Source organism: Cervus elaphus, chromosome 9 (assembly GCF_910594005.1).
Source record: "Cervus elaphus chromosome 9, mCerEla1.1, whole genome shotgun sequence".
NCBI lineage: Eukaryota > Metazoa > Chordata > Mammalia > Artiodactyla > Cervidae > Cervus > Cervus elaphus.
In genome coordinates this window covers 45,750,602-45,818,913 of record NC_057823.1, presented here as the reverse complement: position 1 = coordinate 45,818,913, position 68,312 = coordinate 45,750,602, and the positions used below count along the sequence as shown (strand labels likewise).

Sequence of the window (68,312 nt, the reverse complement as noted above, 5' to 3'; positions counted from 1 at the left end):
AAACACTTTACATCATCTCATTTAGTCTTTTCAACAACTCTGGAAGACAGCACCACTAGCAACCCATTTTAAAGATGAGCAAACTGATGCAATCTCCTAACCACCCAGCTCTCTTTCACTGCATCTGTGTCCTTCTGATTATTTTATATTCATCCTTAGGTTTCTGTGTGCACCGCCGCCCCCGCCTCCCACCACTAACATCCCAAGGTCTGCCTAGTTTAGCCAAAAACAGGCCTGGCACAGCTAGGAAGACCACAAACCTTTGTTCCTGAGTTGCAACCATAGAATGACCTCTTCTCTTGTCAGGGGGACTGGAAACGCACACCACCAGGCACACATTCCAGCTGATCCTCCCCAAATCCCTGGCCACCTGGGGATGGAGTGTCAAAAAGGAACCCCATCTCCAGGTCTTCCTGTTCTTTCCTGGCCCACTCTTTATTTTATTGTCTTTCCAGCATTTATATTAGCTGGTGATTTCTTTCTCTTTTTTTTCCTTCATTTATTTGGCTGCACCAGGTCTTAGTTGCAGCACCCATCATCTTTAGTTACAACATATGGGATCTTAGTTTCCCAGTCAGGGATGAAACATAGACCCCCTGCTTTGAGAGCATGGAGTCTTAGCCACTGGACAATCAGGGAAGTCCCTAGCTGGTGATATCTTATTTACCCAGAATGTCTGCTCCAAGATGGCTGGAAATTTTGTCTACTGCGGTATCCCCCTTGCCCAGAGAGCACACGCATGTGAACAGGGAAAGTTTTTCTTGTTATGTAGGCAAGTCCTTCCCTCACGCATCTCCCCCCGCCCCTAGCCTGCACCCCTTCGCCGACCCTCCAGGATCAAGCGGGCACTGTCGCCACCTACCGGCCAAAGGTAGCATGACCCGAATCCTGGGCTTCATCTTCAGGATCTGGGAATGCAGTTATTGAGTCATTTCCCAAAAACCATCCATGCCCACCGCCCCTGGCGCCTCCCAGCCAGAAAGTAGCAGCATCTGACTCAAGGTTGCTCTCACCAAGGCAGGGGCCGCGTGAAAGAAGTGGATCTCGGGGCGCGGTCCCCATCACCACCACCACCTGAGGTCCTTTAGAAATGCAGACGCTTGGGACTTCCCTGGCTGTCCAGTGGTTAAGACTCTGAACTCCCAACTCAAGGGACGCCAGTACAATCCCAGGTATCGGAACAAAGGTCTGCCATGTCTCGGCCAAAAAAAAAAAAAAAAAAAGGAAGAAATAAAGATTCCTGGGCTCATCCTTGGACCTGCAGAATCAGAAACTTGGGGCGAGGCCGAGCCTTCTGTGTTTCAGTGTTTCACTGAGCCCCCAGGGGGGCAACCCTCCAGGCCCTGAGCAGCAATCCTCAACCACCTTTGCTCCCCAGCATTTGCCACAACTGGAGCGTGCACCTGGCACGGTGCAGCTGGGGACCACAGATGCTGCTCGGTACCCTACAGTGCCCAGAAGGGCCCCAACTCAGGACTGTTTGGCCCCAATAGCAGCAGTGCCCAGGTCAAAAAGCCCCTGCTATTTGGGAGGAAAAATGGAATCTGATTCAATTGAGGCCATGCTCACACTACAAGCCAAGGTAAATGCCAAATGGTCAGACAGCATAAATCGGGGTGGCCCCCAGGGTCTGCTTCTCCTCTTCTTCCTCCCAGTTTCGTGTGTATTTAGATGTATGCAGCATCCCAAAGTCACTGCAGATGGTGACTGGAGCCATGAAAGTAGAAGACACTTGCTCCTTGGAAGGAAATCATTGACAAACCTAGACCGCATATTAAAAAGCAGAGACATCACTTTGCCGACAAAGGTCTGTATAGTCAAAGCTATGGCTTGTCCAGTAGTCATGTATGGATGTGCAACTTGGACCAAAGAGAAGGTTGAGCGCTAAAGAATTGATTCTTTGGAACTGTGGTGCTGGAGAAGACACTTGAGAGTCCTTTGGACTGCAAGGAGATCAAAGCAGTCAATCCTAAAGGAAATCAACCCTGATTATTCACTGGAAGGACTGATGCTGAAACTGAAGCTCCAATACTTTGGCCACCTTATGCATAGAAGTGACTCATTGGAAAAGACCTTGATGCTAGAAAAAGATTGAGGGCAGGAGGAGAAGGGGGTGACAGAGGATGAGATGGTTAGATGGCATCACTGACTCAATGGAAACAAATTTGAGCAAACTCTGGGAGATAGTGAAGGACAGAGGTAGCCTGGTGTGCTGCAGTCCATGGAGTTGCAGAGAGTGGGACACAACTGAGTGACTGAACAACAACAAAAACAATCTGCTAATCCCAAAAAAAAAAAAAAAAAAAAGAAAGAAAAACAATCTGCTAATCCCAAACCCCTAATTTATCCCTCCCCCACACCGTTTTACACTTTGTAACCATAAGTTTGTTTTCTGCATTAGTTTTGATTTTTGTAATGTTTTTTGTTGCTCAACTACATTGTTAACCATGGTACTTTTTTTTTTTGCCATGCCACAAGGCATGCAGGATCTTAGTTCCCCAACTAAAAATTGAACCCTTGGCCCTTGCATTGGAAGCTTGGAGTCTTAACCACTGGACCACTACGGGAGTCCCTTATTTTGATTTTTAAATATATTGAAATAAAATTGTATTTACCTCTACAGTGGAGTTTTTCTGACGTGACTCAAGTCCAGCTCTGCAGAGAAGGATCCAGGCAAGTGAGCCCAGGGGATGTGCTGTGGTTCTTGGACCTCCACCTGCTAGGGTCATGACTGCCAGATCTGACCTCCTGGGGTGGACAGGGAGGGTCCTGGGCTCCTTTGGCCTTACAGTTAAAAAACTGAAAAATTACTTAGATACAATTATTAAGTTTTGTAACGTGTATTGAGATAAAATATCAGGGCCTATACTTCACTCATTTAAATCGTACAGATCGCTGGTTTTCACAAGCTTGTGCAACCAGCACCACAATCTATTTCAGAGATTTTTATCTCCCAGAAAGGAAACGTCCCCCTCTTCATTAGTAGTCACTCTTTCCTGGACCCTGGACACAGAGCATGGAGTAGACCACAGACTAGGTCCCTGCTCCAGAAACGCTCATGAGCAGTGGAAGGAGACAAGTAATAACCGAGTCAGATAAAATAAAGATGAGGTTGGGACTTATCTGCTGGCCCAGCATTAAGGGGATCCTGGATTTGATCCCTGGTCAGAGAACTAGATCCCATATGCTGCAATTCAATATCTGGCATGCCACATCAGAGAGGCTAAGTGCCACAATTAACACTCAGGGCAGCTAAACACATAAATAAGTTCGGTCATTTCCAAGACTCACAGGAAGTGCTCTACAGAAAACAGAAGGTAGGTGCTGCTGCTACCAAAAGCTCAGCCTCTGTACACCGGTGCCCAATCAAACCCTGGAGACAGAAGTCTGGGTGAAGTAGAAAGCTGCTCCGTCAGTGTCTGACTCTTTGCAATGCCATGGACTGCAGCCCGCCAGGCTCCTCTATCCATGGGATTCTCCAGGCAAGAATACTGGCGGCGGTTCCCATGCCCTCCTCCAAGGGATCTTCTTGACACAGAGATGGAATCCACATCTCCTCCATCGGCAGGTGGGTTTTTTACCAGTAGCTCCACCTGAGTCAGGAGATCCCCTGGAGAAGGAAACAAACGGCATTCCACTCTAGTATTCTTGCCTGGGAAATCCCATGAACAGAGGAGACTGGCAGACTACAGTCCATGGGGCCACAAAGAGTTGGACATGACTTAGTGACTGAGCACTTGGTTCTGCACATTGAAACCTGGAAGATTCCCTGGGGTTTGAGTTTGGAGAAAATTGGGGCAGGGGGAGGAGATAAATCAGGGAGCCAGAAAGCTCAGCTACTTTGGACAACCATTTGGCAGTGTGGATCAGATCTATACTCATGGAGCTTCCTCAATGGCTCAGTTGGTAAAGAATCCGCCTGCCAATGTGGAAGACACAGGTTCAGTCCCTGGTCTGGGAAGATTCCACATGCCACGGAGCAACTAAGCCTGTCCATCAGAACTACTGAGACCACATGCTATGACTACTGAGCCCACTTGCCCTAGAACCTGGGCTCCACAACCAGAGAAGCCACTACAGTGAGACGCCCACACACCCCAACTAGAGAGTAGCTCCCGCTCACTGCAACTAGAGAAAGCCCAAACATAGCAACGAAGACCCAGCACAGCCAAAAATTAGTTAACGAATTAATTTAATTTAATTAAAGAATACGAGTGCTTATATCCAGGAAAAGACTCATAGGAACTGTGTTCATAATAGCTCCAAAGTGGAAAGCACCCAAGTGTCCATTTTTTGAGAGCTGGGGCAAGAAATAGTGGTATATGGGACTTCCCTGGTGGTCCAGCACTTAAGGCTCTTCACATGAAATTCAGGGACCTAGGCTCAACCCCTGGTTAGGGAACTATGATCCTGGATGCTTCAACTAAAAAAGATTCTGCATGCCACAGTGAAGACTCTGAGAGCCACAATTAAGACCTGGCAGCAGCAGCCAAATTAATAAATAATGAATAAAATATTAAAAATAGAAGTGGTATGTAATAAATAAGGTCCTACTGTATAGCACAGAGAACTATATTCAATATCCTATGATAAACCACAATGGAAAAGAATATATATATATATGAATATTAAAAAGAGTGTACGGACTTTCAAGGAGGTCCAGTGGTTAAGACTGTGTGCTTCCACTGCAGGGGCCACAGGTGGGAAAACTAAAATTCCACATGCCACACAGTGACCAAAAAAAGAAAAAGGAAAAAAAAAATGTATATGTAGGCATAACTGAATCACTTTGCTATACAGCAGTAATTAATACAACATTGCAAATCAGGTATATTTCAAACAATCACAATTCTCAGGTCATTGTATCAGAAGAACAAGAATGCATGTGAATTCTTGTAATCTGTATTTTGACTTAGGCTCATACAGTGCATTGAGAAAGACTTCATTTAGATAATTTGTGAACTTAATATATGTAAATTAATAAAACTGAGTGGTTTTTAACATGTTAAAAAAAAAAAGAAACAGTGGTATGGTTACAAAATGGAATGTTATGCAGCAAGGAAAAAGGTACCCGCCTGCTGCATGCAACCTGTTCTGCATCCCAGGGACACAGTGTGGAAAGGATGAATCTGGCTGGGAGAGAACAAACTGTAGAACTCCATTTAGGGAGAGTACAAAATTGGACAAAACTCATCGGTGGTGATGAAAGTCAACCACTGGTGACCTCTGGGAGGGGAGGAACTGGGACAGGGCGAGAGGGAGCTTCTGGGGAGAGGAGGGCCGAGGATGGGGCTGGCAGCGGGTCACAGTGAGCTTGTATATATTTGTGTGCAATTTTTAAGGACTATTTGTTTCTTTCCTTTTTTTTTTTGGCCATGCAGCTTGGTGGTTATTCCCCAACCAGGGATCAAACCTATGTCCTCTGCAGTGGAATCTTAGAGTCTTAACCACTGGACCTCCAGAGAATTCCCAATATATCTTCTTTTTTTCAAACATGATTTCTGGGTGTGTCTGTGCAGGGGTTCCCGGATGAGGCAGTCCTTTGAATTGATGGGTTCCCTAAAGCAGATGGCCTTAAGTGGGCATCAACCCACACATTGTTGACCTGAATGCAAAGCGAAGGAAAGCGGAATCTGTCCCCTCTGCTTGATGGCCGGCAGGACCACCCGTCACTTCCTGTCCTTGGTCTTACAGCATCAGCTCCCCTGGGTGTCCAGTTCGCAGACAGTAGGTTCAGATGGAGGGAATTCTCAGTATCCATCATCCTGGTTATACATCTCTTTCTGGGCAGCAGTGTATCTACATTTATATCCTCATCTATCCTATTGGCTCTGTTTCTCTGGAGAACCCTCATCCCAGCTCTCAGGCTGGTTCTCCTGCACCACTTTGTTCTGAAAGCCAACTACTGAGACCGGGCAGCCAGGCTGACTGGTTCTGGCTGTGTCCACAGGGAAAGAGTGGGGCTGGTTTCCGGGGAGGGGGCTTCCTCAGAAAAGTCCCATGCATGCTCCCCACCCCACCCCCCAACCACAATCAGCTGGGTGAGCAGCGCTATTTTCAGATGCAACCCCCCCCCCCCCCCCCCCCCGACTTCCTTCCTTGCCTCTCAGAAGCCCACTTCCTGACCGGTCTCATTCTCCCCCACCACGGGGTGGTGCAATAAAAAACGTGTCCATGAGAGTGTTTCTCCACCAACTCCCAAACCCTGACCATGCGTGGGTCCCTTCCCCAAACCACGATGGGCCACAAAACATAGAGATCCCAGAGCAGAATGAAAGTGCAGATGCCCTTGGTCAAATCCTAAGAATTTCAAGACACAAGCAAATGCCTCCTGAGCTGGGGACCCCAGGTGACTGCAGGGCTCTCAGGCCAGGATGCTGGCACTGGCCTAACTACCTGCAGACCTCCCCCTACCTCTTGGTTTCATCAAGTTATATTTAATTGTGGTAAAATACACATACCATAAACTTGCCATCTTAACCATATTTTAAGTGCACAGCTCAATGGCGCTAAATACATTCATACTGTCCTGCAGCCATCCCCATTATCATCTCCAAAACTTTCTTATCTTCCCAAACTGACGCTCTGCCCACATGAAACACTGACTCCTCCTCCCCTCCCCCAGCCTCTGGCCCCACCATCTACTTCCTGCCTCTGTGGGTCTGACTCCTCTAGGGACCTCCTGTGAGTGGAATCAGACAGTGTTTGTCCTTCCGTGTCTGGCTTCTCTCACTGAGCATCACGTCCTTAAGGTTCAGCCAAGGTGTGGATGTCAGAGGCTCCTAACACATTCCACTGTGTGGATGGACCACATTTTTTCATCCGTCAAGCCACTCATGCAGCTCCTATCTTTGGCTGTTAAAAATCATGCTGCTCTGAACACTCTTCTACAGTATCTGAGTCCTGACTTTCAATTCTTTCAGGTCTGAACTTGAGAAACACAAGCATGAATTATTTTTTGGCTACAATGAATGTCATGTAGGATCTTAGTTTCCCAACCAGGGATTGAATCCGTGTTCACTGCATTGGGCATATAGTTTTTATTTCAGTTTCTCACCGATCCTAACAGTGAAACGCTCCCTTGGCCGAGCAAAACCAATGCAAACTCAGAAGACACATCAAAGCGTGAGGAAGAGAAAAAAAAAATCTCTTGCAACCTCATCTGTCAGCATCTTCCCCGTTCCCAGGGTGGTGTGTTTTTCTCCAAGTGGTGCCTGGGAGGAAACAGCATGAATCTTCTTAGAATCCTCTTCTTCCAGAAAACCTCCCCGCAATCTCCACCCACCAGTGGGAAATGCCCCAGGTATTGTTTTAGTCCTACCCAGAGGACAATCCTAAAGGGTTGATATCCTTCCAACCCTGAAAATTCATTGGAAGGACTGATGCTGAAGCTGAAGCTCCAATACTTTGGTCACCTGATGTGAAAGTGCCAACTCACTGGAAAAGGCCCTGATGCTGGGAAAGATTGAAGGCAGGAGGAGACGGGGCCGACAGAGGATGAGATGGTTGGATGGCATTATCGGCTCAATGGGCATGAGTTTGAGCAAACTCTGGGAGATAGTGAAAGACAGGGGAGACTGGCATGCTGCAGTCCGTGGGGTTTCGGACATGACTTAGCAACTGAATAACAACACAGCGGAAGCAACCTACTTGTCCAGCAGGAGGGGACTGAATACCCAGCAGTGGGGCCAGCCCTGGGGTTGCATGATAGGATTGCAAGATGGGCCCAGGGGGAAGAAGTGACCATCTGGGCAGTGTTGCTAAGAGCTGCTGTGTGTATCAATAATAATAATAAGGAATAATGACTTTTTTTAAAAAAAAAAAAAAGGGACTTCCTTGGTGGTCAAGTGGTTAGGACTCTACCTATGCTTGCACTGCAGGGGAGGGGTGGATTTGATTTCTGGTTGAGGAACTAAGATCCTGCATGCCGTGGGGAGCAGCCAAAACATAAAAAAAAGTAATAATAAATGGGACAGTCTCTTTACACCTGCTCATAGGTGGACACAGATGCCAGAGTTTCTCAACCCTGAATCAGTTGCAGCCTGGAATAGTGGCCGCCTTGAGAGATGGGGTCATGTTTCCTGGGGAACGAGATTGGGGCAGAGATGTTTTCTGCACAACTGTATAGATCCTTTGAATTTTGAACCATATAAATATTATTTCCCATAAAAATATAAGTCAAAGTGAAGCTGTTAAAAAAAAAAGACTAGCAACTTTGTAATGGTCTGCATATCTCAGGGTGCTTAGTTGTTCAATCATGTCTGACTCTTTGTCACCTCATGGACTGTAGCCCTCCAGGCTCCTTGGTCCACGGGGATTCTCCAGGCAAGAACAGTTTTTTTCATCAAGCATCAACCATAATCATTTTTTTAAGAAAATCTTTTGGCCAAACCACATAGCATGTAGGATCTTAGTTCTCAGATCTGGATTTGGACCTGTGTCCCCTGCACTGGAAGCATGGAGTCTTAACCACTGGATGACCAGGGAAGTCCCCAACCATAATCTTTTTATTTAATTTCCTCTCTTCACTTTGAGGATATTTTTCTGTTTTCGCTATTGTAAATAATGCAGGGATGAATATCTATGGACAGAACTTGCAGTGTTCATTGGATGATTAACTTTGCTTCTTAAAAGAACTCCTTTCCTCCCTCCCACCTCCCCTCTCTACTTTAAGCATTTATTGAGCACCAACTGAATGCTGAGCCCCAAACTGGGCACCGGAGATACACAGGAGACCAAAAGGACACCAATGCAGATGCTTTTTGTTTTGGAGTTCAGTGGTTAGACGGAAACTCCTAGAACTTTCCAAGTGACAGACTTGTTCTTCACCTGTGCCTTCCACAATGGGAGCCCCCCAGCTCTTGAGCACTTGAAAGGAGGCCATTGCAACTGAAGAAGCCCAATTTAAATTGTATTTACTTTTCATCCATTTATTTAAGTTTAAATAGCAGCTCAGCGCTGATGGCCTCCATACTGGATAGTGCGTGTGCTGTTGCTTCAGCCATGTCTGCCTCCTTGTGACCCTAAAGACTGTAGACCTCCAGGCTCTTCTGTCCTTGGAATTCTCCAGGCAAGAATACTGGAGTGGGTTGCCATTTCCTTCTGCAGGGGATCTTTCCAACCCAGGGATTGAACCTGTGGTTCTTATGTCTCCTGGATTGGCAGGCGGATTCTTTACCACTCTCGCCACCTGGGAAGCCCCTATTGAATAGCACCTGACTGGAGCTCACTGATCCGGGCAGGATTGATCGCAGAGACAGACAGCAGTGAACACTGGCTGGAAGCAAGGTCTTAGTTCCCTGCCCAGGAACTGAACCTGGGTAGTCTGGATGAAAATCAGAAATGCTGGCCACTACTAGTCCACCAGGGGCCTCAGGCTTAAAGCAGAGTTCCTCCTGGCTGTTTACCTCATTGAAAAATGCATTTCTCAAGGAGGCCAAAATCTGTAGAAACACTACAAAGCTTATTATTAGAGACACAACACAACAAGCTGGAGAGCACACAGAGAAATAATTTGTTTAGTTAAAGGACTTCCCTGTAGTCCAGTGACTAAGCCTCTGGGCTCCCAATGCAAGGGGCCTGGGTGCAATACCCGGTCAGGGAACTAGATCCCACATGCTGCAGCTAAGATTCTGGCACAGCCAAATAAATGAATAAATATTTTTAAAGAGCTTCCAAACATTAAAAAAAAAAAAGACTGAAGCAAGGTAGAGATACCCCTACACCCGGAAAAGGGTGCGAGCATCTTCCCTAATAAGGAAGAGTGCAGTGAAGAGACGACTAAATCATTTATATATGGTAGTTCTTCAGGGTCTTTGTTTACCTTTGGCCAATTACCTGGTTTATTTTTCCACACCTCACCCACCCTAGGACCCTCCCCAACATGTGGGCACAACTTTTTTCCAGTCTAGAGGCCTATGGGGAGGCTTGTCCTCACCTATTATGGGGTGGCAGCCCTTCCTCTTTGACACCCAAGGAGCTTTTCTGTACCTGTGCAGTGTTCCCTTGCCCCAAGGATGGGAAACACATAACCTCTTGATCTTTTACTTAAACAGGATTGCTTTTAAGACCATTGATTCCTGAGACTTCCCTGGTGGTCCAATGGTTAAGATTCTACACTCCCAGTGCAGGGGGCCTGGGTTCAATCCCTGGTCCGGGAACTAGATCCAACATGCCACAACTAAGAGATCCCACGTGCTGCAACTAAGACCAGGAGTAACCAAATAAATAAATAAATATTTAAGAAATAAAAAAAGACAACACTGGACAGCCACATCTAAGATAATGAAATAAGGTTACTCTTTAATTCCATACACTCTTTAATTCTATACACAAAAATAAGCTCAAAATAGATTGAAGACCTACATGTGAGACAAGACACTACCAAACTCCTAGAGGAAAACAGGCAGAACACTTTCTGACATAAACCACAGCAACATCTTTTTCGATCCATCTCTCAGAACAACGAAAATAAAAACAAAAATAAACAAATGGGACCTACATAAACTCAAAAGCTTTTGCACAGTCAAGCAAACAATAAACAGAATGAAAAGACAGCCCACAGATTAGGAGAAAAATATTTGCAAATGATGTGACCAATAAGGGATTAGTCTCCAAAATTTACAAACAGCTTATGACACTTAACAGCATCAAAACAAACAACCCACTCAAAAAATGGGCAGAGAACCTGAATATGCATTTCTCCAAAGAGAATATACAGAGAGCCAACAGGCACATAAAAAGATGTTCAACATTGCTAATTAGTAGAGAAAGCAAATCAAAACTCCAATGAGATATCACCTTAGACTGGTCAGAATGGCTAGCATAAAAAAAAAAAAGAAGAAGAAAACACAAATACTGGAGAGGATGTGGAGAGGAGGGAACCCTCCTACACTGTTGGTGGGAATGTAATCTGATAGAACCACTATGGAGGACAGTGTGGATGTTCCTTAAAAAACTAAAAATAGAGCTATCATATGACCCTGCAATCCCACTCCTAGGCCTATATCTGGACAAAAACATGATCTGAAAGGATGCATGTACCTCTATGTTCACTGCAACACTGTTTAAAATAGCCAGGACATAGGAGCAACCTAAATGTCCACCGACAGAGGAATGGATAAAGATGTGGTACATATATACAATGGAATATTACTCAACCATTAAAAAGAATGAAATAATGTCATTTGCAGCAACAAAGATGGACTTAAAGAGTGTCATATGAGTGAAGTAAGACAGAGAAGGAGAAACATTGTATGACATACCTCATATGCAGGAACTCAAAGCAATGATACAAATGAATTCACAAAACAGAAAGAGACTCCTAGACTTAGAAAAGGAACTTATGGTTGCCTGGTGGAGGGGGGGTGCATACGTGCTCAGTCGTGTCTGACTCTGCGAACCTATGGACTACAGCCTACCAGGCTCCTTTGTCTGTGGGATTCTCCAGGCAAGAATACTGGAATGGGTTGCCATGCCCTCCTCCAGCAGATCTTCTTGACTCAGGGATTGAACCCACATCTTTTAGGTCTCCTGCATTGGCAGATGGGTTCCTTACCACTGGTACCACCTGGGGGAGAATGGATACATAACTGTGTATGGCTGAGTCTCCTCACTGGTCACCTGAAACTAACATGACCTTGTTAACTGACTATACTCCAACACAAAATAAAATTTTAAAGTTTGGAAGAAAAAAAAGTCAAGACCATTGATTCCTGTGGTCACATTATTTTCCTGACAGGCTGAGGTCTGTGCCAGTGGCAACCAAAAGTTTGCAGAGCCTCCCTCCATCCTCCTGAACTCCTTCCTCTTGGCTGGGAGTTATCCTCCTCCCATGTATCTATTGACTCCTCAGAAAGCATGGGGACAGCTGGGGACATAGTGGACAAGAGTCCGGCTCCCTGCCCTGGGAGGGAGCTTGGAGCTCAAGGAATATGGGGAGGATAGATGACAAACAAACAAACAACTCAGTAAAATGATGGCAAGTTTTCTATTAGAAAAATAAATAGGGTGTGGTAGGGACTTTGGCTGAGGGAGGTCTGCGAGGGCTTCCTAAGGAGGTGATGTTTGTCCAGGTGCCTGAGGAGGAGGAGGAGCCAGCCATGTGTCTATCTGGAGGCATTCCAGGCAGGAGACATTGCTTGTGCAAAGGCCCTAAGGTAGGGACAAATTTGGATCATAGAAAAAGCAAGAGAATTCCAGAAAAAATCTACTTCTGCTTCATAGACTATGCTATAGCTTTTGACTATGTGGATCAAAAAAACTGTGGAAAATTCATAAAGAGATGGGAATAGCAGACCACCTTACCTGCCTCCTGAGAAACTTGTATGCTGGTCAAGAAGCAACAGTTAGAACTGGACATGGAACAATAGACTTGTTCCAAATTAGGAAAGGAATACATCAAGGCTGTATATTGTCATCCTGCTTATTCAACTTTTATGCAGAGTACATCATTCGAGATGCTGGGCTGGATGAAGCACAGCTGGAATCAAGGGACAGCACCCTAGAGCACACAGCTGAGGGAGCGGGCAGCTAGGTCCCAGGCAGGGGATCAGAGAGAACCAGCTGGAAACCACCTCTGGACAGTGTCCAGTCCTGATCCTGAGTCCTCTCCCAGCAGCTGACCCCGGGGAATGGGGCCTTGGGGGAGGACGCTCCTCTTTTACCTTTATCAAGAGGCTCTTTAGTTCCTCTTCACTTTCTGCCATAAGGGTGGTGTCATCTGCATATCTGAGGTAATTGATATTTCTCCTGGCAATCTTGATTCCAGCTTGTGCTTCATCCAGTTTTAAGAAAAGACTGACTTAAAACTCAGCTTTCAAAAAACTAAGATCATGGCATCCGGTCCCATCATTTCATGGCAAATAGATGGGGGAAACAATGGAAACAGTGACAGACTATTTTCTTGGGCTCCATAATCACTGTGGACAGTGTCTGCAGCCATGAAATTAAAAGACGTTTGTTTCCTGGAAGAAAAGCTATGACAAACCTAGACAGCATATTAAAAAGCAGAGACATCACTTTGCCAACAAAGGTCTGTATAGTAAAAGCTATGGTTTTTCCAGTAGTCGTGTATGGATGTGAGAGCTGGCCGTAAAGAAGGCTGAGCACTGAAGAATTGATGCTTTCAAACTGCCGTGTTGGAGAAGACTCTTCAGTGTCCCTTGGACTGAAAGATCAAACCAGTCAAACCTAAAGAAAAAAAAAAAAAACCTAAAGGAAATCAATCCTAGATATTCACTGGAAGGACTGATGCTAAAGCTGAAGCTCCAATACTTTGGTCACCTGATGCAAAGAAGTGACTTGTTGGAAAAGACCCTGATGCTGGGAAAGATTGGGGGCAGGAGGAGAAGGGGACGACAGAGGACGGGATGGTTGGATGGCATCTCTGACTCGATGGACATGAGTTTGAGCAAGCTCCGGGAGATGGTGAAGGACAGGGAAGACTGGAGTGCTGCAGTCCCTGGGGTCGCAAAGAGTTGGACACAACAGAGTGATTGAACAACCAGGGACAAACTTCTCAAGGGTGGCTTGGCTGGGGTAGAGAGAGCAAGGGCAAAGAGGTGGGGAAAATGGGCCAGTAGGTGCTGGGCAACACCAAGCAGGTGCTTTGGGAAGGGAAGGTGATGGGACTGACCTTCAGAGACCTTGAGGAATTCACAGCAGTGCCTTCATCTTTTCTGGGTGCCTTCTGGTTGGTGGGGGAACTCTGCAGGGGTGGGGCAGGCCCCATTTGGGTGGGAACTGAGCCTATCCCCTCCTCCTGGCCACCCCCTCCCACACATACACAGGTGTTCCCCTTGGGGCATTTCAGTCCTGAACAAGCTGGGGTTTCAAGTGTTGCAGCAGCTCTGGCCCTTTCTAGCCCAGGGGAGGAGGGGACGATGGGGCCAGGGGGTGGGGGAGTGTGGAGGAAGGCTGTGGACTGGCCTCTTCCTGTTCTGGCACAAGGAAATGTAAGGAGCCTGGCTTAGGTGTGACATTTGGACCTCCGGAGGACAGCTGATGCTGGGAGCCTTGAGGGGACAGCTGAGGCAGGGACGTCTCCAGGCACCCAGGGACAGCCCCCTGGAGCACACAGCTGAGGGAGGGTGAGCTAGGGCCCGGGCAGGAGGTCAGAGGGAACCAGCTGGAAACCACCTCTGGACAGTGTCCAGTCCTGAGCCTGAGTCCTCTCCCGGCAGTTGACCCCCAGGGAATGGGGCCTTGGGGAAGGACTGGTCAGGGAGGCTTATCTCTGCAAATGAAGCTGAAAGTTAGATTCTCTGGGGGAGGACAGGGAGCTGGGGCTGGCTGCAGAGGGTGGAGCGGATGTTGAGCTGCGATAGGCTGTCCTGCCCAAGGCCAAGGCTGTCCCACTAATTCGCTGTCCTGCTTTGGCTAGGCACTGTCAGCCTCTGCAGTTTTTCTGTCTTCCTCCCAATCACTCGTCGGAAAGGCCTGCCCTGACCACCCGGGTTACTTTCAGCCACACTGCCACTTTGTTCCCAGGCCTCATTCTTGTCCATCTGCTTTGCCTTCAGCTGTGTCACCAGCCGCTGCCTCCCTGCCTGCAGCGTGAGCTGAGTGGGAGAGGGTCGGAAACCCTAATATTTTAATGCTCAATGAAAACGCTTAACGTGCGTGTGTGCTCAGTTGCCTCTGACTCTTTGCCACTGCATGGACTGTAGCGCCAGGCTCCTCCGTCCATGGGATTCTCTAGGTCAGAATACTGCAGCAGGTTGCTATTTCCTCCTCTAGGGGAATCTTCCCAACTCAGGGATCAAACCTACATTGCAGGCATATGCTTTACCAGTGAGCCACCAGGGAACCGGGGGTGGGGGTGGTTGGTTGGGAGTTGGGGGGGCGTGGGGAGGGGGAGCTTAAAGTGATGCAAAAGGACCCATGATGAACAACACATAAAGATTTGAAATAAAGGCTGAATCATCCCAACCAGGGGCCTACTTCCACCAAAACTTTATGTTTTTTTAGTAGTGCATTAAAAGAGTTCTTATGTTGACCACTGAGGTTTTTGTTCTGTGCTAAATCGCTTCAGTCGTGTCCGACTCTGTGCGACCCTATGGACTGCAGCACGCCAGACTCCTCCGTCCATGGGTCCTCCAGGTAAGAAGACTGGAGTGGGTTGCCATGCCTTCCTCCAGGGGATCTTTCAGACCCCAGGGATCGAACTCTAGTCTCTTACATCTCTTGCACTGGCAGGCAGGTTCTTCACCACTAGCGCCACCTGGGAAGCCCCACTGAGTTTTTTGGCACCCTGTAAAATCTGATACCAGAAGAGTTCCTCACTAGAGTGCTAGCCCTGGAATGAGAGAAGGATTAAGTGACGGGTTATGAGTCTCCACTCCCTGAAATCTTGATTGGAACCTGAAGCTCGGCCCCTGCCCACCCAATCGCCCCGCCCATCATAAATTCCCCGCCCACCATGAGAGTTAACCCCGCCCCCGGACGCGCGCCGCGCCCGCTCCCGGTCCTGAACCCCTGCCCCTCCGGCCCCCACGCACACCTTCACGTCACTTCCGGGGCGGTGGCGGGAGTGAGGCTCACTTCCGCCCGCGGGGGAGCGGCGGCGGTGGCGGCGCAGGAGACCGGTCCGGGGCGCCGAGGGATTGACGGACGCACGGGCGGGCGGCCGGGAGCCATGGAGCGCGGCCCCGGGGCCGGGGGGCGCGGGCCGCGGCGGTGAGTGTCAAGCAGGGGCTGGCGTGGCGGCTCTGAGCGGCCTCAGTGCCTCCCGGGGCCGTTTGGAGAGCCGGGCCGGGCCGCGAGGCTGGGGCAGTCCGGTCGGACGTCACTGAGACCCCGCACTCCCGGGGCGGCCGCGGTCCCGGGTGGAGGACCACTGATCAGGGCCCGGGACCGCGGGACAGCGTCTCCGACTCTGGCAGAGCTCCGTCCGCAGTCCATTCAGTCCTCCGACGTGGGATATGCGCTCACTCTCTCGGGGACGCGGCCCCGCCTTCGAGGAGTGCACTGTCCGAGCCGCGGACTCTGACCCCCGGCCCCGAACAAATGCCCCAGCCTGACAACCCCGCCCGCCACGGCAACCGGAGCCGAGCCTTGCATCCTAAACGTCTCCAAGTGCGTCCGGCTTGGACACCTGGTCAGGCTTCCCAGCCTCTGCTCCAGTCCCATCTGCAGGCTGCTACCAGGGCACCATCCACAGCCCCTAATCCATGGGCTCCACCCCAGACCCCCACTCCTTAGGCTCCCCATTTCCCCCAGGATGAATTTCCCCCAAATTCTGTAGTAGGATTCACGGGCGGGGCCTGACCCAGCTCTCTCCAGGACCCCTCTGCTCACTATTCCTCCCAGTGTCCGTCTAGTCCAGGATCCCTAGTTCCTGGAACCCGCTGTCACCTCTGGGGTTTGACTATCCTTTCCCCGCTGTCCTGGTCCCTGTCACCAGGCACTTTGCAGGCGCCTTTCAGACTGACTGGGAGAGGTGCGGTCACAGTTGTCCATATTTAGGTCGTCTTGGAGAATTGTAACTGCCTGACTCCTTGTTGGTCCTCATGATACCAGCAGCCCACACTGGGCCTGGCAGCACGGTGCCGGATATGTGCTTGTGGACAGAATTGCTGGGCTCTGAGTGCTGGGAGTGCCTGCCCAGTGAGTGAGGCATCTAGGTGTGCGCTGCAGTTTGAGGCCCAGCACTCTCATTGATACATGGCACCCTCGTTGATATCCGTGTAAGACCATGGGAGGTCCCAGGTCTGGGAGGCCTGAGAAGAGATTATATCTGCTCTCTGTCAGGCATGACAGACTGTAGAGCCCCCCCTTTCCCCCAGGTCCTTTGCCGTTCATTCAGATAGTGTTGATTGAGTGAGAACCAGTGGTGGTCCTGCCCTCATGGAGTTTCTCTTTGGTTGGAGGTGGGGGGTGAAGGCTGAATTTATACATACAAGCTGTGGAGTCAGATCTGGAGCCTGTGGGGAAGGGACTAACCTGTTTGGAAGGGCACTGGAAGATGTGAATGGTGAATGGGACAGGGAGCCCAGGCCGTGTGATTAGGGGAACTGCTGGGGCTGCAACTCTGAGGCAGGACAGGTGTGGTTCATCGGGGAAGAGTGGGTTAGTGATGAGCAAGGGAGGCTGGAGAGGTCGGCCACAGCAGACGGTGGTGAGGGATTTGATCTCCATCATAAAAATAGTGGGACCCCTGGAACAGCCCAGTGGCTGGTAGATTTGTGTTGTGAAAAGATCTTTTGGCTGCAGGGGGCAGAATGGCGTGGAACAGGGTGGCAGTGGTCAACGGTGGGGGGGAACCAGTGAGGAAGGAGACTGTGTGTGCCCCCGGTGGTGGTGGGAGGGAGAGAGGCAGTCAGCAAGCCCTGTGATGGGCCGGTCTGAGGATGCAGGGAGGTGTCAAGGATGTCATCTGGTTTCTGGCTTGGTCAGCAGGCCCTTGTCCATCTTGGGGTGCCTGTTCATCCTTGGGTCTCCAGGGGCCTCCTACCTGCCCACTGGCTCTCAGCCAGGCCTTCCTCTCAAAACCAGCCTCGCCTTGCTGCCCAAACTCCAGACCCACCATGCCATCAAAGCACCAGTGGAATGTCAACCTGTTGGGGCCCGGACATCTCTGAGAATATGTTGGAGCAGCCTCAGTTTGATTGACACTCTGAGGAGCGTGTCCTGGGCACGGAGAGGTGTTGAGCAGCATCCCTGGGTTCCACCCACTCAATGCCAGTAGTAACCCCCCCAAGTCATGACAACCATAGATGTCTCTCCAGTGGTTGGCCCATGTCCCCAGAGGGCAAATTTGCCTTGGTCTGAGAACCAATGTGATAGACTCTCCCCTCTGAACATACTTGCATGTAACACAAGCATCCCACCTGGGAGTCTGGGGGCTCCTGGAGGCCATCTGTGTCCCTGCCTCCCTCTCCCATACCCTTCCATGTGCCCCTGATCCAAGTGACTGTGAGATGTAGCTTTCTGCGGCCCCCAGTCTCAGATCGCAGGTCTGCAGGGGGCAGGTGTGTTTCTGGGCCTTGGACTGCACCAACCTGCTCTGCATAAGCGTGGCCCTGGCCCAGTGGTTTTCAAATGCGCTGGCCGGGAAACCGAATAGGCTTAGGTGCTCTGCTCTGCTGCCAGCAGTGAGCTGTGAACACGTGTCCCTCCCTCACTCCAGGCTGTAAGGACAACGTAGTGAGTAGGTTTTTCTCAGACCTCTGTATTCCAGCCTCTCTGTTGGCAGCTCCGTGCAAATTTGAGTGTAGTTGCTTTAGCAGCTCAGCTGTAGTCTGCTCGAGATCGGGTTCAGGACATTCTGTGCCTGTCCTGAGCCCTGCCTGTCCCACCTCTTTCCCTTCATCTCATTTACTCTCTTTGTGACCTGTGTGGTATCTGTACTGATGGAAGTGTAAACTGAGGCCCAGGGAGGCTAAGTGACTTCCCCGAGGCCACAGAACCCTAAGCTGGTGGATTAGGGGAAGGTGCCCCAGGCTTCTGTGGACCCCAACCCCCACTGGGGCCTGGCCCCAAGCACAGGAGAGAGCCATTGTCCTGGCTCCTTGGGCCTTTCCAGCCTGGAGATGTATCCTGCTTTTGTTCCCAGAGCCTTTGTTTGTTGTATTTCCTCTGCCTGGGCTCCTGTCTCCGGACGTCGCAGGCCCTGGGAGCATGCTCCCGGGTCCCTGTGGTCAGCAGTCTGTCCTCCCTTGGCTGAGCTGTGTCACCTGGGGGTGGCGGATGGGAGGGGGTGGAGGAGAGTCTAGGTCAGCTCTGTGGACAGAGGTCTGGGGGTACCGGTCTCCCTGGACCTGGGGCAGGGGCAGTATTAGGGAGAGTTGGGTCGGCAGGGTGCTGATCACCCAGCATGGCCTGCAGGCAGAGGCTGGACTGATGAATGGGGTTAAATGCCAAGAGTCACCTGCAGGCTGAGGAAGTGTGGTAGCAGGCAGGGGGCTGGTTGGGTCCCACCAGGGTTACTTGGGAGGCCTTGGTGCCCCAGGGAGGGCAGGCCAGGCCAGGCTGTGGGGCAGTGGGTGGAGCTGTGGAGATTGGGCGGAGGGGAAGGCCCCAGGCTTGGGACCCATGGGAGCCCCGGGGGAACCCCACATTATGCTGTCCCCCTACAGGCTTTCCCTCTGTGCCACACGGACACATGAGGCTGCGAGGCTCCTGAGGGCTCAGCTTGGACCGCGATGGGGCTGGGCCACGGCCTCCTAACGGGGCTTTTGTCTGGGGCGGTGGCCGGGGGTCGCCCTGTCCCCTGCCCACGTCTCCGAGCACCCCCAGCCCTCCCCTGCCGGGTGAGGCCCGCCCCGGCACCTGGCCCCCGCCATGAACGGCCTGTCAGTGACCGAGCTTTGCTGCCTCTTCTGTTGCCCGCCCTGCCCCGGCCGCATTGCCGCTAAGCTCGCCTTCCTGCCTCCGGAGCCCACCTACTCGCTGGTACCTGAGCCTGAGCCCGGGCCTGGTGGGGCCGGGGCTGCCCCCTCAGGGAACCTGCGGGCCTTGGCTGGCACCCCTGGGCGCTGGAAGCTCCACCTGATGGAGCGTGCCGACTTCCAGTACAGCCAGCGCGAGCTGGACACCATCGAGGTCTTCCTGACCAAGAGCAGCCGGGGCAACCGCATCTCCTGCATGTACGTGCGCTGTGTACCTAGTGCCAGGTGAGCCGCGCGGACACGAGCCCTGTGGTGGAGGGGCCAGCCAGGGTGGGGGCCCCAGGTACGCTCTGTGCTCAGCCTCTCATCGTGGCCCATGGAGACCACCAGAGGGCCAGGGCCAGCGAAAGCCCATTTGGGTGGGCGAGCGCCCCAGAGACTCTTTCTGCCAAGGAGCCGCAGATGAGACCTGCCCACAGCCACCGAGAAACTGCTTGGGGTCCTCCCACGTGAGGCCTCCTGGGGGCCCTCTCTGGGAGCCTCCTGCCTCTGGGTCTCAGTGTTCACAGGCCCTGGGTCAGTGTCCTGGGCCCTGAGCGCCCAGTGAGGCCTCGGCACCCGCTTTCGGGTGGTGGCCCTGAGACCAGGCTGGAAACTGGGGCCAAGTCTGACTCCCCAAGCCCCAGGGTGGCACAGAGGTGGGGCCTCCAGCCACTTCTGCCCACAGAGGAGGCCAGGTCCAAAGGGCAGGCTTTTACTTCTCGGCTGGGCTGGGCTGGGGCCCAGTAGTGCTGGAGGAAGAAGATTCTGGGAGCCTGTTGACCAGGATCCATCCAGACTGGTCACCTGCTCTCACAAGACTGCCTGGCAGGGCCGCGTGCGACCCTGGGCAGAGATAAGGGCCCTGGTCCTTCCCCGTGGGGAGGGAAGAGCCGCCTTGCGGTGAACAGGGGCTGGCCCTCCTCCCTGTGGTCGGAACGCCTGCAGTCTCATTCTCCAGGAAGGTTCAGAGCAGCAGGGAAATGAACCGCCATCCTTAGGCTGTCAGAGTCTCTCCATCAGGAATGATTCCGGGGGGAGGCAGCTGCCACCCAGAGCCATCTATGTGAAGGTCACTATGGCTTCTCGGGCTCACACTGGGTGGTCCCCTGGATGATGGGGAGCCTGAGGCTTCACTGTCTATCCTGGCCTAAGTCCCAATGAGCAGAACCAATCCTCTGCTGCTTTTGGCAGGGTGCCAGGCGCCTCCCTCCGTCACCCTCTGACCTGTGCTTCCCCGCTTCCCCAGGTACACAGTTCTCTTCTCGCACGGCAACGCAGTGGACCTGGGCCAGATGAGCAGCTTCTACATCGGCCTGGGCACACGCATCAACTGCAACATCTTCTCCTATGACTACTCTGGTTACGGCGTGAGCTCGGGCAAACCCTCCGAGAAGAACCTCTACGCTGACATTGATGCCGCCTGGCAGGCCCTGCGCACCAGGTGAGCCCAGGTCACAGTCGGGGGGCAGGGGTGCACGTCTCCTCACAGGTGACTGGACCCCATGGGAAGAAGCCCAGGTAGGGGGCCGCAGGGTGAAGCCTGACCTGAGTTCTGTCTGCTTGGTGTGCAGGGAAGCTGAATGGGGGCCCTCCGCCCTCCTTGGAGTGATCTCCTGGGAGCCCCAGTCTGGGAGGGGCAGGGACAGGGCCTAGGGTTCTCTCCATGGGAACGGAGGCTCCGCCTGGAGGGAGGAGTTAGGCAGAGGACTCAGGCCTCTCCTGGGCCTGGGATGTGTTGTGTGACGGTGGTGTGAAAGGACTCGGAGATCCCCATGCCTAAGGGAGCATTTGAGGGGTGGGGAGGGGCCAGGCCCCTTGTTGTGGAACTTGGCTTCATTCTGGGGAGGGTCTCTGGGCCTGGAGATGTTGTCAGACAGCTTAGTTCCCAGCACAACCCCTGCGGGAGGTCAGCTAGCAGAGGCTGGGGCCTCCCCAGGCACAGTACCCAGCACAGTTGCTGGCTTGACTCAGACAGGGTCCCTGTGGTCTGGTCTACGCCTCTGGCCCTGGAGCCAACCGCCCTTGTCATCCAGGCCCTGGCAGCCCCCTTCCTCCCCATGCTTGCTCACTGAAGCATGGTGGCTCAGTCTCAGAGCCAGCACACACAACCTGTGGCCTGGTGCCCCATGCTGCCCTGGAGGGAGCATCTGACCCCCAGCCTCCCAGAGACGGTGCCCTCTGCCTTCCCAGGGTGGTCCAACCTTGGCCCTGCCTAGCCAACTGGTGCAACCAGCTCCTGCAGGGCCCACAGCCAGCCTGCCCTGGGGAGGCGGGGCCCTGGTTGCTGTAGTGATGCACCAGGAGTGCTTGATGCAGGCCCTGGGAGCAGGGTCCCCTGGCACCTCTGTGGTACTGGGGACTCATGCTGGGTGACCTGGTGCAGGTGTTCCACACTTAGCTTCCTCAGCCTGTCCCTGCTGGCTGGGGGTTGCTAGTAGAATCACACCCTTCCGAAGGGTGAGGATTCTGAGCTCTGTCATCCGTCCATCTGTTCTGCTGCCAGTATTGACCTCCAGCAACCTTGTCCCTCAGCCCCAACAATTGAGAATCATTAGGAGGGCGGGAGGCGTGGGCCCAAGCAGTGGTGCAGGGCAGGGAAGGGCTGGAAAGGCTGTGGAATCCAGCACCTGCTGTGTTTGTCCAGGTGGAGACAGCCAGGTGCAGCTGAGAGTCCTCCCCGGAGCTGGGTGGTAGGACCGGGCTGGTGCTCAGCACAGCGGTACTCCTGGCAAACCAGGGAGCAGGCTGAGGTGGAGCGGCCAAGGGGGGTTGGCACAAGGTTGGGTGGCACCCCCAAGGCCTAGGGTTGGGGGCCAGAGGGCAGGGACAGGTGCTGATGATCCCTGGGTCCTCGAGTGCCCTGGCCACTTGGAACAGGGGCACCCCTTTTGAGATCACAGCTGGGGGAGTGTGGAGGGAAGGCCATGGAGACCTCCTATACTGGGAGGGTGGTGAGTGGGTCCTTGAGTGGTCAGGAAAGAACTGTGCTGAGGTGGTGCTCCGGGAGGTCTGTGTGGAGTCACGGGGAAGGGGCATAGGACCTGACCACTGTGTAGGAAAGGTGCTCAAGGAAGGAGGTAGTGACCACTCACTCCCCTCAGGGGCCACTGTTCCTGCTTACCCACATTTTACTAAGCACCTGAGGGGCTGCATACTGGCTGAGATAACTGGGCAGGACTGTCTTCATTCCCCAAGGCCAAGGGAGTGGGTGAGGGCGACTGTAAGACACACCCCCTTGCAGTGGGACCAGGAAGGGCTGTCAAAATTCCGAACTGCAGCGGCAGGAAGGCCCCAAGCAGGTTCTGCATGTGGCCCTGGTCTAGTGTGTGTACGGGTCGAGAGGGCCGGGTGACCGGAAGAAACCCCAGGGACCTGCCTCCAGGAACCACAGCGCTGGTAGGGCCTTCACAGGTGTACTGCCCAGGTGTGACCAAGTAGATACTATCGAAACTGAGGATCTGGGCTGCGGGCAGTCTGTTCTCCTCACACCTGAGGATCCTGCCTCCCCTGCTGAGCCAACCCCCTCGGTGCTGGCAAGTAGGGGAGGATCCCAGGTCCCTATCATATTTCCTGGAGCCTGCGCAGAAAATGGAGGGCAGGCAGTGGGAGGGGTGTGTGAGTTGCTTCGCGGCTGATCCTGCCCCTACCGCCGCCAGGTACGGCATCAGCCCGGACAGCATCGTCCTGTACGGGCAGAGCATCGGCACGGTGCCCACCGTGGACCTGGCCTCGCGCTACGAGTGCGCCGCGGTGGTGCTGCACTCGCCGCTCACCTCGGGCATGCGCGTCGCCTTCCCCGACACCAAGAAGACCTACTGCTTTGACGCGTTCCCGAAGTGAGCGCGGGGCAGGGCGGGGCAGGGGCGGGGACTGGTGGTGGGGCGGGACCTTGGCGGGGCGGGGCGCGGAGGCCTAATGTTCACCGCCCCGCAGCATCGAGAAGGTGTCCAAGATCACGTCGCCGGTGCTCATCATCCACGGCACGGAGGACGAGGTGATCGACTTCTCTCACGGGCTGGCGCTGTACGAGCGCTGCCCCAAGGCTGTGGAGCCTCTGTGGGTGGAGGGCGCCGGGCACAACGACATCGAGCTCTACAGCCAGTATCTGGAGCGCCTCCGCCGCTTCATCTCCCAGGAGCTGCCCAGCCAGCGCGCCTAGCCTAGTGGCCGGCCCGAGCCGCGCCGGGACCTCAGCAATAAGGCGGCGCCCGGACCCTGCCCCGGCCCCGGGGGCTGCATGTGAACCCCCGGGCGCCCCATGCCCTAGAGGCAGCCGGCCGGCAGGGGTCGGGACCTGCCCTGGCCCCCTGGGCCGTGGACAATGTACAGGTGACGGAGCTATGCGCTCCTTTCCTTTTGGAAGCAAAACGAAGGAAAAACGTGAAAACAGAAAGATTTAAAATTTTAAGGTTCCTCTTCCTTTCTTGGCTTGTGCGTGCTCTTCATGGGGCTCAGCGAGCCCAAGACGGGGGGCGGGGGCGGGGGGGAACCAGGCTTTGTCCCCATCCCCTCCAGGGGAATTCACAACTGAAGATGCCAGGCCAGAGTTCCGGTCCTTGAGGCTGTCGGTTACCTAGGTGGTGATGGAGGGGCGACAGCATTCGAATTCAGGACCCTGCGTTCTCCGAGGGCACGCCTGGGGAGGGTGGTTGGCTCCCTGTTTGCAAGACAACCCTGGGGGTGGGAGTGGCCGCCGCGTGTTTAGGCTGGGACTGCCCTGGACCCTCAGCGAGACAGGCACCCTTCCGTACCCGTGTGGTAGACATCGCAGGATTAGGGTTAGCTCTCCCTGCGCAGAGGGCCAAGAAGAGTCTTGCACGCTTGGGTCCAGCGGAGGGCAGTGGCAGGTCCGAGGCCCCGTGCGACCTCCCCAGGAATGGGGTCACGAGGAGCACTGCCGCAGCACTACTCCGCGGTGGATGCCCTTAAAGACAGGAACGGCCTAGATCTTTCGGGACCCTGGCAGAACTCCCGGCTCACCACCGCCCCCCGGGGTGCCCCCTGCGACCTCCAGGGGCGGCGTTCTAGAGAGCGGAAGGCTTTAGAGACGGGCGACCTGTTGTCCACGCCGAAGTCGGGCGGCAGCTCGGCGTGCCCGACACCAGGCAGTGGCGAGGCCGGGAGCCACCGCCGCTTCCGCCTCGTCCCCTCGGGGTTCGTGGCCCCTTTAAAGGGGGCGGTGTCTCAGACTGGGGGCGGGGATGACGCCGAGGGGCGCGGCCGAGCGGAAGCGGAAGTGGGGTGGTGCTCGCTTGGCTACGGTGGCAGGCGTGGAGCGCTTGGAGGCCACGGCCTGGTGGGTAAGTGGCGGCGGCTCGGCGGCCGGCCCTGCCCTTGCCGCCGTCCCGGCCGTGGGGGCGCCCCCAGCGGGCTGGCCGACGCCGGCGAGTGTGTGTCAGCGCTTTCTGTGCTCTCAACTGGGCTTCGGGCCGGGGGTGCTGGGAGAGCCGAGAGTGGCCCCGGGCACGCGAGACCGGCCCGGCGGGAGCCCTGGTCCTGAGTTTCCCGACCGAGGACGTTACCCAGGCTTGTTCCTCCCGAATCCCCGGGCCCTCCCGCTGGGAATCTAGGTTCCCGTTTGATAATCCAGGACGTCTGGGAGCAAAACTGAGCGTGGCTGTGTACTCCCGGGAGCAGAGAGCCTCCTTGGTACTGGCTGGTCCTGGTGACCGAAGTAGACCGGTCTTTACCGATCCCTCCCAGCACGTCCGATTCTTCGGCCGTCAGCTGCAGTATTCCTTCCGCAAGCCCCTACCCTGATCCTCCTGCCTTGTGCTGCCACTGACCGCCGCTGCTGCCCCTGTCACAGAGCCCGCCGGCTTTTCACCCCATCCGAATGCAAGTTATCCGAGGGCTGGGGCTCCACGGTGCAGCAAGTCCAAAGCGACGGCTTACGACTGAACAGAAATGTTTTCAGGCACAGAGTAAAAACTTCAGAGTATAAGAGTGTTGGGTGATAACTCACTGCTCTTCCCACCCCTGACCTCCCAGTGTTCCCGTCCACGGCGGCACAGACAAACAGTTTCTTAGGTGTCAACAGAGAAAGTGCATGTGTAGCCAAAGAGTTTATACAGAAATGTGATCCTGTTATCATCGTGGCTTTGAGAATGTTCAGTTACCCCTACATAGATTGGATTCAGTCCTTCTAATGGCTGCACTATATTTTATTAACACTGTAATTTATTCATCCTGTTACTTTTTGGTCGAAATTTGTTTTTTTTCCCAAGTCTGTAACAGGCAATGCTAGGTCCAGTATCCTCATACACTTCCTTTCCTAAGTACTGGTATTTTTTGAAACAATTCCTTACTGCAGAAGGGCTTTCCATAGATCTGTAAATGGGCAAATGATCTCTTAAAATAGTATTTCATTGTAGCTTCATTTGTGTTTCCTAGAAATATAATCAAACATCTCAGTGGTTCTGTCAGACTTATTTATTTTTTTTTATGTTGATCATTTCTATCACTAATATGGTCATTTTGAAACTGGAAACTATTTTAAACAGTAGATTTAAAAGCCATTTGTATTTCACATTCTTTGCCCATTTTTCTATTGAGTTCTTGGCGTTATTGTTTGCTAGGAACAGATTTAAGGAAATTATCCCACTGTGAAGAAGAAAAAAGTATTTTTTTCCAACTTGTCATTGGGTTTGACTTGGATTGTATGCGGATTTTTTTGTGTTTATTAATTTTATTTTTGCCAGGCATTTAAAATCATTATCAGTCATTAATTTATCAATTATGGCTTCTGCATTTCAAATTATGCTCAGAGATACCTTCCCTACTCCAAGATTATAAAACATTTTGACTTTTTTTTCTGTAAATATAATAATTTGTTTTTTAAACATGTGTTTAAATTTTTGATCTAATTCTAGAACCGACTCCTGGGAAGGAGTGAGATAGGAATCCAAACTGCTTTTCCCCAAATCGTTTGTCCCCAATTCCATGTCCCCCAAAAGCCATTCTTTGCCGACTAAAGCCCACCTTTTAGCCTTGACCACAGGAGAATTCTCCGTGCCTGGGGGCCTGTTTCTAGACCCTATCATCCCAGCTAGCCAGAACCCTGCTGACTTCTCTACTGGGTGTCCAGAGGCCCCATCTCCCCTCAGGAAAGTCAAGAGAAAACTGTCTAAGAAGTAGTTGATGACTTGCATGCCTTTTGTGTAATGCTAGTTCTGTTAGAAAGGGTTCTGAAAACTTAAGACTTTAGGGCCTCCCCTGCACCCCAGTGCTGACCTTTTTGAGGCAGCAGCTTTTGTCAGGAGCCCCACACCCCTGCTTTTACAAACACCACCCTCCTCCCCTGCATGCCTGCCCAATGAACAGAAGGGATAAGCTAAGGCCACGGGGCTCCTCAGGCTGGCCTGGCCTGTGGGCGGCTCTGAGGGGCTCAGTCTGTGGCCTCTGGGGAACCATAAAGGGGCCTCAATGGGGGGAATGCCAGTGGTACCTTCCGGGATGCTCCCCTCTTCCTTTCAGTTGGTACAGCCCATGGGCCAGGCCGCCTGGGACAGGGGCCAACTTTCGGTTCTCCATTTTGTGAATTTCCCAGGACACATGTATGCACAAGTGGCAGCGTTCTCCCTTGCTCAGCAGGCACCACAGCTCCCCAGAACCTCAGGTCCTCCCCTTGACACCTGGCCTGCCACACCCCACTTGACACCTGGCCCCTGGGTCCGAGAAGCAGGTTTCTGGCTCTCTGTTAGAGGCCTGAGTACGCCCTGACACCCAGAGACCCCAGGGGATACAGCCTGCCCAGGGGCTGTGGGGTTCTCAAGGGTGGGATCTGGGTTGTGCACAGGCCCCTCGCCCTGAGGAGCCCCTACTGGACTTCCTGTGGGCCCTGGAGTCCCAGCCCCCAAGGGCCAGCCATCGATCTTCCCCTCCCTTCCTCTGGCGACCCTGCTTCACTGACTACCCGTCAGTCAGACTGAGCTGGTGGGACCCACCCCTCTGGTTCTCCATGTGAACTGGGGGCCTCAGAGGTTCCAGAAGAGTGGGGGGGAGTTAAGTGTCCTCAGCCCCTGGTGGCTGTAGTTGACAAGCAGGGGCCTCGGGGTGGGTGCCACCTCTCAAGGCGCCCTGCAACCCCATCTCAGGCCTGTGTGTTCCCCCAGGCAGGCACATGTCTGTCTGGTTCATGGCCAGCCTGTTAACCGTGGAATCCAATGAGGTGGGGGTGCCAGCCTAACGTCGGGGTCCCCCTTTCTTAAGTTTTGAAGCTCCTGCCGTGTGACAAGGGGATCTTCACGTCAACAACACTGGGCTGCTGGGGTTGCTGTCCCCACTTTGGGGGAGATGGCTCAGGGCTCAGGCCTGGACTCTGCTGCTCAGACGGTCTCGGGACACAGGCGTGCCCCAACTAGACAGCGAGCTCTGTGCTGCCAGACACCAGGGCCGGGGACACAAGTCAGAGCCACATCCATGTCCACAGCATGTGCTGGCGAGGTGGACGGGCCTGGCTGCAGTCACGGTCACAGCTGGAAAGAGCTGGGCCGGGTGCTCTCCAAAGCCTAGCAGAGTGCCACCCAACCTGCCGCGTTACAGAAGAGGGCTTGTCACCTCCATCAGAAGGTCACGGGGAGGCCAGACCCATGGGTGATCCCCACTGCAGCTGCCCATCTGAAAGGCACTCTGGGGGTGGATGCTTTTCAGGGAGGGTCCCGGGCCAGCGAGGAGTGGGGAATGAGAAGGAGCCCTGATCCTGCAGGCCAGATTCTATTCCCTCCCGCCTCCTAGAGAAGGGATATGGGGGCCCTGGGTCTCTCCCTGCAACTTGGAGAGGGGCCTGGCGCCTCCCGTGGGGGAAGACAGCCACATGCCCACTGCCTGCCTACGCCTGGCCAGGGGCCCACTGTATCTCCTCCTTTGTGTGACGACCCCTTGGACTGCAGTGAATAATCTGACACATGTTAGAAATAAACACGGATGGGTTACAGACAAGGCAATATGGGCGTGAATCTTAAAAAAAAAAACACTCATCAAAGTGCAGCAACCTCATCTCCAGGAGGGATAGGGGCTTTGGTCCTTTGAGAGCCACAAGAAGGACCCACATGGAGAGGCTGAAGGTCACACCCACACATACCTGGTGCCAGGCAGGTGGCAGAAATGGGTGCATCTGCCTGCCCAGTGTGCTGCTCTGAGAAGATGGATCCCCCCACCCCTACTCCCCGCCATGTCCCCTTGCTTTTCTTGTGTCTCCTGGCCCCTGCGGAGGTGACCACTGTGGACAGGCAGGCAGAGGCCACTGTGCACCAATAGGCTGCCGAGACAGGTGGAAACACCAAGAGTTCACAGCGTGAGGGGGCACATGACTTCCAGTGAGCTGGAGCTCACAGTGGCCGACCCTGTCTGTGTCCTGGGCCCCCATGGCCACGTGCTCTGTGATGCAGTGACTGACACTCAAGTTCATCTGTCCATTCTCCTTTTCTCCCATTACAACAGTGCAGCCATACACAGCCATACTTGTTTCCTTAAGAATATTTCTGGTGGCTGATTCATATCAATGTATGACAAAACCCACTGAAATGTTGTGAAGTAATTAGCCTCCAACTAATAAAAAAATTAAAAAAAAAAAAAAGAATATTTCTGGGGCAAAAAAAAAAAAATTTCTGGGGGGACTTTCCTGCTGGTCCAGTGGTTAGGCACGGGTTTGATCCCTGGTTGATGAACTAAGATCCCACATGCTGTGGGGTACAGCCAAAAATCAAAACAAAAACAAAATGGAGGTAATAGATACACATGGATTATGAAAAGGTTGAACTATAGAGAAAAGTAAAGGCTTGGGTGGGAGGGAGACCCAAGAGGGAGGGGATATGTGTATACATATGGCTGATTCACTTCCTTATACAGCAGAAACTAACAACATTGTAAAGTAACTGTATCCCAATTAAAAAAAAAAAGAAAAGTAAAGACTTCACTGTTTAAAAAAAAAAGCTATGGCCCTTCCAGCATGTCTATACATACAGACACACACATACATCTGTACCGCAGCCTTGATTCTGACCCTGACCTGTCAGGGACCCCCTGTATGTTGTCTTCTCCTCCCCTTCTGTAACTTCCTCTGTCTACCCCTGTGCAGCATAGTTCTGTGGGCCCCGTGGTCTGGTGAGAGACCTCTGTGAACCCCTTGGTTCCATAAGGGAAGGCTGGAGATGGACCCCTGTTTATAGATCAGTAAACTGAGGTCTGGAGAAAGAGAGGACTGACCACTGTGTGGCTGCCCAGACAGGACAGACGCTCTGCTCCTCTTAGCTCTGCGTGCAGGCAGCCGCTCCAGGCCACTTCTGGATCCTCTCCCAGCCTTGACTTCATCTATGAAATGGGGCTGACAACTCTTGAAGGGTAGTAGTGAGGACAGAGTGACAGAACTTAAGGTGGAAGTGAGCACACGGTCAGGAGGGTCATCAGGCTCCACGGGTCACTCACATTCCCCTGGGCCCAGGGTATGAATAGAAACACTGAGTTGAGAGTGTGCCCTGCTGGGGTCTTCGGCCTGCAGAGTGGCTGGTAGATGAAAACCACAGCTCCAAGACCCTGATTCTCCCTGGGAGTGGGTGCGTGTTTGAGGCTTGTTCAGGGCCACGAGGCCTGCCAGGATGGCAGTGCTGACCACTGCTCTGACATGGTCCAACCCCCGCCTTGCCCGTGGGGAGAAGGTCCCCCTCAGTTACTGCCCCACTTTCCTCTGGGTGCCCCCTTGAACAGCAAGCCCCAAGTGGAGCCAGCTCTGGGATACTCCCACAGCCCCTCCACGCATCAGGTTTGAGTCCCAGTTGCCTTGCCATAGACTCTGGGCCCCTGGAGGGCAAGGCCACAGGGGGTGATGTTGCTCTGGGCCCAATAAACACCACTGGAAGGAACTGACAAAGGGTCCCTGCCTCCTTCTTGTCCTGCTCCTTCCCTGCGTGCTGGGGTGAGCTGGGGCCCATGGAGCAGCCTGCAGAGCACTTCCTGCCTTACCTGGACCTGGGAGAGACTGGGCTCAGGGCCCGGGAACCACCTGTGGGCTGGGGTGCTGAGGCCCTGGAGGGCTGTGGAGATGGAGTGGGTGAATGCCTGCCCAGGTGGTCCACCCTGTTTGAATTTCATAGGCATGGGAGGCAAAGGCCAGCAGGAATGCTGACCCCCATTGCCCAGTGGGTGCTCACCTGGACAGTGGTTGTCCTGAGTGGTCTTCTCTGCTAAAGGGGCTGAGTGTCACTGCAGCCTGAAGTCAAAGCTCCAGCATGCCTCTCTCTCTCTCCCAGAGAGGAAGGCGCCACCAAGGATGGTCAGGCCTAAACCAGAGGGACCCGAGGGACAGCGACAGGCCTGGGGACAAGGGTCTGAGCCAGGCTATATAAGCCACAGGGCGAGGGAGAGGGGTTGCTGCAGATGGAGAGGATGTGAGAATACTGCCCTAGGATGGGGGTCGGGCCAGAGTTCCCGGCTGCTGTCCACACCCAGACCTGGGTGGGTCACTGAGAAGACGAACCCGTGGCGGAAGGCCCCCTGGAGGTCGCTTCGGCCACTGCATCGTCCCGTGGCCAGCCTAGGAAGGGGCGGAGGCGTGGCTGCAATGGAGGGGACCACCCCCATCGCCCCACTTCCGCCGCCCGCTGCTTCAGACCTGCGGGTTAGGCGGACCCCGGGCGTCTGCTTTCCCGCGTTACCGACGAAGTTAAACAATTTGGCCTGGACGTCCTTGGGGGTGAGGCCCCACTTTCCCTGTTATCGCCCCAAAGATCCCAGGCCAGCGCCGGGGAGCGAAGTTCCCGACTCCCGTATTCTGACAAGGCTGGGCCACTCTTTCTCCCCAAAGCACCCCGAACCCTGCCCGCCCTTTGTGACCCCGGTCCTCCTAACTCTCAAATGGGGCGCAAAAAGAGAAACGAACGCAAGCTCGCTCGACACAGCCAGGAGAGGAGTTCCTCCCTCCCCAGTCTAGCTGCGGGTCTACGAGAAAGGCGATGGGGTCCCCCATAAGAAAGGGCGAGGAAACGCAAGGGCACGCGGTCCAGCAGGGCCACAAGCTGGGGAAGAAGAGAGGGGGAAGGGTCGCGCACGTGGCCGGGGGGCGGGGCTGGTCGCTTCCGCACCCCCACCGGGCCACGTGGGGAGCGGACCCCTCCCCCATCCCGACCTGGGGCGCGCCCTGGACCGGGTGGAAGCGTCCGGGGAAGGGGCGGGAACCCGCCGGCCGCGCGCCCTAGCGCGCGGTGGGCGAGCCCGCGAGGAGGCGGGGCGCGCGCCGAGCAGGGAAGGGCTCGCCCTAGGGGGCGGGTCCACCCAAGGAAGGAGGGGCGTGCCGGGATGGGGCGGGATTCGCTCCGGAGGCGGGACCCTACCAGGGACGGGGCGGAGCTTCCTGGCGTGAGGAGGGGGGTCCTCTGGGGGCGGACCGGAGGGAGCCACTGAGGGAAAGGCGCGCCAGAGTGGGCTGGCTCCTCAGCCTGCTGCCCAGCGTGGGGAAGGCGCGCTCGGGGAGGGAGGGGGGCGTACTGCGGAGCCAGAGTGGGCGCGACAGGGGGCGGTTCCTACGGCCCGGGCTCCGCCCCCGGAGGCCTCGCACAGAGGGCAGGGTGGTGGAGGGCGAGCCGGGCGGGGGGCGTGGCAGCGCGCCCCGAGGGGGCGTCCTCCGGGCGGGGCGGGCCGCGGCCGCCCCCGCGGGCTCCGGTGCGTCAGGGCGCGTCAGGCGGGGCGGGGCGGGCAGAGCGCGGGCGGCGGCGGCGGCGGCGCGCGCCGGCCTCCTCCTCCTCCTCCCGCACTTGAGCAGCCGCCACCGGCCGGACGGGCGCCGCTCCTGCCGCCTCCGCTCCGCCCGCTCGGCCGCGCCGCCCGCCCCTGCTTGGCATGTCGGCAGCCGTGGCGTGCGTGGATTACTTCGCCGCCGACGTGCTCATGGCCATCTCCTCGGGTGCCGTGGTGCACCGCGGGCGGCCGGGCCCCGAGGGCGCGGGCCCAGCCACCGGCCTGGATGTGCGCGCGCCGCGCCGCGAGGCCGCCCCGCCCGGACCCCCTGGGCCGCTGCCGCCGGCCCCCGCTGTCCTAGGCCCAGGCCCCGGCGCTGCCGCCGCCGCACCCCACCTGCTGGCCGCCAGCATCCTGGCTGACCTGCGCGGTGGGCCCAGCGCCGCTGCGGGGGGCGCCTCGCCCGCCTCCTCTTCTTCGGCCGCCTCGTCCCCGTCCTCCGGCCGCGCCCCCGGCGCCGCGCCCGCCGCCGCCAAGAGCCACCGCTGTCCCTTCCCGGGCTGCGCTAAGGCGTACTACAAGTCCTCCCACCTCAAGTCGCACCTGCGGACGCACACAGGTGAGCCCGATCGCGAGCTGGACCCGCGCGGGGGCGGTCTCCCGCGCCCCCTCCCCCGCCGGGACCCCGAAACTGCGTGGCGCGTCGGGGGCGGGGAGGGGGGCGCGCCCGGGCAGCCGCCGCGCCGGCCGGGAGGGCGGGGCCTCGGTGGGTGGGGCGCGCGCGGGGGGCGTGGCGGCCACGCGGTCGGGCGGCGAGCGGATGGCGGGCGCGGAGGCAGCCGCAGGAGCTCTCCGGTTGCCAGTTGCTGCGGGGTCCGCGGGCGGGATCGGGGTTCCCGGGTAGTCCCCTTCGCCCTCGGCCTGGTTTCTCTTTTGTTTTCCGTTGGTTTCGTATCGGGGCGGTGGGCAGCGTGGTCGAAGCGCTCAGTTCTGAGGTTCCTGTTCCCTCCCCTGCCTTGGTTTCCTTATCTGTAGAAAGGCAGCAGGCACCGTGGCGCTGCCTCCGAGGTGGCCGCGAGGATTCATCCCGGAGAGCGGCTGAGCGCCTGGTGCTTGGCGAGGTTGGGGGATGCCCGGCACGTTTTCTTTCTGTCCTTTGCTGTGTTTTGATAAGGCGGAAGGTGAGGCTGGGAGTGCGGGTTAGGGCTTGAGCCTCAGGAGGAGGGGGATCCCTGAGGGCGTCCCGTTTTCCCCGTTTCCCATCCCTCCCACCTGCTCCGGGAGCCGAGGAGGCTTGGTGGCGGGGTGGGGGAGGGCCCGGCGATGCTGTCACGTCTCACAGCTCAGCCCGGCGGCAGGGGGCTCTGGCCACCCTTTCACTCGGGCACCCCCCTCGTTTTTCCTCTTGCGGTTCCTCCCATTTCTCCCTATGAAGTCCCACCTTCAACCCTGAGAATTTTTTCTTGGACTGGAGGCCAGGGGATGGTGGTCACCAGCCTGAGCTTGAGCATTGGAGGTGATCCTTCGGTTGGGAAGGGCAGGGAAGCTGGGTGGGCGTGGGCTTGGACTCGGTCGTTCAGCCACTTTCTACCACTAGACCTCCCCTTCTGGGTGGGTTTTTGGTCTGTATAAAGGGCCCTCTGACCGCCTTCTCCTGAGGGTCCTTACGTGGGTCACGTCAGGCCACAGGGCACATGGACATGGCTCGGTGGACATGCTCCCGTTGTAGGGACACGTGGAGGGCCGAGGCGGGGCTGGCCCTGGAATTGTGGCAGAGACACGGATGGTGTGACCCCTGAAAGCGGCTCAGACCCCCTGGTGCCTTGGTTTTTTTCCCCCGACTCTGTCCTGCTCTCTAGGTCAGGTGAAGAGTGAGGGGGCAGGCCACTTCCCACTGTGGCTCCCCAGGGACACTTTCCCAGGGTTTGCTGGGGTTTTAAGGACCTCCGTGAGTCCCTAGGCAGTGTTGACTGCCCCCTACGCCCGTGGAGGAGAAAGGACTCCTTGTCCAGTGCCTGTGTGTATGTCAGTGTTGCCATTTCTGGCTTTAAAGAGAAACTGAGACCCAGGAGACCTAGTCGGGGTGTTCCAGTGATGGGTGGGGGAGGGCAAGGAGCCATTCCTCTATTCCATGCTCCCTTGATAATAACTGTGCTCGGCACTGGGGGGCACCCGGGTGCTGAGAGTCAAAGTCCTGCACCCAGGCTCCCTTGGTTCCAGTTTTGGATGCTTTGGGGTACCTTCATGCTTAATGATGGCTAATGCGGCATCTTTCTGGCACTCAGGCCCACCAGACTCTACCTTACCAAATGCCCCTGTATCAAGGCCTTTTGGCTTTTCCAGCCCCCAGGGGTGGGGAAGTCTTGCCTGTCTTAGATCTGTATGATAGAGTGGTGTTGCCCACTGCCAGGGGCAAACCTGGGGACAGATCTGATGAACAGCCTTAATTAGATGCTGGTTGTCTGCTGCAGGAGCCAGTGTGCCCCAAGGGTCTTTGGGAGGGGTTCCTGTCCCACCCATCACTGCCGGACAGTAGCTCTTCTGTCTGTAGACAGAACTCCCTTCCTGGCCTGGCCCCATTTTACAGATGAGCAAGCAGACCCAGCAGGAGCCGTCATCGTCTCTGCTCCATTTGGCACAGAGGGTTGGGGTGGGGAGATGTGGAGGGCTGATGGGGTCTTCCTCGGGGCCACACAGCTGCAGGGGAGCAGCTGGGAGCAAGGATGGCTGGCCTCCAGTCCCCTGGGTCTGGCCTGCAGTCCCTGGCCTACAATGAGCTCCCCTGCTTCCCGCGTGGGGCAGGGAAAGACTTGGAAGCTGCAGGAGATGTTGACGCGGTTGCCATGGATACCGAGATGGAGAGGGAGGGAGGTGGGGCGGGGGCGGAGGCGAGCTGGCAGTCTACTCCTTGCTCTCCCCACCTCCCTCATCTACTGTTTTCCAGCCCCAGAGCCCCCAATGCCCAGCACCTCCTGGGGCGCTCAGGGCCGCTCCCCACAAGGAGCTCAGATCTGGAGTGGGGGGGACTGTTAGTCTTTGGCACTGCTCACTCCTAGACCAGGTCATTCTCTGTCTGGCATCCTGGCCACTGTAGGGTGTTGAGCAGCCTCCCTGGCCCCCACCTTGGGCACCCTCAGTTGTGACAATAACAGATGTTCTCAGACAGCACACACTGTCCCCTGGGGCTTGCAGGATCTCTCCTGTTGAGACCCCTGTCTGGTTATGCCTGAGAAAGAGTAGCTGAGAGTTGATTGTGTGTGAGAGGGACACCGTGGGGATGACCTGATCCCTGTCCCCCGGGACCCCTGGAATGTTGTGGGGGGCAGTGGCAGCAGTGGTAATGGAGGAGAAGCCTTCCTGGAGGAAGCAGCTTCTCGGGTGGATGCTGTGGGTTGACTGCAGCCTGGAAGGGCGTGTCTCAGGAGAAGGGCAGCACCATGGCTGCAGGGGGTGGGGGCAGGGACCCTGGGGGTGGACTGGGAGGCTAGAGGCTCTGGTGGAAGGTGGGGAGGGGGCCGAGCAGGTGAGCGGTCTGGTTAATCCCTAGGGCAGGGTGGGGGTGGGCGGGGAAGCAGGCCGGCTTTGCAGAGGAAAATCCGTTTATGAGGATGGGATTAGGGTCCAGGAGAGGGGTTGAGGAGCGGGGCTGTGGTGTGGGAGGCAAAGAGAAGCCCCATGACACTGGGGACAAGAGGTGGCCAGGGGAACCCCTGTGTGCTGACCGAGGAGGGTAGGGGGTGCAGGTGGGGGTATTTTTTGCTGAACAGGCCCCCAGGAGGGGAGACTGAGGCAGCAGCGGGCATGGGGGCTATGTATGGAGGCAGACCCCACCTCTACCCTTTGCAGAGCCATGAGTGCCCCTAGGGGCAGGTGGGGCTCAGGAGACTACTGGTTTATCTGGGGGGCCAGAGTGTGGCAGTGCCGAGGTGGGGTGGGGGGTGCAAGTGCCCAGGACTGCCTCCCCATCTAGCCCCCTCCTCTTGGCAGTAATGCAGTGAGCAGCTGGGACTGGCCCTGCAGTGCCTGTACCCCCAGCTGGGGGCTGGGGAAGGATGCCCCAACATTTTTTGGGGGTGGAGAGGGTGCCCCAACATTGTGGGGGTGATAACCACCCCCCACCCAGGCTCCCTGATAAAGGTGGCCCAGATGGCCCGGGAGTGGGCACATGATACCAGCCTGAGGAGCCGGCCTCTCGGAGAGGGAGGGAGCCACCCTCGCCCAGTCCTATTTCCAGAACAGCAGGGCTCCGGAACACATATGCTCTGGGGGCCTGAGGGGGCCGTGACCCCTCAGCCCTAGGCACTGAGAGGGCCACCAGCCCCCACGCTGAAGATGCCAGTTTGGGTGGGGCTGTGGTAAAGCCAGGGCTGCCTGGGTTCCCAGGGAGGGAGGCAGGGTGTGAGGCAGCAGGGGGCCCGCCTTTTAACTAAACAGGGCTGGGGGGTGGGTGGAGTGGCTCCTACCTGGGGGTTGGGGGGTAAACCAGATGATGCACCAGGACATTTGGCTGCTGGTTAGCTGCTGCTGGAGCCAGCCACTCCAGCATCATTCTGTCTACTCGGGCCCTGTAGACTCTGCACATGTGTATCACGCACCCTCGGGGGCCAGGCTTGCGCCCTCAGCTTTAGGGTTGGCTGGGGGGCAGAGATCACATCCAGGAGAGACTGAGCTCCAGCACAGGAAAGCTGAGAACGGGGAGAGTGGAGGGGGTATGCCAGGAGAGTGTGCTCTGAAGGGTAGAGAAGAGATGGGATGGAGGAAGGAGTAGAGGTTCCAGGCAGCAGGAATCAGGGGTGTGAGGAGCAGCCAGGCTGCGGTGAAGACTTCAGCTTGGACCCTGAGCCCAAGAGCACAGCACTGAGCAGTCGGCTCCGGCACCAGCGAGGGGCCTCACCATTCCAAGCCAGAGCTAGGGCCTGGAGACAGGGAGGTTTGGAGATACTTTGTTTGAAGGGGGCTCTGATGGGATCTGCTGCCAGGTACCACCTGGGAAGGTGAGAACCTGGGAGATCTCTGCCTAATAAGCTTTTGGTGCAACTGGCAGAGCAATTGAAATGGAAAACCTATAGGAGGAGTGGGGACTGGGAGGGAGGGAGGTGGGAAGTCTTGGGTTTGGGGGAAGGGAGCTAACATGTGGGGGGTATTTAAGATCACAGAGTAGATCCTCATGCCTGCTGGTCCTTGGAAAAGCCTTCAGGATGGCCAGCGCACATGGCTCTTCAGACTTCACCATCAATTTTCCATTCTTTTGGCTGCATCTCTGTACTACTCTTTGGGTTCTTTGTGGCCTATTCAGCCCCATCTCCTTTGGAAAGCTTCCCCGCTTCCGGCCCCCCATCCTGCCACCTATTGCAGCCCCAGCCTTCTCCAGCTGTCCTGGGATGCTGCCTTACCTGAGCCCCGCCCCCCGTGCAGTCCGCCTGGCAGGTGGGCATTTATGCAAGGGTTGGCTGTGGGCTGCACCTTCCCCTCCTTAGAGATGACCTCCGGAGGTCACGGAGGTTAGCTGTCGGACCCTTGGCCCCTAGCCCGGGGAGGTGGATTACTGGCTTCCCAGCCCCACCCCACGCCCTCTTCAAAGGCGGAGCAGGCTGAGCCAGGCCTGGCGCACGGTCGCCCGGACCTCCTGGCCTTCATTTTCTGGCTGTCCTGAGTTCACCCCAAAGCCCAGCCCAAGTCAGAGGGTCAAGTCCACCGCAGCCCCGCCTACCGCATCCTTCTCCAGCGCCCAGGTAGACTCTGGAGACAGGCGGCAGGCCAGGTGCAGGCAGGCTCTGAGCCTCCGAATATTACAACACGCCCACCCCCACCTCCCTTTCCACCCCCGCCAGTGGACTGAGAGGGTGGCAGGACATGGCATCCTGCAGGCATTCGTCTAACGTTGTGGGGGCGGGAAGCCTGCGCTCCGGGACGGCCACCCACGTGTGCACGTGCGCCGCACTCCCGGGCAACCCGGCGTGGGGCGGGGCTGGCAGGCGTCCAGCCGGCTGGGCGACCCCCGGCCCCGGCGGAAGCGGGACCACGTGAGCGGGGCCGGCTGGGCCTGCGGCTGTTCTTGCCGCCGCCGAGCTACGTGCGGCAGCTGTGTTCCCGGCAGCTGCGTGCGTTCAGCCCCTACGGGCCCCGGCACCGCTCTCGCAACCTGCCGGTGGTGGCGGAGGAGAGCTGCCGGGCGGAGGGAGGGAGGCGGGACCAGCCCCGTTGCCCTAAATGGGGAAGTGAGCCAACCCGGGCGGGAGGGCCCTCCCCCACCCCCACCGGCACCACCTGCCCCCCCCAGCCCCTCCGCTCCTCCCCGCCTGCGCCCTGCAAGATGGCGACGGGGACGCATGCCCCGCGGAGGGGCGTCCCTCCCCCCTCCCGCCACTGGGAAGCCAGCAGCCCCGCCCCCATCGCCAGACTCCCCCTCCCCCAGACTTCGGCCCTCGGGACCTGTCGGTTCCAGGTGGGGTGGGGTGGGGGGTCCTTTCCCCGCACTGCTTTGAGCCCCGTGATTCTGTTGAGGAGGTCCCCTCCCCGACCCCTCCCCCAGCTGCTGCGGACTTTGCCTTCTGGATTGTTCCAGGGGAGGCGAGTGCTGGTGGGAGACAGCCTCGGTGATTTGGGGCCACCTGTGGTCTTGGGGACAGTTGCTCTCCCCCCAGCAGCACGATTGTGGCCCGCAACTCCCCTCCCCCAGGGAGGTGGCACCAGCACTTCTGGGTTCGCAGCCCCCTGGGGCCTGCCCTCCCCCAGCTGCAAGCAAAACCGACAGGTATCCCACAAGAAATTTTCTGGGGGGTTTTCTACTGGAACCCTTTTGTGCCGTGCTGGGGGTGTCCCGAGTCTGGCCAGGAGGAAGGATGGGGGAGGGGAGGTTTTACTGGGCCTCCTGGGCCGCGGATGATAGTAGGAGCCTCTCTGAATGAAGTCTACTGGTGCCCCTCTGCGGTTCCTCCCTCCTAGCCTTTCTCCCTAGGCAGGCCTTGCTTCCAGAGCGGAGATGTCACTGGGTCACTCTGAGATTCCAGCCCTCCCCCACTCCCCCACGGCTGCAGCTCTGTCCCATGGCCCCTGCCGCTGGCTCCTGGTCATCTCTGTATTCCCCCATAAGGGCGCTTCTCTAATCCCTGGCAGAGGACACCCTTCAAGTCTGTCTCCCTCGCCACCTCCCCCCAGCGGTGTGCGTGTTCTCTGAGGCAGGGTCAGCCTGGGTCACCAAAGTCCCCTGGGCCCGGTGTGGCCCTCCCAGTGTGTAACCTACCCTTACCCCACTGTGGCTCCCCGTCTCTTGTCCCCCGCTGGCGTTCCCCCTTCCTCTTCTGGGTTCCATTCTATGCCGCGAGGAGAGACCCTGCCCACATGCCCGCATCTATTCCCCCCAACACACCCCGCAAAACCCCTGCGCATTGGGCACACAACGTCTAGGGGGTTCCAGGGTCCCAGGTATCCCGCGCTGGGTCCCGGAGGGTGCAAACTCTGGGGAGCTCACCGCCCCTAGGACGGGCGTGGCGGGGGTCCCCCCGAGTCGGCTGGGGACACGCTGACGATACACGGTTGAGGAGAGGGGATCGGGCGGCACTGTCGTAGGGCGGAGACCCCTATGGGATGGGCGGGTAGGGACAGGCGGGCGGGGATGGCGGCGGCCGCCGGGGCAGGATGGGCGAGGCCGGCCTGGCGGTGGGAGGGGTCTGCGGAGGAAGTTGCCGGTGGCGGCCCGCCCCTCCCCTAGCCTTCTGCTCTGCGGGGGCGGGACAAGTCCTGGGCTGCCTCGGGCTCCGCCCCTTCCCGCGCCAGGACCCAGGGGCAGTCCCCGCTGCGCCTTCTGACCCTTCCCACCCTGCTAGCGCGGCCGGGGTTTGGGGGTGTCCCTTCACATGTTCCTCTGCTCATAGAGGGCCACAAGGGTCAGTGGTGGCCTCAGGCACGGGAAACCGCCCAGATGATGCCCGGCACCTGCGCCCCTGGTGGTCATTTCCCAGAGGAAGGGTCTTAGCTGGGATCGCCAGCACCTGGGAGCCCTCGGAATGCCCCACAGGAAAGGTAGAAGGGAGTTTCGCGGAGGCGGGGACAGCAGAACTGTTGCCTTAAGATCGGAGCGGGCACGTGTGTGGCAAGTACGTTGGGAGACACATGTCACCGAGGTGACGCCGTCTTGGGGGTAGAGGTAGGCGGACAGGCCTGGGAGAACCGAGTCTCTGTAGGTTTTCCTTTCAACTCGTGGCAGCTGCTCCCAGTCTGTAATTACCATTGTGCTCAGTCGGTTCAGTCGTGTCGACTCTTTGCGACCCCATGGACTGTAGCCCACTAGGCTCCTCTGTCCATGGGATTCTTCAGGCAAGTATACTGGAGTGGGTTGCCATGTCCTCCAGGGGAATCTTCCCGACCCAGGGATCGAACTGTCTTCTGCATTGGCAGGCGGATTCTTTAACTGGCGCCACCTGGGAAAGCTAGTAATTACCATTAGTCGTAGGAAATAGACGAGGGGATATTCACAGGGTTCGGGAAATGAGCTGGGGTCACTTTATACATTTACACGTTTTAAATTCACACCCAGAATTCAGCCTCTCGAACGAGTTTTGCGGGGGAGGGAGGGTGAGACAAATGACCAGCACCCTTTGAGATCTGATGGGATGGCGCTCTCTCCCCACATACACTGACCACTGTCTGTCCTCCATGCAGGTGAGCGCCCCTTCGCTTGCGACTGGCCGGGATGCGACAAGAAGTTCGCACGCTCTGACGAGCTGGCCCGCCACCACCGGACGCACACCGGCGAGAAGCGCTTCCCCTGCCCGCTCTGCTCCAAGCGCTTCACCCGCAGCGACCACCTGACCAAGCACGCGCGCCGCCACCCCGGCTTCCGCCCGGAACTGCTCCGGCGCCAGGGCGCCCGCAGCACCTCGCCCAGCGACTCGCTGCCCTGCAGCCTGGCGGGCAGCCCTGCGCCCAGCCCAGTGCCCAGCCCGGCCCCAGCCGGCCTGTAGAGCCCTGTTCCAGCCGCCCTGAGTGCACCCCCGCTGGGCCTGGGCATGGAGCACCAGCAACCCACCTGCTGTCCCGGGCCCTGGTGGGGCTCGGACTGACTGCCAGACCGGCCCCTTCCAGTGTCCCCCTGAGGGCCCCCCCGAGTTGCCCCTGCCCCCTTGAGAAAATCAGCAGGGGGCCTGAGACTGGAGCGGGGTCATCTGGGCCTTGGAGGTCGCTCTCCAGAGGAGCGTGGCCCCGTGTCTGTATATAGCCATGATGTTAACTCTCTTCCCAGCTGTTGAACAGGGACCCTAGGTGGGGGGCCAGAAGGGGTCCCTTCTCCCTGCCACCGCCCTGCTTTGGGTGGCATGTGGGCCTTGGGGGGAGGTGCCCCAGGAAAGGCACCCCCTAACCAGCGTTCAGACCTGGCCCCCAGGCCCCTCTCTCCAGGTTGGGATGAAGTGTGCAGAGCCATAGGTGAACTAGGGGTTACCGTGTGGGCTGCCTCTTGTCCCCCCATACCCTGCCCCGGGAGCCCTTCACCCCATCGAAAGCCATTGGAGACGTTCAGGGAAACAGGGTGCGGCCTGGCCGCCCCCATTCGGGTACTCAATCTCAGGTGTCCACAGGCTCTGGCCCACTGCCCAAGGGAGGGGCCCCTCAGCTCCCCAGCCTCCAGGGTGGGGTGGGGGAAGTGGTAGGGTCTCTACAAAGGGTCCTGATTTTGCTTCTGAGACTTGGGGTAGGGAGGGAGAGAAATGGGGGTTCTTCCAAAGAGCAATTAGACTCATTTGGGGGGCGGGGGGAGTGGTATCACGGGATACGAGTAAATGCAGGCTTATTTATTGTCCTCTGTCTGCTGGAGTGGGGGCTGCACTGCCTCTCGCTGGGTGGGTGTGCGAGTGTGTGAGTGAGAGATTGGGAGAAGCTGGTGCCATCACCGGCTTCCCTCCTGCAGGGGAAGAGTCCCCAACACTGGCCTTGAGCAGCATCATGTGACAATCAGTCCCTCCTGTTTGGACCAGAACAGCCTTTGGGCCAAATGGACCCCTTCCCAGCACTGTGGCTGGGGGCGAAGAGGCCCTGGGCCCTGGCTCCATCCTGCCCCCCTGGCAGTGGTGACCAGGTGGCCCCTGGACCCGCGGTTGAGGTCCCACCCACGGGGGCGGGAAGTGTAGCTCGATTTTTTTTGGACCGGGTAGAATATTTTTTCAGGCTCCAATCCCTTCCTTGATCTGGGCCCCTGTGGGTGGTCTGTTGTCCTCAGGGGTTGTGGGTGTGGGGGGAGGATCTGCGTGGTCTAAACTTAGGGTAGGGGAGGGATAAATGCCACATCCCCTCCTGGGGTCCTCCCACTGTGGCTGAGGTAGGATTTCATTTTGGACAGAGACTGAAGACCCCAGCCTTGGAATGGGAAGGGACCCAGGCTCCCTGTCCCTTACCGTGAAAAGGCCTATTCCATAGCCTTTGGCTGCAGATCTGTGGCATTCTCCCAACCTGTTCCAGAAACTTCCTGTCTCCCAGTAGGGGGCTGGGGCGTTTGGATGGCACTAGTGTGGACCCAAACCGGCCCTGGCAGGATCCAGGGGCAGTGCCTAGGGTCCCGGGGAGGGAGGCTGTGCCATGGTGAGATGCCTTAGCCCAGGGTGGGGGGGAGGGGTGGGGCGGGCCTAACCTTGTTTCCCTTTGTGTCCGTCTGGATGCCCCCTCCCCGTATTGTCCCGGCGCTGGCCGGTGCTTTTCCACAGGAGGTGGACTGTGGTCTGAGGACCCAGGGAGCTGAGAACTTGCCCTTCCGCCCCTCCCCAGTGTCCGGGGGCCTGAAGGGACCGGTGGTCACTGGGACCTGGTTCCAGCCATTTAACTGTGGCCTCTAGAGGTGGGTGGAGGGGGAGGGCCCTAAGGGAAGGGACTTTGCTTTCGGGTGACTCCCTGCCCCCTATCCTGCCTGGCCTCATCCTGGTATTTAATTAAACAAGTCTTTTTTAAACCCGATTCCGGAGCCTGTGTGGTTTTTCCCTTCGCCGGTCCAAGGCGGTGGACCTCTGTCCCTCTTTCCAGTGAGGGTCCTCAGCCTCGTCTTGCGGGAACTGAGCCAGTGGGCTGGTGAATCCGCGGACTTGCTGGCGGTCTTGGCAACGCCCCTAAGGCCGGAGGAGGGGGCTGCCCTCTTCAGCTCGCGCTGCAGACCAGCGGCACCCACACCCACACCTCGGGCATCTGAGCCCCCGGCCCGCCTTCCCGCTCCGTTACCCGGCAACTGAGGCGCGGTGACAAGGCGTCCGGGGACGTCTGCTGCCCGTCCCTTTCCGGCGCCGCGGGCGCGGGGAGCCCGCACTTCTCTACACTGCTCTACAGGGCTCCTCCCGAGGGTACCCCGCACCCCCGCCCGGCTCCTGTGTCCAGTCGTCGGGCCGCTCCTGTATTGTATGCCTGCTGTATGCCGGCTCCCAAATGGAAGGGAGGAGAAGTTGCCTTGGGAAATTGGTGAGAGTTCTGATCCCCTTCTTAGGAAAGGTGCACCCCAGATTCCAGCCATCTCTAGAGCCCGGAAGGACAGTGGGGCTGCGGTGACACGCAGCGCAGACACTCCCCCAGGGTTTTGCTACTTCCCGCCCTCGAGAAGGCGGCAGCCCCGCCACCTGGTGGTCGCCCCCCGGCATTGCAACACCGGCTCCGTTAATTCTTCTCCCCAGGGTCCTGCCCTTGGGACCGCCAAGGTCGCTCCAATCTAGACACGTGGCCCTCGTGTTACCCTCTGGAACCCCCTTCCCTCTTGCTCTCTTTCTTACTGGAATATGGCCCGAAAGCCCGCAGATATCCCTCCTCCCTCCCCGGATCTCTGTCCCACTCCAGCTCTGGCAGGTTTCTCTGCTCCTTTGCGTCAGGGTTCCTGGAATGCTAGGTCCGCAAGCTCAGAACCCCCTTAAATCTCTCTTGCACGCACTCCCCGTGTCCCGGAATAACCAGGAGGATTTCTGCCTCCTAGACGCTCCATTGGCAGGTGATCTCGGGGACCCTTAGCCCCCCTCCCCAGGTTCAGGTGCCCCTGTGCAAAGACAACCCCTGGTTCACGCCAGCCTCACCCTCAACTTCGGGCCCAGCGTGTTCTTACCCCTCCCCTACTGCATATTCATCTTTCCAAGCATAATCTTGGGGGTCGTCCTTGACTCCCCGCTTTGGCTCACCATCCACATCTAGTACCTCCGGAAATCTCCCTGGAGCTCTACCTTCAAAACGTATCCAGAGTCCACTCACTTCTCCCCTCTCTTTTGCCACCACCTGTGGCTCACCTGAACCAGTCCAGCTTCCCTGATTGGTGCACCCACCGCCGCCCATAATAGCCACCAGGGGGCGCCCGTGAGCACCTGAGTCAGGTTTCCTTTGCCCACAGCCCTCAGGGCTACCACCTCCCTTGGGTAAAGTCCAAGTCTTCCCCAAGGCTCACAAGGCCCTGTAAGACCTGCCCGGTCCCCTTCCTGCTCTCCCCTCCTCCCTCGCTCATTCTGCTCCAACACCGGCTTCCTCGCCGCGGTTGCTCCGATAAGCTTGATGCAGTCCTGCCCCTGGGCCTTTGCCCGTACTGTGCCCTCTGCCTGGAATGCCTTTCCACCAGATGTCTGCTCAGCGTTGTTTCCTTCTTCAGAACTGCTCAAATCCCACCTTTCCCATAGGACTACATGGACCACTCCCTTTTCCCAGCCCCCTACTCTGTTTAATCGTAAAGGAAATCAGTCCTGAATATTCATTGGAAGGACTGATGTTGAAGCTGAAACTCCAATACTTTGGCCACCTGATTCGAAGAACTGACTCATTGGAAAAGACCCTGATGCTGGGAAAGATTGAAGGCAGGAGGAGAAGGGGACACAACTGAGAGACTGAACTTCCTACTCCGTTCTACTCCCCCCACCCCATAGCACTTTTCACCTTGTACTGTGATATCTCACTTACTGATTTCCTGTTGTCTGTCCGCATGTAGACACTACCTCCACCAGGGTGAGGATATTTGCTTTGTTCAGGAGCCCACCCTACTTTTGGCAGTGGAGGAGAGGCATGGAGAGATCCCCGGGGGTGAGGGGGTCTCAAGCCTCTGTGTCTGCAGGGCCAGCAGGCTGAGCTAGGGAGATGCTTGGTAATTGCCAGATGGTGGACAGCCTGGAAATTGTAGTTTCTTGCGACATTTCCCCCCCCCCCCATTTTTTTTTTTTTCTGGCCGCACCCTGCAGCCATTTGGGATCTTAGTTCCCTGACCAGGGATCAAACCCATGCCTCTGCATTGAGAGCGCAGTCTTAACCACTAGACCGCCAGGGAAGTCCTCCCACAATTTTTTAAACGGGCAACAAGCACATTTACACCATTTGAAAAACTAGTACTGAAACAAAACTTGTGGTCAGATACATATAGACGCATGTTCACAGTAGCACAATTCACCATAGACAAAAACCAGAAACCACTGAAATGTCCATCATCTGGTAACTGGATAAAATACTTTGTGGCATGGCCTTGATCTTCAGTAGGTGCTCAAATATTAGGTATACCAATGAATGAATCGGAACAGGTCTCCTCTGGTGGACCTGGAGATTTAACTGCCGCAAGTGTCCAGGTGGGAGAAATGAAGCACTTACTGCGAGTCAACAGGGCCGAGTTGAGTTTCAGAGCCTGAACTGGGTAACTCAGGTGCGGTTGAGATGCATCTGCAGAACTCGAGTAGACCAGCAGAGGGCGCCTTAGGAAGACAAGCTAATAAAACGCAAATTGAATGCAAATAAGCCGTAGCGGGACAGTGAGGGGCTTTTTTTTTTTTTTTTTTAAATCAGGCGCGCCTCGGACAGCCCTGGCGCCGCAGGGGCCTGGGGCTCAAGATGGCGCTGCTGCCGCTAGAGGACCCGCCGGAGGCGCCGGCGAGGCACTCTGAGGCCTCAGACAGGGCAGCCTGTGTCCTCTATCCCTCCCTTGGGGGCCATCTGTCTCAGACCAGGGTCCTGCGATCCGTCTCGGTCCCGCGGGAGCAGGCGTTTCTGATCAGGCGCACTTCGGGCAGCCGCTCCCGGGGTCCCTTGCGGCAGCATCCCGGGGGCCTCCGGGGACCTCGGAGCAAGATGGCGGCGGCGGCGGGGTCCGTGAGGCGCGGGCGGCGGCGACCGCGGCGCCAGTGAGGGGGCCCGGGGGCCCGGCGGCTCCGGGCCGGGGCGCCGCCGCGGGACGGACCATGCTACGCTCCACCGGCTTTTTCCGGGCCATCGACTGCCCCTACTGGGCTGGGGCGCCCGGGGGACCCTGCCGGCGGCCCTACTGCCACTTCCGGCACCGCGGGGCCCGGGGCCCGGGCGCGCCCGGCGAAGGTGGAGCCGTGTCCCCCGCAGCAGGTAATATCTACCTGCCCGCTTCGAGTTCGGTTCCCCGTCGCGGGTTGGACCCCAGCGCCCGGGCTTCCCTGGTTTCCCGTTCCCCGCTTACCTCTCCCTGTATACTCGCGAGCGACGTCCCTCCAACCCGGGGTCACCCACCCCGGAGCCCAGTGCCGGTCTCGGGTCCTCTGACCCTGCGTTTTCGCGAGTGTAAAACCTAAACAATGAGAGGACCTGCCTTCCTAGAGGTGTCGCGAGCGTGAAGCGCGTGGGGGTCGGGAAAAGAGCGCGGCCAGCACTGGTCAACAGGCTCGGGACTCCTACCGGGGGAACCGTTCCCGCCCCCTCCCCGGCCCGGGGTGTTGGTTGCAGCCGTTGTTTACTTCCGCGCTCGTTCCCCCGCCGCACCTCTGCTCGTGGCCGCCCCTGTTGACAACAGCGGAGTCGAAAGGGTCTTGTTTGGGAGCTCTCCGACTGGGTGTCGAGCCCCGTGTGTCATGCTACGGTCAGGGAGGGAGTCAAACCTGATTGATTGCGTGTGTGTGTGTGTTGGGATGGGGGACAGACTTCCGAGAGGACGTTCAGAGGCTGTGCATGTCTCTGCGTGGTGATTGTTAATGTCACAGAGTTCAGGTGAGAGCTGCCAGGAGGCAGGCACTGTTTCTCTTAGGAGGTGTGGGCCTTGAGCAGAGACATGAAGAACGGGGGCAAAAAGAGGGGCATCACAAGGAAAGGTCCACGGGGAGGATGTGTGTCATTCCTTTCAGGCGAATTTAGGCTCCGGTTGTGGCCCCTGTTCTCGGGGACTGGCTCCCTCTTTCCATCAGACCCAGATTTCCTTGTTCAGTATCCTTTGTGCTTAAGACACAGATCTTCATCTCAGAGCTTTTTTACTTGAGAAGCACCCTTGCTTGTATGAAGTCATAGGCCTGTTTCCCCCACCCCCCAAAAAAAGGGGGGGGGAGGTAGAATTGTCTCAGATTTCCACCCTAAATTTTGCTTGGCCCATTGGCCTTGCATCAGCTGCCCAGATGCCATCATTCAAGGTCAGGCTCCACACCTGGGTGGGACACCGGCCTGGCTCTTGGGAACCTTCCCTCAGGGAAGGAAGATAGCTGTGCCCACAGGTGCCTGAGTTTCAGGCCTGAGTGTGGGACGCTCCTTGGTGGTCACCCTGTCCTGGTGCACTTTCTCGCTGCATCTTTTGACATGCTGGTGCAGTCTGCATGGTGTTCTGTAGAGAGCCCCTGATGTTTAGGGGATAGACAAACTGGACAGGCCGGCTCCCTCAGACCCTGGGCCGCGACTCGTCTGCAGGCCCACAGGTTGACTTCCAGCCATCTGAGAGTGCTGATTTATCTCTTCGTGTATTCTTTCTAGTTCATTGGTCTCTTGATGTCTTCCTGCATCACAAATGGCCAGTTTCCCAAAGTGTCATTTTTGAGAACCCATTGGTGATGTGGTCCTGTCTGCTTCACTTTCCCGCAGGAAAAAGTGCAGCTGCCTACCCCTGACCCCAGTGTCTGCATTTTCCTTTTGCAGGTGAGAAAAAGCAGTCCTCTTCTCCTCTGGGGGGTGGGGGTGGGTCTCTTCCTGCAGCTCAGCCTCCGTCTTGCTGTGGGGCCTCTCTGATGCTGTTTCCTCCTCTGTGGCGTGCTCAGGTGTGCCTCCCCCCCCACCCCCTGCCCCTGCACCTTTTAGCTCCCCCTTGCTCTGGACTTTGACAGGCACACTTCCTGTGGGGCTTGCAGAGGCTGCAGCCACAGGCCAGACTTTGGCTGGGTCCCCGTGAGCAGACTGACATGGCCCAAGAGCAGATGCTCGGCCAGGGTGGGCTGGGCAGGGATGCAGATGGTACTGACTGCCTGCAGGCGGGATGTAGGGGTTCCAGCACCTCCGGCCTTGGTCTGCCGGCCCCCTGAGGCCCATGTAGGGCCCATCCCAGTCTTTCCGGCCCTTAGATCCGCTCTCCTGTGCTCCAGGGTCCCCACCCCCATGCTCCGCTGGGGTTGCCCAGTTACTGCCGTGCACCCTCAGGCATGCTCTTTATTCATGACCCTTAACCGGTGGGAGGGACAATTGTCCCAATTTTACAGAGGAGGAGACGGGCCCAGAGAGGGGAAGCCATGCACCTGTGTACACATGGTCGGTAAGTGCGCCTCATGGGGTCGGATCAGGGTGGTCAGGCCCTTGCCGCCTCACTTCCTGCTGCTGGGCACCTGGGTGCCCATCACGTGTGGGCTCAGTGCTGTGTCCCGAGGCTGAGAGGCAGCTGTGAGACCCAGGGAAGGGCCTCACCCATGCTGCAGGGCCTGAGCACTGAAATCTCCCGAAGACTGGCCGGAGGAATCCCTGATTCGTGCTGGAAGGCAGGGTGGCCCCAGCTGGTGGTGGTCGCAGCTCCCCTGGGTCTCACATGGGGGACCCTTGTGAGGTCCCCTGGGGGACCCTTGTGGTGTGGTGTTCTGAGAGCAAGCCTTGATTCTTAAGGGAAGCTAAGGGCCAGGAGTCAGGTGGGAAGGGAGGGTGCAGCCAGAGAAGTGCGTGCTTCTGAAGGGGCAGTAGCCCTTCGCTGCCTTCCCCATGGGCTGGGGGCCAGCAGGATTCATGAGGGCATGACTCCCCACTGCCCTGATGGCCGTGCTCAGAGGCAGAAGCAAAGTGTTCCTCTGTCTGGTGCTTTCTCTTCCTGAGTGAGCCATACACACCCTTTCCTCCCTTTCCTGGGAGAGAAAAGCCCAGCAGAGAGCAGTGTCACCTGTGTATCTGAAGGTCTGGCCGGGTACTTGACGACCCCCAGGGCTTCCCTAGCTTGCCTCCAGGTGTGGTCTGGGGTCAGGCTTGTCAAGGGCCTTTGACTTTGTCGGGAGAGGGTGGAACCATGAAGAATACCAGAAACTGGTGGGGAGCCGTTGGGGGGCACATCCTGGGCTCTGTGCAGGGTGGAGCAGCCTCTCTGGCCCGACCTCTTTGATGCCAGGAGTCCCCCAGTCTTAATAAGCACAGGTGCCCCCAGACTTCACCCAGTGTTCCGTGGGGGCAGGAGCACCCCGGAAAAGACCCCTGGTCATCAGTCTCACCTCCCCACCCCTCCTGGGGAGCTGTATGCACAAGTGCAGCTCAGCCAAGGGAGCTGGGCCACCAGGCTCAGGGGACACAGGCTTGCCACCTCCCAGGGGAGGAGCCTGCACTGCCATCCAGTGGGTGGTTCCATTGTTCTTGAGTTTTCTGTGAAGAGGGAGTGGAGGAAAGGTGCTGCGGGTTCTCAGAGCAGCATGAATCCCTTTCTTACGCCAGGACGAGGGCGGTCTAGATTCAGTGGGTCATGCAGCCCCTGTCTTCAGAGGCAGTGTCCCATCCCAGCTAAGTCATCTCTGTTCAGAGTGCTTTTTTGGGGACTCAGAGTAATGTTCATTTTAAACACACAGGAAAATGCTGGAAATTCAAAGGAGATGGGTCGTGTATGTGGCGATGCCCCCAGTCCTGCATCAGCAGGCTTGCTGTGCCTCCTCCCAGCCTGGGACGTGGTCTGTCCTTCCTGTGCTTGTAACCCTGCTCTTCTTGGGAGCTGGGTCCTTCTGTCGAGGTTGCAGAAACCCCAGCGAGGTGCGAGGCCTGCCCCGTGCTTCTGGTTCCCACACCTGGTGGCCCCTCTTGAAGCACCTGGGGAGCTTTCTAGACTGGCCTTCTTGCCCAGATCCAGGCTCGGGCCATTTGAATAAGGATATACCTGCCTCCAGAGCTGGTTTTTTTTTTTTTTTTTTGCATTTTTAGGGTTCTCTGCTTAGTGTCAGCAAAGCAGTGTCTCGCCTGGAGTTCATGCTGACCTTCCCGGGGACACACCTGTGGTTGTCAGGAAGTAGGGAGCTCCTAGCACCGGCGGGGTGAGGGAAGGGGTGTCCGGGGACGCCGCTCAGCGTGTCACGGTGCCCGGGCCGGCTCCCTTTCCCTGCACACGTGGCCTTGTCCCACTCCAAGTGTCCGTGCTGCCAAGCGAGATGGAGGAGCCTGCACCGTGTCCCAGCCCTGGCCTGCTTTTGTATTTGAGGATGGGCTGAGCCAGCCAGCTTTGGCCTGCTAGAGAGCACCACCCCGAGAATTGCCACACCAGCCCTCCCAGCTCCTCCGGGACCCAAGGTGAGAGGCAGAGCAACCCAAGCGCCAGGGTTGGATCGGCGAGGACAGCACAGCAGCCCGGAGAGCTCGGGAGCTATGCGGGATGCTTGAGTGCACCCCATCCCCAGAGCATCTGGCAGAGGGGGGGCACAAGCGCCATGGCAGACTTGCAGCCCTGCAGGTGGAGTAGTGCCTCAGGTGAAGGTGTTGGAGCAACATCTTCCATGGTGTGAGGAGCCTAGCCTCCCACTGCTCAGTGTCACCACCTCTGCTTTGGCCACCCCTTCTGCAAGGTGGGGTCGTGATGTAGGCCCCTCAACAAGCAGTGCGCCTCTCCCATCTCACCCAGCTGTCCTGCGCGGTATCCTTGCCCTGCCGTCCTCTTGCCCTGGCTCCTCCCTCAGAATCCCCTTGACCAGAGCATTGCACTTGAACAGTGGTTGCTCAGGAACTTGGTTTGTTGGTGTTGAAGCCATCCCTGTGTGGAAGGTCGACTTCTGTCAGTGTGATCTGACTCCCAGCAAAAACTGTGCCCGTCGTTTTAGGGTGATGGGTCCATGGCTGAGGCTTTCTGTGAAGGCTGACCCCTCCCCGAGCAGTCTGCACAGGTGGCAGGCAGGGTTAGAAGCCCAGAAAAGTGTAGGGAGCAGGACAGGTGGCTGGCAGACCTGAGCGCTCTTGGTGGGGGCGGGGGGCCTTGGCCATCTTAGCTGTGAGCTCGGCCAGACACACACAGGCATGGTCCACCCAGCCTCTGCGTCAGCTGTGAAATCCGGAGCTGGCTCTGGCACCCTCCCAGGGCTCTTCAGGTCTGTCTGAATTTCAGTACTCATCTGTAGACCACCTGGGGGGGCTCTGGGAGGGAAGGAGTGTCCAGCAGCACATATCTGGGCCAGAATTCAGGAGAGCGAGCCATTGGCACCTGTGGTTGCAACAAGTCGGGCGAGTGTTCCCAGGCAAGCAGTTGCTGAGCTGGGTTTTGAGGGATGAATAGGAGTCTGCCTGGTGCTTGGAAGCTGATGGTCCTCCTCTCTCTGCCTTCGAGGCTTCTGCCGCCTGGGCAGCTTCCTGTCGAAGGAGTGGGCCTCGTTGCTCTCTTTGACTGGTCCTTTTGTCCGACTCATCTCTCATGTGGCAGGGATGGTGCCTGTCTCTTCCTGGCCCCCTGACCTGCCCCCTTGGGTTGTGACCATCCCCTGGGGTGAAGGAGTCCCCACTGTTGTCTAACCAGGGCACAAAGTAGGGAGTGGCACTGCCACATGCATATTGTCTGTTGATGGGGGCAGAGGAGTAAGGGGAAGGTAGGGTGGTAGAGAGTCCTTCGGACTGTAGAGGATCAGGTGGCACTGGGTCTTCTTGTCTGGGGAGGGGAGCCAGGGTTTTGGGGTATGGCACTGCCCCAGTCCCAGCCTCCTCTGTGAGGGGGTCACAGCAGGCAGGATGGGCGTGAGGATTAAAGAGGAAGGCCTCAGAGTTAGAGTCGATTGGGTTGGGGCCCGTGCCTCCCAGTGGGGGCTTCCTGCCCAGTTGTCTACTCATTAACTGCACTTGCAGCTGGAGCTTGCGGGCCGGGTGTCTGCGGACTGTTTCCTCAACTGAGAGTGGTAGGGGGAGCAGAGGGCAGGGCTCAGAGGGATTGGGGTAGCTGCCACCCCACACTGTCCTTCCACCCGAAGTGGGCTCTGGGCGATCTGTTCCCTGAGCACCGTGGCCATGAGTGTCTGCTCCTGGCTGAAGGTGGGACAGCCTGCCTGGGCTCTGCCATGCTGGATGCCTTGTCACCTGGAGCTGGTGACCAGGGCGTGTTGGGACCAGGTCACAGGGAGAGTGGCCCTGGGGTGCCAAAAACAAGAGGGGGCTGGCGCACAAAAACCGGGCCCAGGGACAGCCCAGGAGCTTCCCAGGGGCTTCCCCAGGGTGTCTCTTCAGTGGTGGCCCCGCTTGGCAGCCTAATTCTTGCCCTGGGTCTGGGGCAGGAACTTCTGTTCTGAGAGTAACCCCAGCAGCCAGGCCTTCCAGGAGCTTTCCCAGTCAGCTTGAGAGTCGACCCCTTGCTGAAAAACAGCCAATTAGTCTTGTTTACCAAAGGCATTCTTCCCTGGTACAAACCCCAAAGGAGCGCCCGTTGGCTTCCAGCCAGATTAATTCCCTAATAACGAGAAGGTGCTTCTGTGGCGCCACAGCACCTCTCCTTTTGAGGGTCACCTGTCGCTTGGCAAAGGTTTTCTTGGAAAGTTTCTCCAGTTCCTTCTGGTCCCCTGAGGGCCGGTCACTTGAGGCAGGGTGGGGTGGGGGCTAGGTAGCATCACAAATGCCTTCTCCATCTACCTGCCTCCCCCCAGAGGCCTCCAGAAGCTTCATCAGGAGCATGGGGGTCGAACTCTGGGCCCCACACACTCATTTCTGAGCCGCAGGGGCTGTGGCTGAGCCCCGGCAGCTGTGTGCTTAATGTGCCTAGACCTGCAGCCTTATGTCACCTCAGGGACACTGAGGCTTAGAGGTGAGGGTCTTGACCTAGACCCTCTGCCCCTCTCCTAGAGCTGTTTCTTTTTTTTTTCAATTTAGCCTGTTGGGATGTGAAGAGGGAGCCTCCCTGGTACTGAAACATCCCACCTTGGCAGGGCTCTGGGATGCCCAGATCTTGGGGGCTGGGCCTTGCCAGGGGCTTACTCCCTGGCAGAGTCTGAGTTGGGCCCTGGAGGCTGCAGGAAGTGGAGGGGGTACTGCCCTCAAGAAGAGCCCCCTGACGCTAGTGCAGGCCCTCATCAGAGAGCAGGAGCTCCTCTCCCCATCAGGGCGCCCAGCGGGCCCCCTAGGGCCTTGGCAGCCTTCCGCCCTCTTGTGGCCTGGCCCTTTGGGTACCTCCTTCCTCTCCTTGCTTCGCAAGTGCAGGCTTGTTTGTGATGGGATTCCTGTCACTTCATGAAGTGCAGAGGTCTGAACTCTGGCATGAGAAGGGCATGAGGCACTCCGGGGGGTTTCTGTGTTGCTGGGGCACCTTGCTGCCTGTTCCAGAGCTGGTCAGAGTGGGGAGGACCTCCATCCATTAGAACCCCTCTGGGGGGAGGGGCATTTCCCCCAGATGAGCCCTGCTACTGGGAGCCATCTCAGCCTCAGGAAGGGAGGTCAGGGTGTGAGGGGGGTTGGGGCTGGAGGCCCCCCAAGACTTGCAGGACCCAGCCCATCCCTTACTGGACATGCCCCGTCAGTGCCCCCCAGCTTGTGTTCTAGGCCCTCCACTCTGCTGGGCAGCCAAGACTTTGAGGGGAGGGGAGAGCGCTGGCTTTTCTGTTCACATGGGCCGCAAGTAGCTGGGGTGGGTCTGTGGTAGTGCCTGTGGGCCCGCTGTGGGTTAGGGTCAGCTGCAGGGAGGGCCCTGGATCCTGCCCTTGGGGGCTTCTGGCCCTCTCTCTGGACCTCTGGATGGTCCTTTCATCTTGAACCTCTTCTGGGGCAGAGGGGCAAGTGGCTGTGTGTTCTGACCAGTCACCTGGTCAGTCAGTCACTGGCTGCAGTCACCAGCACCCAGTCCTGCCATGGCCTGTGCGACTCGGTTTTACCATTCTGTCTATAACCTGCAGGCTGGGTGTGTCTCTGGTGGTCTGAAGCACAGATACACACGTCCTTTCAAGTGTCGCTTGAGAGATAGGTTCCAGGGTAAAAGCCGGACAGTAGGTCTGTGATGGAACCTGCACCCCTGGCCCCCTGGTCCTCCAGCAGCCCAGCTACCCACCCTTGTCCTGCAGTAGCGCCAGTTGTCCTGTGCGTCCTTTCTCAGGGGTGTATGCATTTCCTGGGGCTTCTGCAGCAAGAGCCCCCCTCACCAGGTGCCTTAGAAGAGCACAGGGTTTCCTCTGGCGGTTCTGGAGGTCAGAGGCCCAGAGTGGGGGCACAGCTGGTTCCATCCTGAGGCTCCTGGAGCATGGCCAAGCACAGGGCATCAAAACAAGTCACTTTTTCTTCAGAGTTTCACAGACTCGTATCTGGGAGACACTCTAACCAGGAACCATTTAAAATTCCGAAACAGTTGAATCTAGTGTGTCGCTCCCTTCTGGGAGCATTGGGCTTTACCTGCTCACATCTTACGGAGGAGCTTTGCACCTTTGTCCCTAAGGGAGTCTCCTGTGAGGTCCCTGCCAGCTTGGGTGGTGTTGGGCTGCTCCTGTGTAATGTACCCTGGAGGCGGGTCAGTAACAGCAGCTGCTTGCCCACCAGCTGCCCCACCACTCCTGTTCTGATGCAGACATGAGTGTGTCCCATGCCTGCCCTGCCATCCACCCCACTGTGCTTCCCCATGTCATGCGTTGTCTGAATATCTTACACTTTGGCATCGTTCGGGGGACAGCGTGCCTCGCTTCCCCTGTGAAGTTTGCCGTGTTGTCCTGCGTACACCCCAGCTGCCACCTCCTCACAGTCGACACTTCAGGACTTTGCATGTTCTCACTGGTATATGCACCACTGGTGGACTTCTCTGTGGGCAAGAAAGTGTGTGGGAGGACAGAGCCTAAAGGCGCAGTCACCAGGCAGGGCTGTGCGTGTCTGCCTGCTGCTCTGGGTGGACTGTGTCAGGCCACCTTCTGTTCCCTGCCCCCGAGTCAGACGGCTCTGTGCACTGTGCCTTTGGCCCTGGCTGGCTGGCTGGCGGGCCTCCTGCCAGTGTCCTCCTGCCTCCCTGGCTTCAGGGAGCTGCGTGGTATGGCTTCAGCGTGGGCTGAGCCATGTGGGAAGCCCACCCTTGCCCAGCTCCCCAGACCTCACCATCCATGTTCCAGGTCAGGAAGACCCCAGGCTCTGTACCCCACACCCTACTTGGTGGTAGGACCTGCATGGACCCTCCAGGTTCCTTGACTTGCTGCCAGAGTTTCTGTGCGGCCGGCCATAGGCCTGGCCCTGGCAGATTCTGGAAGGCCCGTCCTCTGCTCTTCCCTGCTGGCCCCAAGGGTCAAGGCCTGGCATTAGGCAGTGGCTGGTCACCAGCTCCGGGGGCCGCTGCTGCACCAGCCTGCTCATGACTGTTTCTCCTCTTTGTTTCAGGGCTTGGTTATGACCCGTACAACCCTGAGCTGCCCAAGCCCCCCACACAAAGGGAGAATGGCGCCCTGGGCAGAGGCATTGATTCCCGCTCAGATATCCTGGAGCTGGAGCTGGTCAACCAGGCCATTGAGGCCGTGCGCTCTGAGGTGGAGCTGGAGCAGAGGCGCTACCAGGAGCTCCTGGAGACGACCCGGGAGTGTGGTTCGGCCGAGGCCCCTGTCCTGGCACCCCATGGCCCTGCTGCCTGCCCCGCCACCAGCCTGGACGGGGACGCCTTCCCACTATCTTTCGATTACAACCCCAGTAGCCATGGCCTTTTGAGCCCCGATGCCAGCTATCAGCCCACCCCACTGGCTGCCACCGCTGAGCCTGGCTGCAAGTACTCTCTAGCCTCGCCAGACCGGGCTCAGGGCCATGGTGGAGGGGGTGGCGGGGCCCTGGAGTATGTCCCCAAGGCCGTGGGCCAGCCCCGGCGGTACGGCCGCCCCATCTCCAGCAGCAAGTACGTGGTGGACAACTCGAAGCCGTCTACAGACCTGGAGTATGACCCCCTGTCCAACTTCTCTGCCCGCCTGCTTAGCAGGGCCAGCACCAAGGACGAGAGGGCCCCCAAGCGGCCCAGGTGCTCCCGTGGCAGCGAGCCCTACACACCTGCACCCAAGAAGCCCTGTGACCCCTTTGGCAGCTGCGACGCCAGGTTTTCGGACTCTGACGATGACGCTGCTGTCACTCCAGGTGACAAACCCGTCACCACCAGCCCCCCAAGAGCTCAAAGGGGTGCTGAGAGCAAGGCCCCAGGGAAGCCGGGCTCCAGGGAGGGCCCCGAGCTGGAGGAGGGCGGCCTTCGGGAGACCAAGGAGATGGCGGTGCAGTGTGACGTGGAGGATCTCGGGCCACCGCCTCGGAGCCCAGGCAGGCCACCCTTGGCTAAGCCTAGCTCACCAGCCAGGGCTGCGCCAGAGCGCAGCAGCCCCAAGGAGGGGAGGCCTAAGAAGAAAAGTGGGGTGCCACCCACTGCCAACCACAAGGACAGCGTCCGGAAGACAGATAAGGGTAAGGATGGTGCACGAGGGAGGCCAACTGAGAAGCCTACTGCAGACAGGAGGGGCCCGCAGGCCGGCAGCCCCCGGCACAAAGCAGAGCGGCCCCACGGGACCAAGAAAAAGCCATCTTCAGCCACTCCGGTGGCCAACTCAGGGAAAGGCCGACCTGAACGGCCAGGACCGCTGCCGAGCCCCGCACCGGGGGCAGCCCGCCAACCACCAGATAGGATGGCTGGGAAGACCCTGTCAGGGAAGCTGGCAGAGAGGAAGGCCCGCTCGCTGGACGAGGGCGCCCCCCGGGATGCCCCCAAGCTGCCCAGGCGGGCCCTGAGCCATGCCGAGCTCTTTGGGGATGAGAGTGAGGACGAGGACCCGCGACCCGAGGCGCCGGCCACCCGGCCTCCCGCTCCCCCCAGCCTCAGCTCCAGCTCAGACTCGGACTCAGACTCGGACTCCAGCCTGGGCCTGTCGGCTGCGCAGGGGCCGCCCAAGCGCCTCAAGGCCTCCCCGCCCCCCTCCTCCTCATCCTCTTCCTCAGGGGCAGGCTCTGATGTGGACTACTCGGCCCTGGAGAAGGAGGTTGACTTTGACTCTGACCCCATGGAGGAGTGCCTGCGCATCTTCAACGAGTCAACGGCCGTCAAGACTGAGGACAAGGGCCGCCTGGCCCGGCAGGTAAGGGCAGGCCAGCTGGGCACCTCCCTGGCTCCCTTGTGACCAGAGGCCCAGCACCCAGTGGAGATGGCTTTCTCAGCGTCAGCCTCTCAGCTCATTCAGGATTCAGACCCCTCGATGGCTACCACTTCCCCCGCTCCTGATCCTGCTTCTCCCCTGTCTCTCTCACCTCTTCCGGATTCCTTGCAGACCTGTTTCCCCTCTTTTCCCCTCTCCTCCCTCTCAGACCCCCAAACTCAGCCACGCTCCACCTTTCTGGTTTCCTGCTGCAGTGTCCCCATCTCACCACCAGAGGGAGCTTTGCTCTGAATGGAGCTGGCACAGCCAGTCCCACGGGCAATGTGCAGCTGCTGGGGGATCCCTAGGGGGACCCTGGCCCCACCCTCTGATCCCCCCTCTTTAGTGCCCCACCCTGTTCCTGGCCCTCTGCTTTTCCCATTTCTTCCTTCATTCCCACAATTGTGAACCTGCACCAGTCCCTGTGCTGGGTGGACGGGAGCATGGGCTGGGTGGTCTGCAGAACTCACCCTTTGGGGGCTCTGAGAGGTGGGCCCGGGTGCCAAGTCTGTGTCCTCACTTGGAGGCAGGGCCTGTGTGTGTTCTGGGGGGAGGTGAGAACCCTGAAACCCCCTCTACAGCCGGGCAGCCAGTTACTGTCTTCCCACCTGCTCCTGTATCAAGCCTGGGGTGTACCCCAGGCCAGGACAAGCGAGAGGAACTGTGGCTGGTGTGGAGTGGGCTCGCTGAGGGACAAATCTGTGTCTCAGCCCCCCAAGGAGGAGAAGACCGCAGATAAGGGGCATTCAGGCCTGACCACACTGTTTCCCGGGCAGAAGAGGAGGATTTCTCACCTCTCCAAGCAAGGCAAGGAGGTAAGTGTCTGCCTCTGGGTCCTGAGGGAATGGTCACCCATCTACAGAGGCAGGGCCTCCTCACGTTCCCTTGCTCTGGGGGCCTCTGGCTCTGCCTGTGTCCTGCAGAGCCATTCTTGGGGCCCACATCCGGTTGTCAGGGTGTGCTGAGTGCTGGGGGCAGAGTGTGGAGCGTGGTGACCAGATGAGGGCAGCCCTCCGGCAGAGTCACACTGCCCAGCCCGAGTTCAGAGGTGGGCTCTGATCCTGGGCAAGTGCTGCCACATCTCTGAGTCTAGGGTTCTTCCCTTGTAGTGTACAGACACGATCAGTTGTCAGTCATCGTGGGGCTGATAGTGAACTAGCACTTGGAAGGCTGGGGCAGAAGACAGAAGTGGAGGTGATCCACTCACCAGTCCTTCTGCACCCCGCTGGGCATTCTGAAAGTACTCTTCAGAGAAGATTGGATCAAGCAGGATATACTCTAGCGGGTGGGTGGGAACACACAGCCTGTGCCTGCAGAAGGGCTGAAGGGACTGGGCACGCAGAAGCCAGCAGGGCAGGGCTGGGCGGGGCCGGGGAGAGTGGAGCGTCATGGTGAATTTGAGTGCTGAAGGGCCAAGCTGGTTCCTGCCTGGGTATGAGCACACTTGGGAGGAAACCAGCTGGTTCTCTTCAGGCGGTCAGCAGACTCAGATGAAGGCCAGCTGCTTCCCTCCAGGGCACCTGCCTGCCCAGGCGAAGGTCCCTGGGCTGGCCTGCCCCATCCCGCAGTGCTGCCCCTGTCCTGATGCCCTGGAAGGCCTGCTCTGGATACCTCTGATCCAGAGCGTCCTGGGCTTGGAATTCTTCACCCAGGCGGAGCCCACGAGGAGAGGCCCTGTGCCCCCTGCTCGGCCCCCGACCGCCCAGGAGGTGTGCTACCGACGGGCCCAGCAGGCGCAGAGGGAGTCAGCCGGCTGGCTCCAGGCCGCCCAGCAGCTGGCTGAGAAGCCGAGCTCTGTCCACATCTCGGCCCCAGGAGAGAAGCGGAGGATCGCCCATGTCCCCAACCCCCTCCTGGCCGCAGGTGGGTCCCAGAGGCTGGGGAATGCTGCCACCAGCAGGGAGAGCCCCGGCTGGCTCCTGCTCTGTCAGGGGCTGTGGCCTTGAGCAGTGCTGGCTGGATGTCTATGCTTACCTGTGAAGCAGCCCCGATGCTAGTGGGAGGTGCTTGGCGGGGCTACCCTGGGGAGTCCGAGGGTGGCTTCCTCCCTTCCCTGTCTGTCCCCAGACCCAGAGTGACTCTCCACTCCTCCCCTGCCAGCCTGGTCTAGGAGGCTTCCACCTAGGTGTGGCACCTCACAAGGTGTTACTGAGGGGGTGGCTCTGGAGGCCCTCAACCCTCCAGTCAAACCAGTGGATCTGGGGTAGAGATTGGGACTGGGTTTCCTCACCTCCCACCCTGAGGCTGCTGTCCTCTGACTTGGGCTTGTCTGAAAGCTGGGTTACACCCCAACAGTCCGACAAGCGTGGGGCTTAGGCATGCAAAGGGAGCAGGGCTATGCAGCCCCTGGAGGCTCATACAGATGCAGAGAATTCAGCTTCCCTGGGTGAGAGTCCCTGCTATCTGACCACCTCCCTGGGTGTCCTTGCTGCTGCTTCCAAACCCGTCTAAGAGCCAGCCCTGAGGAAATGGCTCCAGGTGTCTGAAGGCTCCTTAGGTTTCCTGGTGCTAGAGCCTCCCAGAGGAGAAGCCCTCGGGGTTCCTGGCCCTCCCCTCAGGGTGTCTGAACCGGAGCTCCCAGCAGCCATGCAGTCCATCTCCAGCAGGGCACGAGGGGACAGGGAGACAGCCCTGGACCATGGCCCTGAGGTGCACATTCAGAAGCCTAATCTTACTCTGGGCTGTCTGGTCATCTCCGATGACAGGACAGTTCTGTGGCGGTGTCACTGCCTGCACTCTGGCATCAGGGCGGTTCCCCCAAGCCTCAGGGGGACTCACCTGCCGATGCCTCCTACTCTACGTGACCCTGAAAGCATCACTGAGAAGTGTGCATCCTTAGAGATGAGGCTGGTGGGGAGCTCACCTCCCTCATGGCTGAGTCTGGTGTGGGCAGGCTTGGGTCACCACTCTGTCCGCGCCTTCGTGGTCTCACTCTGTCCCCATGCCCCTTCCCCACCCTTACTGCCAGCTGCTGCTCCGCCTGGGGCCCTTGGAGACAGCCCTGCTGGCGGCCCCCTCCTCTGTCTGGTTTGTGACCTCATCAAAGGGAGTGGCAGAACACTGGGGCAGCTGCAGGCAGCTGGCTGGTCACAATGAGTGGGCCGGGGGTGACCCGCATGCTCTGGTGCTCAGCCCGGGAGCCAGGGCCTTTCGTCCCTCACACTTCCATGCCTTGGAGTCAGGGGCCGGAACATGTGGCAGAGGCTCCCTGCACCCCCCACCACTCGCCGCACCACACCGGCGGTGACCTTGCCTGAGCCGGCCTCCGAAGCCCCATTTTCGCCCCCGCCCCCTCGATGGACTTCCCCGAAAGCCGATAGAGCCTGATGTCGTTCCGCAGCCCTCGGGCCCGACCCCGGCCCCTCCCCCTGTGCTCCCAGATGCACGTCCTGCTGGCGCTCCACGGCCGCGGCCGCCTGGTGCTTTGCAGCTCGGTGATGGGCGTGCTCTCCTCCTGTTCTCACGGCCCCTGTCCCCCCGCAGCCCCCACAGGTGCCAAGAGGACCCTCTCGGCCAGCAGCAGCCAGCCCCCCAGCGGCCCCGAGCCAGGCAGCCAGCCCCTGAAGACGCGCACATTGTCAGGCATGGCGTCCAAGACCACCACCACCGTGGCCCCCAAGCGTGTGGCGCACAGCCCATCCTTACAGGTGAGCCCTCGGTACTGCCTGCTGTCTCCCTTTAACTGAGTCGACCCTGAGCTGGGTCAGGCCAGGGTCAGGTGGGAGCAAGCGTGCCACCCTCTGCTGGTCTCTTCCTCTAGAGTTTAAAGAAGCCCATTATCCCAAAAGAGTTCGGGGGCAAAGTCCCCACTGTCATCCGCCAGCGGTATCTCAACCTGTTTATTGAAGAGTGCCTCAAATTTTGCTCTTCTAACCAGGAAGCCATAGAGAAGGTGCGTGGTGAGGGTGGGAGAGAGGGGGCATGGTGGGAGGCGGGGCTGGGTGGGGCTGAGTCCATGTCCTCCCACAGGCGCTCAACGAGGAGAAGGTAGCCTACGACCGCAGCCCCAGCAAGAACATCTACCTGAACGTGGCTGTGAACACCCTCAAGAAGCTGCGTGGCCTGGGCCCAGGTGCCGGAGCAGGTCTCAACAGTAAGTCACGTCCAGAAGACCCAGGCCACGGCCTTCAGCAGCCCCCCTCCCGTCAGGAGGCTGTCAGACAGAGGCTCTGCTGTCCCCGGTTGTTTGGCTCCTGTGGAGGATGATGTTGGCCCTGCGCCCTCAAGAGAGCCTCCTCTCGCTGTTAACCGTCCTCCTCAGTGAACTGTGGGGCCGCTGCTAATGGGGGGCCTCTTCAAAAGCTTGAGGCAGGAGGGTGCTTCTTAAGCTTCTTACAGAATGCATTGGCGCCTTCTGCACTTCCGTCTGCCACGGGCTGGCTCCCCTTCCTCCCGTGTGGAGCTCTTCCCTTTCCCTTCTGAGTGGTGAAGACCCCAGGGAGGGGGAGGGGCTTCCGGGCAGCCTACTGGTCCCCAAAGAGTTAAGGTCATAGGAGGTCAGGCTGTTCCCTTCTTTGGGGAGCAGGGCACTTGGAAGGACTCAGGCTGAACTGTGCTCACTACCCTTTTGCAGAAACCAGCGGCCGGAGGGTGGTGTCCCATGAAGTGGTGCTGGGGGGCAAGTTGGCTGCCAGGACCAGCTTTTCACTCAGCCGCCCTAGCAGCCCCCGTGTGGAGGATCTGAAAGGTGAGCCTGGTTTCTGCAGGGCTGCCCCGGCAGCTCTCAGCCCCCTTTGCCTGGGCCCTGGTGTGGCCCCAGTGTGGCCGCGGGCTGACCGTCTCTCCTGTGTCCCCAGGGGCCGCCCTGTACAGCCGCCTCAAGGAGTACCTGCTCACGGAGGGCCAGCTGAAGGAGAATGGCTACCCCTTCCCGCACCCTGAGAAGCCTGGCGGCGCCATCATCTTCACAGCTGAGGAGAAGAAACCCAAGGACTGTGAGTACCCTGCACCACCGCCCTGGGGTGCGGGGGTTGGGGAGGGGTCCATCTGGGGATGGAGTGTTAGAGCCAACGGGTGTGGACACAGAGTTCTGGGCCAGGCAGGCTGGCCTGATGCACACCGCCCCACCCGGTAGCCTCCTGCAGGATCTGCTGCCGCTGCGGCGCTGAGTACCTCGTGTCCTCCTCTGGCCGCTGCATGCGCGAGGAGGAGTGTTACTACCACTGGGGGCGGCTCCGCAGGAACCGAGGTGAGACCCCTGCCGGGCTGGGCTGGGCTGGCCACTTGCTCTGATTGTTTGTAACTTTTTTTTGACTGTGGGTTTTTATGGAAAAGATAATCCAAAGTCCTTCCTGTGACAACATTCATAAAAGGAAGGTCTCTCGCCCCACCCACTGGGTGCTCTTTCCACCCCTGTTGCCTTTGAAGAATAGGGGCAGTTTGGCCCAAGGGAACCAAGGCTTCATCCTGTCTTGTGGCTGCTTGCTTCCTTTTGTCGCCAGTGTGGCCATTTCCCAACCATGGGCACATACAAGCCTCCTTAAGTTCTGCCCGCTGACTGCCCTAGACCCTCTCTGGGTGGGCAAGCCTCCATGGGGCCACACCAAGCTCGTCCACACTGCTTAATGAGGAGAGCTGGTGCTGGGTGAGGGTGGGAGGGGGTCTGCCAGGGGTCTCGGCCCCTCACACCCTGGTTGGGCCTGGTGCCCCCCTAGGGAAGGGGCCTGGGAAGCCCCTGGCCACCGGGCAGACCGGGTGTGATGGACTGGGCCGGGGCGTCGGGTGGACCTGCTTAACCGCATCTGTTTGTAGTGGCCGGTGGCTGGGAGACTCAGTACACATGCTGCTCAGCTGCCATAGGCTCTACTGGCTGTCAGGTCGCCAAGGTAAGTGTCCTGGGTCATTCCTTGTCTTGGGGAGTGCTGGCCCCAAGCCTCCCTTTTCCCATACTTGATTTTCCCGCCTGGTGTGGGGACCTTGGGTAAAGGACTGCTGCCAGCACAGCCAGCACAGCTCAGCCCCTGAGTCCAGCCTTGCCCTTCCAAGCCCACCACCTGATTGTCCCTTCCTCCTACCCCAAGCAACACGTGCAGGATGGCCGGAAGGAAAACTTAGAAGGGTTTGTGAAGACTTTTGAGAAAGAGCTTTCAGGAGATGCGCATCCAGGAGTCTATGCCCTCGACTGTGAGATGGTGAGTGGGCCTGGCTGCCCTGGACTTCCTCAGCCCTCAGGGGGCTTGCTGCCCAGGAGGGAGAGGCTTCCCAGTCCCTCTTGCAAAACCTCGGGCCTGCGCCAGCATCAGAAGAAGAGGGTGTCTGGCAATGAGTCCACCTCCCTGCCGAGCTCATGTTACAGCCTGGCCAGCACCTGAGTCTGAGGGCCTGGTGCACAACACAGCCTCTGGCTCAGCTCTGGGGTGGGGAGGGCGGGCACCCATGTTCTTCTCTCCCTCTGACCCCCCAGAGAAGCCCCTGGAAGCCCTCTGGCATGGGTTCCGTATCTAAAAGCGGGGCCTGAGTTGCCACCTGTGGGGCTCAGGGACCCTGGGCTGTGGAGCGGGAAGGGCTGTCAGGACCCTCCATCTGAGGTGTGTCCCCCGGCCCCACAGTCCTACACCACGTACGGCCTGGAGCTGACGCGCGTCACGGTGGTGGACACGGACCTCCAGGTTGTGTACGACACCTTTGTCAGGCCAGACAACGAGATTGTTGACTATAACACTAGGTGCGCGCCCTCTGCCCATTCCCCATCACAGCCCAACCCCTGCCTGCAGCCCAGTCCCCACCTGGCCCCAGGTTGGGGCCTCCCAGCTCCATAACGCCTCTGTCCTCCCTCCCAGGTTTTCAGGAGTGACCGAGGCTGACCTTGCAGACACGAGCATCTCGCTCCGGGATGTCCAGGCTGTGTTGCTGAGCATGTTCAGCTCAGACACCGTCCTCATTGGTCACAGTCTGGAGAGCGACCTGCTGGCCTTGAAGGTACCCTGTTCCCTCCGTCCTGATTCCCAGAAGGTTCCCAGAAGGCAGCTAGGGCCAATTGTTCTCAGTCCAGGGAGGGAGCTGTGGAGTCTGAGGTCAGGCCCCGGCGTGCACTCTGGGACCCTCCCTGACTGCCCGCCCACCTGCCTGCAGGTCATCCACAGCACCGTGGTGGACACGTCCGTGTTATTCCCGCATCGCCTGGGCCTCCCCTACAAGCGCTCCCTGCGGAATCTCATGGCCGACTACCTCAGACAGATCATCCAGGACAATGGTGAGTGCTGGGGCACGGGCACATGGGGGCCTGAGGGCTATGGGGGCCGCAGGCTCCCGGCCCTGACACACCTGTTTGCTTGCAGTGGACGGGCACAGCTCCAGCGAGGATGCCAGTGCCTGCATGCACCTGGTGATCTGGAAGATCCGAGAAGACGCCAAGACCAAGCGGTGACTGCCGCCTGCCCGCCCGCCCGCCTCTCCCACAGCCCCGGCCCGTCCTCTACCCCAGGCCTCTTCCAAAACAGTGCAATAAATCTCGAGAGCTAACCCTGTCCACGTCGCCGAGACACAGAAAACCGAGAGAACCAGATGAGCCGGCGGCAGAGAGCCCAGCGCCGAGACCGACCCCGGAGCCCTGAGCCCCTCCGCGCCCCTGCCCATCCCTGCCTCTGCCCCTGACCTCTGTCCTCTGAGACTGCTGCTGACTCCACGGGCAGGGCCGGCCTGCCATCCCCACAGGCCCTGCTGGTGCCTCTTCTTGTGGGTGGAGGGTGCGGGGGTGGCAGGCTTAAGGGTTTGTTTGTGACAGGGGTTTGTCTTTTTATTTTGTATTGTTATTTTTATTATTTTGAATTTAAACCTGATGACTTGACAGTTGTCTTCCCCACCCGGAGGAGCAAGAGCCCGGTGCTGCCTTCCCTCCTGGGGGGTGGGGGTGGAGCTGGGAGCGCAGCCGGCACCCCAAAGGCCACCAGGACCTGGGAGTTCCACCTAGCCTGGGCCTGGACAGTGGGATCTGGCCTCCCCAGCTTACCTGGACCCTGGGGCTTCTGGGAACCAATCCAGCCCCTCCATCAGCCCCCCAGGCCTCACCTTCTGGACACCCTAGGGCCTCCTGGCCTCTGGACACTGTCTTCCCGCCAGAGCCCTGCCCTCCCCTGGGGGCTGTCTGTAAAGCCCCACAGCCCCCTTCCAAGACCCCCTCCCCCCCAGGCAGGGGCAGAATAAATGTTTGTACGGATTTTAGAGCCTCTGGCATCTGGTGTGTTCTTGCTGCCAGGTGTGGCTTCCATGTACATTGGGGGTCACTGTCACCCCTAGTTGGGGGGCGGGGGGTCAGGACCTTGCTCTCCCTCGTGGACCCAGGGCCCCATGCCTCCAGACCCTTCCCAGTGCTGGTGATTACAGCCAGCAGCCAAGAGTCAGGCCCCTGCCACTAGCCACTGACGATCCTGACCCTCGGACTCATTATGACCCATATTCTAGTGACCTATTGACTCCCCCCACCCCGCGCGCGCCCCCCCCCCCCCCCCCCGCTTTTTTTGAACAAGGAGTGGTTTTCTAAATACAGGATGCAAGCACGTCTCCAAAGGACATTGCTGTGTGGGTTCCATCCCTCTCCCCCTCCCCAGAGCATGAGTACCCCAGGGAGGCCTTGGGCAACTAGGGAAGGGGCTTCCAGATGCAGGGGAGGGCATCAGGTTGGGAGTGAGATGAAAGCTTTCAGCTTGCCAAAACTGCTGGCTCACAGAGGCCGAAGAGCCTTTGCAAACCAGATTCTGCCTGCTTGGGAAACTGCTCTCCCTTCTGTCACCATGTGGGGAGGGGCGGTGCTGAGTACCCAATGCCCTCTGCATAGGCGCACGCCTGGTGGTGGTGTCTCCTGGAGGCTGTTGGAGCAATTTGTCCAAGTCCCTCCCCAGGGTGTTTCTCAGTAAGCCCTGGATAGGGCTGGAAGAGCGGGACGCTGCTCGATGTTCAGGGCTCCCCAAGAAATGGGGGCGGAGGTTGCTGCTCTGACGGGGCGGTCAGCTCCTGTGTTGTGTCTCCACCCCATCATTCATTCACCCAACATCAGTTCGGAAGGCAGGACAGGCAGGCACATTTGGCCTGTTGGGTCACAGCTGGCCAGAGGGAGGGACTGACTCCAAAGTTGGGGAAGTACCTTCCTAATTTCTGTTTTTCAGAAGGTTCCTTAAAAGAATATGAAAAACATGGAGAAGGAAATGGCAACCCACTCCAGTATTCTTGCCTGGAAAAGTCCATGGACAGAGGAGCCTGGCGGGCTGCAGTCCATGGGGTTACATGACTGAGCATGTGTGCACGAGGGTGGAGGGAGATGGGTTGGTAGCAATAAAGTGGTAGAACTGAAAAAAAAAAAAAATGAGAAACAGCTTAATCACCTCCTGTGAACCCTCAAACTTGCCCCTCCTAAGAGGACCCTACCTTTAGTAGTGCCTCACACACACTGCCCCACCCTGGCCCAAGTACCCTACCTGTGGCCTGAATGCTGCCCAAGCCTCATTGCTGTCTGCCACCCCTGCCCCCTCCAAGAAGGCCCCCAGAGCCCTAGCTGGGTGCTGAGTAGGCAAACTCCAGGCTGTAACCCTCTGTGCTGCTTCCTGGTAGGATGGTCTCAGTGGTTCTAACAGCCTTCCCCAACCAGACGCCCAACACTCACCTGTGCATAGGAGATGCTCATTGAAATGGGATGAATGAAAGAGAACCGAGGCCCATGGGTCAGACTCAGTTCCCGATTATCTAACACCCCAACGTCCTTCCTCTGCCTCTAGCCTCTCCCCAACCCTGTGGCCCCACCCAGCTTCAACGAGGTCCAACCCACCTCACTGAGTGCAAGCTTTACAAGATTCCACCACTAAAGGACTTGCCCCTGTGTCCTTTGCGACCACAGTTTGTTGTGAATGACAAACCTAGACAGAATGTAAAAAAAAACAAATATCACTTTGCCGACAGAGGTCCATATAGTCAAAGCTGTGGTTTTTCCAGTAGTCATGTATGGATGTGAGAGTTGAACCATAAAGGCTAAGCCCTGAAGAATTGATGCATTTGAAAACTGGTGCTGGAGAAGACTTTGACTTCTGACCCATCTGACTCTTTGTGACCACATGGATGGCAGCACGCCAGGCTTCCCTGTCCTTCACCATCTCCTGGAACTTCCTCAAATTCATATCCATTAAGTCAGTGATGGCATCCAACCATCTCGTCCTCTATCATCCCCTTCTCCTCCTGCCTCCAATATTTCCCAGCATCAGGGTCTTTTCCAGTGAGTCAGTTTTTCACATCAGGCGGCCAAAGTATTGGAGCTTCAGCTTTAGCATAAGTCCTTCCAGTGAATATTCAGGATTGATTTCCTTTAGGATTGACTGGTTTGATCTCCTTGCAGTCCAAGGGATTCTCAAAAGTCTTCTCCAGCACCACTTTTCAAATGCATCAATTCTTCAGGGCTTAGCCTTTATGGTTCAACTCTCACATCCATACATGACTACTGGGAAAACCACAGCTTTGACTATATGGACCTCTGTCGGCAAAGTGATATTTCTGTTTTTTTACATTCTGTTTAGGTTTGTCATTCACAACAAACTGTGGAAAATTCTTAAAGAGATGGGAATACCAGACCACATGACCTGCCTCTTAAGAAATCTGTATGCAGATCAAGAAGCTACAGTTAGAACTGGACTTGGAACAACAGACTGGTTCCAAATTGAGAAAGGAGTACCTCAAGGCTGCATATTGTCATCCTGCTTATTTAACTTATATGCAGAGTACATCATGAGAAACACTGGGCTCGAGGAAGCACAAGCTGGAATCAAAATTGCCAGGAGAAATATCAATAACCTCAGATATGCAGATAACACCACACTTATGGCAGAAAGCAAGGAAAAACTAAAGAGCCTCTTGATGAAAGTGAAAGAGGAGAGTGAAAAAGTTGGCTTAAAACTCAACATTCAGAAAACTAAGATCATGGCTTCTGGTCCTATCACATCATGGCAAATAGATGGGGAACAATGGAAACAGTGACAGACTTTATTTTTGGGGGCTCCAAAATCACTGCTGGTGGTGATTGCAGCCATGAAATTAAACAATGCTTACTCCTTGGAAGAAAAGTTATGACCAA

At 57.6% G+C, this 68,312-nt stretch overlaps 3 protein-coding genes across 3 annotated transcripts; all 3 read left to right on the top strand.

The window, feature by feature from the left end:
• Positions 1-15,521: 15,521 nt before the first annotated feature.
• On the top strand, positions 15,522-23,781 carry ABHD17A (abhydrolase domain containing 17A, depalmitoylase). Its single transcript, XM_043912750.1, has 5 exons — positions 15,522-15,678; positions 19,080-19,616; positions 20,620-20,814; positions 23,030-23,209; positions 23,307-23,781. Exons 2-5 carry the CDS (start codon positions 19,285-19,287, stop codon positions 23,530-23,532), a joined length of 933 nt encoding a protein of 310 aa, XP_043768685.1. The 5' UTR covers positions 15,522-15,678; positions 19,080-19,284; the 3' UTR covers positions 23,533-23,781.
• An 8,278-nt stretch (positions 23,782-32,059) lies between these two features.
• On the top strand, positions 32,060-42,983 carry KLF16 (Kruppel like factor 16). Its single transcript, XM_043912749.1, has 2 exons — positions 32,060-32,661; positions 40,704-42,983. The coding sequence occupies exons 1-2, from the start codon at positions 32,205-32,207 to the stop codon at positions 41,003-41,005; spliced, it is 759 nt and encodes a 252-aa protein (XP_043768684.1). The 5' UTR covers positions 32,060-32,204; the 3' UTR covers positions 41,006-42,983.
• A 3,083-nt stretch (positions 42,984-46,066) lies between these two features.
• REXO1 (RNA exonuclease 1 homolog) lies at positions 46,067-65,426 on the top strand. Its single transcript, XM_043912748.1, has 16 exons — positions 46,067-46,355; positions 55,488-57,205; positions 57,973-58,077; positions 58,915-59,125; positions 60,746-60,909; positions 61,023-61,154; positions 61,232-61,355; positions 61,836-61,949; positions 62,059-62,196; positions 62,337-62,450; positions 63,014-63,087; positions 63,283-63,393; positions 63,811-63,926; positions 64,042-64,180; positions 64,334-64,454; positions 64,540-65,426. Exons 1-16 carry the CDS (start codon positions 46,199-46,201, stop codon positions 64,626-64,628), a joined length of 3,627 nt encoding a protein of 1,208 aa, XP_043768683.1. The 5' UTR covers positions 46,067-46,198; the 3' UTR covers positions 64,629-65,426.
• Positions 65,427-68,312: the final 2,886 nt, after the last annotated feature.

Excerpts from the sequence above, each read along its gene's own strand:
- REXO1 (XM_043912748.1), top strand. The coding sequence starts at position 46,199 with ATGCTACGCTCCACCGGCTTTTTCCGGGCCATCGACTGCCCCTACTGG. Across the intron at positions 46,356-55,487 it reads AGCCGTGTCCCCCGCAGCAG|GGCTTGGTTATGACCCGTAC; the intron begins GTAATATCTACC and ends TCTTTGTTTCAG. Across the intron at positions 62,451-63,013 it reads GCGGCTCCGCAGGAACCGAG|TGGCCGGTGGCTGGGAGACT; the intron begins GTGAGACCCCTG and ends ATCTGTTTGTAG.
- KLF16 (XM_043912749.1), top strand. The coding sequence starts at position 32,205 with ATGTCGGCAGCCGTGGCGTGCGTGGATTACTTCGCCGCCGACGTGCTC. Across the intron at positions 32,662-40,703 it reads GCACCTGCGGACGCACACAG|GTGAGCGCCCCTTCGCTTGC; the intron begins GTGAGCCCGATC and ends TCCTCCATGCAG.
- ABHD17A (XM_043912750.1), top strand. The coding sequence starts at position 19,285 with ATGAACGGCCTGTCAGTGACCGAGCTTTGCTGCCTCTTCTGTTGCCCG. Across the intron at positions 20,815-23,029 it reads TGGCAGGCCCTGCGCACCAG|GTACGGCATCAGCCCGGACA; the intron begins GTGAGCCCAGGT and ends TACCGCCGCCAG. Across the intron at positions 23,210-23,306 it reads TGCTTTGACGCGTTCCCGAA|CATCGAGAAGGTGTCCAAGA; the intron begins GTGAGCGCGGGG and ends ACCGCCCCGCAG.